The 72089-nt window shown below is 41.2% G+C and overlaps 4 protein-coding genes across 4 annotated transcripts; all 4 read right to left on the bottom strand.

The window, feature by feature from the left end:
* Window positions 1-6591: 6591 nt before the first annotated feature.
* thap1 (THAP domain containing, apoptosis associated protein 1) lies at window positions 6592-10452 on the bottom strand. The gene is made up of 3 exons (XM_039780454.1): window positions 10205-10452; window positions 8901-9063; window positions 6592-7205 (listed from the first exon to the last, which is right to left on the bottom strand). Exons 1-3 carry the CDS (start codon window positions 10273-10275, stop codon window positions 6798-6800), a joined length of 642 nt encoding a protein of 213 aa, XP_039636388.1. The 5' UTR covers window positions 10276-10452; the 3' UTR covers window positions 6592-6797.
* A 10699-nt stretch (window positions 10453-21151) lies between these two features.
* Window positions 21152-23573, bottom strand: ccdc82 (coiled-coil domain containing 82). The gene is made up of 2 exons (XM_039780343.1): window positions 22575-23573; window positions 21152-22130 (listed from the first exon to the last, which is right to left on the bottom strand). The coding sequence occupies exons 1-2, from the start codon at window positions 23139-23141 to the stop codon at window positions 21894-21896; spliced, it is 804 nt and encodes a 267-aa protein (XP_039636277.1). The 5' UTR covers window positions 23142-23573; the 3' UTR covers window positions 21152-21893.
* Window positions 23574-25270: 1697 nt separating this feature from the next.
* On the bottom strand, window positions 25271-59640 carry wdr91 (WD repeat domain 91). The gene is made up of 18 exons (XM_039780662.1): window positions 59393-59640; window positions 53809-53945; window positions 49691-49870; window positions 48587-48794; window positions 47836-47918; window positions 47306-47415; window positions 37332-37503; window positions 36479-36688; window positions 34515-34708; window positions 33383-33437; window positions 32876-32971; window positions 32161-32255; window positions 31466-31613; window positions 30272-30380; window positions 26745-26857; window positions 26385-26492; window positions 26050-26139; window positions 25271-25614 (listed from the first exon to the last, which is right to left on the bottom strand). The coding sequence occupies exons 2-18, from the start codon at window positions 53929-53931 to the stop codon at window positions 25450-25452; spliced, it is 2259 nt and encodes a 752-aa protein (XP_039636596.1). The 5' UTR covers window positions 53932-53945; window positions 59393-59640; the 3' UTR covers window positions 25271-25449.
* Window positions 59641-61909: 2269 nt separating this feature from the next.
* On the bottom strand, window positions 61910-63132 carry LOC120545959 (myosin light chain 1, cardiac muscle-like). Its single transcript, XM_039780660.1, has one exon. The coding sequence runs from the start codon at window positions 63111-63113 to the stop codon at window positions 62520-62522; it is 594 nt and encodes a 197-aa protein (XP_039636594.1). The 5' UTR covers window positions 63114-63132; the 3' UTR covers window positions 61910-62519.
* Window positions 63133-72089: the final 8957 nt, after the last annotated feature.

Genomic DNA, 72089 nt, shown 5'->3' with positions numbered 1-72089 from the left:
CCAACAGTTCCACTGTTACTTATTCCATATGTACGGTGGAGAGAGAGAGTCTCTTCACTCAGAGAACCAAGGTTACAACGTAACTAAATGTTTTTTGACAGCAGTTGAGACCAAATGTTTTGTACTTGAATTTGTCAATGTACAGTAGACCGAGAGAAATCAAGCTTATTTTACTATTGGTTCACATTGATTACCTTCTAAAGCACAAATAAATGAGCATCAGACACTCAACAGATGATTTTTGTGAAGACAGATGCTCTTTCCTCCTCCTCTGCATTTTATTAATTGCAGCAGTAAACAAAGAAGTAGGCTACTCTAGTATCTAATTATGACCATTATAGGACGAACAGAGAACATTTCTCTTTGTTTAGTATCATTAAAAGTAAAGATCGCTTTTGCTGTCTGCTTCCTGACTCATTTTAACACAGAGAGAGTGGTCAGCTCGAGACAGCGCCACAGTCAACTACACACTGCAGACGAGTGTGTGTCTCAGCCAAGAAAGACAGAGAGAGAGGAAGAGGAAGAGAGAGTAGCAGTACTCTCTAACGTTCCAACTCTGGGTTTTACAGGCGGTTTTTTTCTTCTGCTATTGCTCTGGAAAAGTAAACTCAGACTCAACTTTGGACAACGAGTGGGGGGGGGGTGGGGGTCTTCTATCGTAGTTTCAAGGCTGCTGCTCTGCACTGGTGTACTGATATCACCAGACACGTCTCACCTTGACGAGAACTCTAGTCACGTTCATACTCATCATACCTCTACTGGTAAACTTTGAAAAAATCACGGCTACATGCAAAATGGGAATATTAAAAGGTCCCATGGCATGACAATTTCACTTTATGAGGTTTCTTTAACATTAATATGAGTTCCCCCAGCCTGCCTATGGTCCCCCAGTGGCTAGAAATGGTGATAGGTGTAAACCGAGCCCTGGGTATCCTGCTCTGCCTTTGAGAAAATGAAAGCTCAGATGGGCCGATTTGGAATCTTCTCCTTATGAGGTCATAAAGGGAAAGGTTACCTCCCCTTTCTCTGCTTTGCCCACCCAAAGAATTTGGCTCACCCATGAAAGAGAGAGAGACATCATGGCTTTCAAACGAGCAAAGTGGCAGTTGTTCAAGGCCACACCCCCACCCTCCACCTTAGTGCCCTTTATATAGAGAGTGTGGCCAACTAGGGAATGGAATGTTCTGAGCTATCCCGTTATGCGATCGGTTCCGAGGTGGTCACGTGTTTCATGGACTCCATGTTGGATACCAACATTCATCTGATTACCATTGACACAGTGCAGGGAATAGTGGAAAAATGTAATGAATTATTAAAAAAATGCCCAACTGGTGCACGTTTGGCTGCAATGAAAGACAGGCGTCTTTATTATGTTCATAATAATATTGGTGGGAAAGTGAAAAACAGCTTGGACGGGGATGTTGTTCGGCTTTTCACAAGTTTAGACAGCTAGCTAACGCTACGCCGACGTTTGCTAACGTTAGCGCAATGCCATGGGGTTTCCTATATCTGCATCCACATTGTCAACATAAGACATGTGGTGTTAGTGCTCCTTTTGTGCCATCATTTTATTGAATGAAAAGCTTCGCTCCTCTGAGATGGGTGGGTTTTTGTTACGTTACACACAAAGCTAACTGCCTAAAGTTAGCCTGTATTCTAGCGGACATTAGAAAGGTAAACACTGCTCAGAGACTTATTAGGCGACTGGTCACTCACTACAATGGGCATTTTTTAGAGGCCCATTTACAATATAGAAGGTAAATATACACTGGAATATTTCCGTAAGGGCATTTTACATATTGACAAACGTTAATAATAACATGTATATGCCCATTTATGGTGAAAATAAGTGATTTATTTCAAGATAGCATATTCGCCTCATAGGGTTACATTGTAGTCATCTGACGTTGGTCTCCAATATGGCGCCCATGATTTGAGTTAGCCACACTCTCTATGTAAAGGGCGCTACTCCACCTTGCCCCCCCCCCTCCTCTCTCCTCCTCAATAGCATTTAAAGCTACAGACACAGAAATGGCCCATCCTAAGGAAAGCTCATTGTGGGACTGGCTCTAGTGGCTGTAATTCTGCACCAAGGCTGAATTTTGGGAAAGAGACTTCAGATACAGTATTAGGGGACCACTAAGGTCTATATAAAAGAGACTTCAGATACAGTATTAGGGGACCACTAAGGTCTATATAAAAGAGACTTCAGATACAGTATTAGGGGACCACTAAGGCCTATATAAAAGAGACTTCAGATACAGTATTAGGGGACCACTAAGGCCTATATAAAAGAGACTTCAGATACAGTATTAGGGGACCACAAAGGTCTATATGAAAGCATTCAAAAAGCAGCATGTCATAGGACCTTTAATGGAATATTCACTTTCATTAGCCATGTAAACAGCTTAGTCCGAATTGTCTCAGAACAACTAACTCAATATTTAGAAATACATCAGTATATACACCCTCATCAGTATGGTTTCAGACAAAACCATTCTACTGAAACAGCTATCTGCGCATTATTGGAAAATGTTGTGAAGCCGCTTGATAAAGGAAACATCGTGGGTGCAGTATTCCTGGACTTAAAGAGGGCATTCAACACTGTAAATCATAGCCGTCTTATCTCGAAACTATCATCTTATAATACATCACACCAGGCATTATCATGGTTCGAGTCATATTTACAGGGTCGAGAACAATGTGTAGTTATTGATTATGCAAAGTCTGCCCCATGAAAAATTAAGACCGGAATCCCACAGGGAACCATACTGGGGCCTGTTCTCTTCAGCCTGTATGTGAACGAGCTGCTTGAAGTATGTCCTGAATTGGCATTCAGATGTATGCCGATGACACTGTGGTTTATGTGTCCGGCAGGAGCCCTGTTGTTATCGGCAGTACATTGACTAAAAGTCTTGAGAAAGTATCTGATTGGCTAAACAAATCATGTTTACCACTTAATCTGAGGAAAACTAAATCTGTGTTTTTCTATAACAAGAAAGCGGATAATAAATAACCTTAACATTAAAATGAATGGTGAACTCATCGATCAAGCAGAAGAAGAAAAATATTTAGGAGTGATTTTAGATTCTCAGCTAAATTACAAAAGTCATATTAAAACCATCTCAAGAAAAATGAAGGCCAGTATGAATTGTTTCAGATTGATCAGGAGCAGTTTAACATTTGAATGTGCTCATGTCTTTCTGAACACTATGATCCTGTCCCATCTGTCGTACGGCACCACTGTTTGGTCCCAGGCTAACCAAACTACCCTAAAGCCTATTGAGGGGCTTTATAACCGTGCCCTAAAAATTTTAGATAACAAGCCCATTCGATTCCATCACTGTTACATTTTAAATAAATATAAAATTTTAAACTTTGTTAATCTTAAATACATAGTTGTTTTTTAAATGTTTAGTTGGACTTGCACCTGAGCCACTAAATTTGTGAACAGGTTGGAATCTTCCAGATCCACAAGAGCTGCTGCATGTGGAGACTGTAAAATTCCATTTTGTAAAACGTCTTTTGCCCAAAATGTTTTTTCTGTGAAAGGAGCCAAACTGTGGAACTGGCTTCGTACAAATATAAAGGCTATACCTAAATTGTCCACCTTTAAAAAACTAGTAAAAGCATGGTTAATACAGCAGCAGCAGTGTGATCATGCCACATGAAATGTATAGCTGTGTGTAAGTGAGGTGTGCATCGGTGTGAGTCCAAGTTAATGTGTTTATTTAGTACACTTATTTTTATTGCTGTTAACTGTTTTTTTGGACATTTTATTGTATTCACTGTAAAAATGTGACTTCTTTTATTATTTGAACTGTTAAAAGCCCTCCTAGGGACAGGTTTTGCGAATCAGCTGTGGCTATAAACACTGTGATACAGGTATCGGATTGTTATTTATGTAATAATCTATGTTTTTTTGTATCTGTCCCTATTTAAATAAACTAAAATAAAAAAATTAAAAAAAGAATAAATATCATCTTTTTTGGGAATAAGGGCAAAAACCGTAATATTATGTGCATGTAAACATAGTCAACTCTTTCTCTTCCATGGTAGGTTGCAACCATAGCTTTTGAGGTAGCATCATGCCCCATTCTTTTCCGGACGCATGGTTGTATATATGAGTCACGTTCTAACACACACACACACACACACACACACACACACACACACACACACACACACACACACACACACACACACACACACACACACACACACACACACACACACACACACACACACACACACACACACACACACACACACACACACACACACACACACACACAAATGGAACATGTTTGCATCATGTTTATGTTAAAAAAACTACTGAAGACAAATTTACTATTTGTAACACTTCGATTTTTAGGAAGAAATCATCAAAAGACAAACATAAATAGATAGAGGTTAAAGAGGCGCTATGCTACGCTATTTGCTGGCAGGTTTCTCTATAGAGCTCCTTCTACAGCTTCAGAATAGATATTTGGCAGCTCCTATGTTTACTGGTGTCTGACTCCTCTCTCGGTCAGTCTGCCGTTTCCTCTTTCTCTGTTCCTCTGACAATGCTTTCCTAGCTTTCTGCTTCTTTTTTTGCCGGCTCAGCCATGACGATAGTGTGAAAAACTCCATCGCTACCTTGTTCTTATAGCTAGCCGGTTCCTGGATGTGTTACATCGCGAAACCTGATTTCACGTGATACTTCGAAAGTTGCCGGGCAAAGGTTGCAAGGGGGGGCTTTTCCGCTCACAGGCGTTAGGGGGGAGCGAGACGACCACCATTCAACCCAAAAAAAGTCATATAACCATTCCAATGACTCCGAAGCTGTTCAGTTAAGGTAAATTAAGCTAAAAAAACAAACAAAGAAAACCTGCATAGTTACTCTTTAAAGTCACACTTGACACTTTTTTTTTTTTGAGATTTTATAGGTGGCCAATTGTCCCAAATCCCAAACCAGGATCTTTAAAAAGGACCAGTTCAACATTTTGGGGAAAATGTATTTGCTTTGTTTTCGAGACTGAAATGAGAGTATCGATACACAGTCCCTCCAGAAAAACGTGATTATGCGACCGCATAATTCAATGCATAATCAGCCAAAGTCTGCATATTTATGCATAAAATGCGTCACATTTTCAACGCATAAATTGCCGATTTCCGCGCAAAATATGCGGGGCTTGCATGATTTCATAATCCCCGCATTTTCGTTGCAAAAAAAGTCACATATATCTTAACAGAAAGTTGAAAAATGTTGAGTTTACTTCACACAAGAGCAGCCATTTTCCCCTGTTGCCATGGGAACGTTATGAAGTGACGCAATTACGCGACATGAACATCATCGAAAAGCAGAGTGTTGGGGGGAATCACTTTTTTTTCTCTTTCATCAAACCGCAGTTTTTGCAAGTTCCCGCAATTTTTCCAAGTTCCCGCAATTTCATCGTATAAAATTGCATAAATATCCCGCATATTCCATCGCATTTTTTAAGAAAACGTGCTGCATAATCAAGGATTTTTGCCTGCAACAATCACAAAAAAAACGCCGCATTTTTCTGGAAGGACCTATATAAATGTGGTGGTGATGGTGCAGTGGATATGACACGTCTTTGGCGTGGGAGACCCGGGTTCGATTCCCACTGCGATGCATCAACCAATGTGTCCCTGAGCAAGACACTTAAGCCCTAGTTGCTCCAGACCAGGCGTGCGACCTCTGACATACTGCATATAGCAATTGGAAGTCTCTTTGGATAAAAGCGTCAGCTAAATGTCATGTTTGTGTGTTAAGTACACAGTCAGGATGGTTAGCCTGGCTTACCTTAAAGCCTGGAAGCAAACAGTTAACTGGAGGTTGGGATTTTAGAGGGAGACACATTTTGGAACCATTTCTTGAAGAACAAAAGTGTATCCATCCACCAAGTACTTCTGAGCAGCGTCTCCACTGGTTGCCTAGCAACCGCAACGTGACGACAAGTCTCCAGAAAGTCACATCACTCGTCTGACGTTTGTCAAGAAATGGTTTCAGCGCAGAACTCCCGCCTAAACCCAACCCAAAATGTTGAACTATTCATTTAAAGTGGGACTACATGTCTTAAGTCATTTCAGTGCAGCCCAAACATGGATATGTAAAGAGTTTGTTGTATCCACCAAATCAGATTGAAGTTTTCCACAGGTTTTGTTTTTTTTTTCCAAAAAAAATCTTTTTTCTCATGCACGGGTTTGCTGCCTTGATCAGCAGCTCTTTTAAAGTGCTTTTATTATGCTGTTTGGCTTCTTCCTTTTCCTTTATTGTGTTATATATCTTTTTTGTGCACGTTATAGGTTCACAAAGTGAAAAAGTCCAAAGTCCACCCCAAAGGGACTTACCATCTCCAACAGAAAACACTGTTCACGAACTGCTCCAAACAGCTCTATTGTAGACCTTACCTAGGTACTGTCAGGGCACACCCTCATACGCTTCTGACTGGCTCCTTACTTAGGTACTGAGCATGTGCGACTCCCAACAAAGATGGAACAGAAGTGAGAGGTCTCACTCTGTAGCTAAAACAGAGAGCTCAACACACAGGGTGAAAAGAGGAGCTGCAGCAATGTGCAGTACAACAAAAATATGGTGTTTTTTGAAAGTTAAACCACATAAACCTATTCTGTTACAACCTCTAAATACAATTATGAACCTGAAAATGAGCATAATATGAGCACTTTAACAGCCTGGCTGCTGCTGACAGATGGGAGATTGAAACTGCAGCAGATTTTAATCTGCCACATAGTTTGACCACACTTGTGTCTCCTTTCTCGGTTCCTCGTCACTCAGTGCCTTTGAGTGTGTGGTAGAGGTGTCTCGGTAAAATCACGTATCCCTCTCCAGACGCTGCTGGCAGCTCTCGGCCGGTCCCGGGTGTCCCGCATGTTGCCTTCAGCCTCTTCAGCTGTCTCTCCTGCCGCCGACACTTCTGCTGCATCGTCTTCAGCCTCTTCTTCAGACTCCCCAACTGCTCCACCAGCTGCTCGATGCGCTTCTTCTGCCGGGCAGAGTCTTCCGCTGTGTAGTTGTGGTCGCAGGAGACCGCCACCATGTCGCCCCGGATCTCGGGCAGCCTCCTCTCGGGCTCCTCCTCCTCCTCCTCCTCCTCCTCCATCGCTGGGTCAGAGGTCAGAGGTAGAGAGAGAGGGAAGTGGATTTCTGAGGGGAAGGGATCCTCCAGGGACTCCGACTGTCAGACAGAAAAACACACAAGACTTACGATGCTGCTTTCGGAACTAATCCAGGACTAAATTGAGTTAAAGGTCAACCTGGACCCAATTTTCCTTTGTTTTTGTGTGTGAGTGACTGATAGGAACAACAGTCTTTGAAATTGATCCAGTATTAAGTGTGAACGCTGTAACCGGCAGCCACAGACCGGGCTGCAATGCAAGTTGTTAAATTTACTAATTTGGTGGCCGGCCCGGCTAGTACGCTAGTTTGCCTGCTAACGGGCTCTGTTGTCAGTCAAGCACTAGTCTATATCGACGACGTTTCATTTCCAGGACTGTTCAGGTACTGCCGGAAATTCCGCCGGATGTCCCTCCTTTTAGGCCGACTGTGCGTTACCTTCCTCTTCCTTTGTGTTGGCGTTCTAAACTCGGTGTATTTCTGAGGACGCTAGCTAGACTATCTGTCCAATCTGAGTTTTCTGTCGCACGACTAAAACAAGAACGTACACCTGTTCCACCAAAACAAGTTCCTTCCTGAGACTATTTAGCAGAGGAAGTCGTTGCTACGTCCGGATTTCAGCACCGCCCAGGACGACGGTGATTGGTTTAAAGAAATGCCAATAAACCAGAGCACGTTTTTCTCCCATCCCAGAATGCTGTGTGGCCTAGCCAGACCCTCCTCCGCAGCGCTGTGGAGGGACGTCTGGCTATGCGAGACTAGTCAAGCACCAACCGCGGAGCAGAGAGGTCTACAGTCTTTATATTTAGTTTTATAGGAGAGAAAACATTTGTATTAGTTTATTTTGTAATGTATAGTTATGTAGATCTTTTAAAGACATGTTTATGTTTAAATAAATATACCTATACAAGTAGTTATGTATCTCGTACGTTTGCCATCTTATGGACATAATGTGCAAAATAGAAGGGCAAACCCTGGATAGATATCACATCGTCAGAAATCCCTGATATATCAGACTTTGAAATACAACTAGACCTATAGGCAGACGTGAACAGTTTCCCCCCCTCGGCAGCTTGTGTGATATTGAACATATTTGCTAATTAAGCATGGACTGGTATGACATTCTGAAGCGTTATTATGGAACCCACGCAACTTCTAGGCAAGACCCGCCCTTCAATAGCATTCACATGCTACTATTGGCCAGGCGTCCATGCTTACGCAAGGTAATGTAACCCAATTTGTTCAGGTCCTATCCCCTGACCAATCGGCTATCCTAACCATAACCGCTCAAGGTCAATGCCTAACCCCAACAAATCGGCCTGCTTCTTAGGGCGGGACTTGCCAAAAAGTTACGTGGGATCCATAATAACTAGGGTTGTCAAACGAGTACGTTTTATTAATTGCTGAATTTCTATAGTTCATCGCGATTAATCGCATGTTTTATCACATGATTAAAATTCTAGTATTTTGCATTTCAGAACTGTTTTTAAGTACATATTAACAATGGAAAGCAATTCTTACCAGTGTATCTGGATTGGGAATCAAATGAATGCAAGGAAAGTTACTTTTCGTTTGAATGCAAAATCCAATTTCACCGCTAGATGGGAGAAATTCCTTTAAGAAAGACGCGGAATACCGTGAAACCGGGCAATGCCTAGAGCTAATGCAGACCCATCGTTAATGTTATTAGGAACACCTGTGCTTTTCCTACAACAACCGCACGACTCTGCGATGGAAGTGCACCGAGCTGCTTCACCTTGAGGTTGAAGGTGAAGAGCGACGGCACGGCGTTCTCCTTCAGCACTCGGTTGTTGCAGTCCCTCTTGAAGCAGTCTTTGGTGAAGTGGTGCGAGCAGATGTTGCTGTACTTTGTCGGCTTGAAGTTGTTTCTCCTCGCCGCCCGCCCCCCATTCACCACAAAACATTCCAGAAAAAAAAAAAAAAAAAAAAAAAAAAAAAAAAAAAAAAAAAAAAAATTTTTTTTTAATATCTACGAGAAACATGCGAAAAGGGAAAAAAAAAAAAAAAAAAAAAAAAAAAAAAAAAAAAAAAAAAAATTTTTTTTTTTTTTTTTTTTTTTTTTTTTTTTTTTTTTGTTCTTTATAATATTGTAAAATGTTAACATTATTTAGGTGGAGGCTTCAATTAAGCCCATTGGTTGTTGTTTTTTGCCTCTTCCTGAACTCTACATTATGTTTGTTTCATTGTGCAATATAAAAACTAATCTAGTTTGACTACCTCAGGATTTATTCCTTCTGTAAGGTTTATTTTATCATCATCAAAGAGATATTTATTAGTTCCTAGTCTGATTAATGATAATACATTTAGTTTGATTTAGGAAATAAACTGTACGTCCAAATTGTTAGCTACAGCCTGGTGCTGTAAGAAATCCTTTTTTTGGTAAACACTCATAAGGGGTATCTAACCATACACGCAGAACACAGTTCAATAAAGCAGCACCTTAAAAAACAAACTTTTTAGTCTATTAACGGTCACATGAATGCCAGTGCCTTGCTCAGCCGGACTCCAACCAGAATACATGGAGTTTACTATTCCCGTATTTCTGGTAAGAAAAACATGTTGGAGACTATGCTAGCAAGTGTTTTTACGAACATGTATTATGTCATGGCAAATTCGGCATAAAGGCATTTATTGAAAAGCTATTCAGTTAAGTTTTAATAGCATCGAAACTGGAATGGTTGGGTATCGCCATTGTAAACACGACGTAGGTTGACTGGTTACTTTGGAGACGGGGGACTGTACGATTGGCTGGCGAACGTGATAGAGGACTTTCAATTTATCGTAGTAAAATGGTGCTTGGTGAATTGTATTTGAGCCGATTTGATTAGATAAATCCACCGACCCAAGAAATGTCTTTTGTCGAATTATACCACCCTTGTGCTGTTGACAACGAGCAAGTTAAGCTTTAATAAAGCAGAATAGTACACGCAGGCTGGTGTACTCCTTTCTTGGTAGTCCTCACCAGTACAACACTGTTTTTCTACCACGTCTGGACAGCTAACGCTAACTAGCTCAAACAAATCATTTAAATAACCTTACTTGTGGAAGGAAATGTCTTTGTCTTTATTGTAGCGGTTCTTACAGCCGTACGCCGAGCACGTCTGAACCATGGCTGCTGCCCGGACTGAGCTGATACTTGCCAAACTCAGGTGGTGCTCCTCCTTGCCCTTCTTCAGGCTTCACTGCCACTAACAATCATGGCGGCGCCGGCGGAGATGGGGTTACGCGAACTCGGCTGCTTTCGGATCTGATCGGCAGAACTCGCTTCCTCCACCTTACCGTAACATCTGACATTGTGCACCAGGAGGACAGATTCATTATCCTACGGTTATCAGTTGATATCAGAATCAGAATCAGCTTTATATGCCAGGTATGAGGACACATACGAGGAATGTTGCTTTGGATTATACAATGCTCACAATGTGCCTACTCATACAAAACAAACAACAAAAACAAACAATATATACACACTATAAACAGAAACAATATAGACAGGTTGAGGCAGTAGTGCAATGAAGAGTGAAGAGCGTGCAGGCGTAAATTATTGTTATGATAAATTATTATTATTTTAATTATGGAGCATAGTGCAAAGGATGCTGGAATAAATAAATATTATGTTATTATATAGCTAAGTATTATATTACAATATGAACAGTATGAACAGCTCTGAAATAGAGAATGATGAATAAAATAAAATAAATAAATTGTCTTTACAGGCCAACAGCGCATGGGACGGGATTTTATCGCTTGCACAATTTCATGGTTATAATAATAATAATAGCCTACTTGTATTAATACTACTACTAATAATAATAATAAATATTAAGCATTTGGCCAGTCGGCAATGGCCGGCCTGGTCCAGTGATGGGCCGACCGACCCAATCAGAGGTTACTCAAATTGGGACGTTCAGTCAAAATCAAGCACTTCACCTTTAAACTGGATCTCCGTTTGAAGGGTGCAGGCTGTACCGACCCTCCCGGTGATCATGCTGCTCTGGGGGACCGGCTGCAGCAGCCAGAAGCCGCTGCTGACGGGCGCAGAGCTTCGCCGGAGCTCCGACTGCGGTCTGTCCGCGCGGCCGTCTGACGGCATCTGAATTAAATTGAGACAGTTTAATTACCAGTTAAAAACGTCTCAGTAGTCCAATTCAGTGTTTTTTGGTACAGTTGGTTTCAACGCCTGATGCGAAGTGTAGGCCTATAGTACACATGAAAACCCTGAACAAGCAGCATCGCTCTGGTTAATAAATTAATCCGGGGTTCACATATAGCCTATGCATAAACTGTGGTGGTCCTTTACACTGTAGGCCAGGGGTCTTCAACATGTTTTAAGCCAAGGACCCCTTAACTGAAAGAGAGACAGAGCAGGGACCCCCTACCACATATATTGTCTAAAATTAAGTTGCATATTAAACTGGGCCTACAATAATGTGCAGCATGGCCTAAAGCCTTTATACATAGGGGCCTACCTTTTTTGTGCATAGAATACTAAGCTATTACAGTAAAATAGCCTAATAATTGTTGGCATTATTTTATAAATCATGTTTTAATGTTACACATACACGTGGCATTGTGAATCCTTATTAACTGTATCTGTGGGTGACTTCCTTAGTGACTACCTTACCTATAGGCCAGTAAGCAGTGGGGATTTATATTTACTTAGAATATGTTGGATTCATGTTAAGACTTTGTAATTTAAAATAAATAAATAAATAAATAACAATTATTTTGAGGCCCCCCTGCATTGACTCTGACTCTGCTATATATATATATATATATATATATATATATATATATATATATATATATATATATATATATATATATATACTGATGATTTTTGATCAATAGAATGTAGAAAACATTACACTTCATAACGTTTTGTATCCATAACATGTTTGTGTTGTACAATTTAGCAGTAATGCAGTAGCCTCTGTAAGTCAAACCTACATTTTTCAACTTGAGAGAAAAACGTGCTCCTTGGGAAGTGACCATAAAGCCCTGTTCATGCTATTTTAAACAACTGGACCTTGGGGTCAAGTGTTGTCGTATCCGGCCCATGTCCCGGATGTAAAAGCCCCCGTACTGGACTACTGAATATAATACTATTCCATTATATTTTGTATTTTGAATTTTTACCTGCCACCAGAATTTTGTGATTTCCTTGCCATAAATATAGACGTTTTTACCACAAATTGGTGCCTAAAAATGTATCAGAATGCAGGAATTGATATCTTTTAACCTCAAAACTTGATGTGTTCCCCCAAAGGCCAATTCTGAGCAACAAAAAACCCTGAAGTATAATCGCAGCCATAAAAACATTTAAATTAAGAGAATTAGAGAGTTAAAATAGATGAAAAGATGGAGGACAGACAATATGTAGTGTCAACAGAGAGAAACACGGACAATCGAACAGACAGACAGTGACAACAAAGAACAACATACTGTAGAGAATGACAGTATACAAACGGCATAAACAGGCAGTATGTGTAAATTTGTGTGCTCTTTAAAAAGTAGTTGGCATTGTTTGCCAGTTACTTAGATTAAATGTTTTAAATTACACAAGGCAAATGTAGGACCTAGGTGATATAACTTTTGGGAAAAAGCTTGTTTAGCTGGTACACTAAACATGTATTGTGTGACTTTGTAGATAGTACAACACATTTGGCCATTATAGGAATGCTGTTGAACTTTAAAAAGCAGTGTAAAGGTTGGTGAAATATGTTTTGGCAGGGGAATATTTAGAGTTCTGGTGTTGGGCAGGTTTTACTGGACGTTGGGCTGGTTTTGTGATACAGACCTGGCAACCCTGGGGTTCGGATAGTTTGAAAGACCCCCCCCCCCCCCATTACATGGTAGGCTACCTGCTCGACTCGCCTCGACTCTACTCGCCTTTTTTGGTTTTCCATTATGAAAAAAAGTCCCTGGTACCTACTAAAAGGTACTAGTAAGCGGCATAAAATTAGAAAACTAGTATCAGCTCTACTCGGCTCGGGTCCTCCTTTTTCCATTGCAGATTTAGTACCGCCTCGTGCGTGAGGCAAGCGTGGCTGGTCGTTAATAGCGACGCTGCAGGAAACTGCCGTGACCTAACGCGACACACACACAGAACTTCGAAGCTGTGTTGTTTTTGATTCTCAGCATGTGGCTGTTTGCCAGAAGATACATTTTGTTTCAAAAGAAGAAAAAAAACAAAACACCGTTGGCTAAACTATTTAAAACCGGCGGGTTTGTTCAGGACACCCCTGTCCATCGCTATAGCAACGATGACGCAGTGATTAGTGACGATTCTCTCCAACCAATCAGGAGTCTGCAGGTTTCCACGTCACCTTTTGGTATCGCCTAAACTAGCATGAACCTCGATGACCTGAGATGTAGCAAGGGGGTAAGCGAGCGTCTGGCAAGCGTAGCTCCTATGGCGCCATTTTGATGCTAAAAAGCACTCACCCGCCGTTAGCATTCCATTGACTGCCATTCATTTTGATGTCACTTTGACAGCGAATAACTTTACATCTGAAGCGTTTAAAGATTCTATTTGTCCGTTGTTTATTTCTAAAGAAACACGATAATGTATAAAAGGCTCCATTACCTTGTACCTCACGTTATGGCTCCGTAGCAGACGTTTTTATAAAATTGGCTAACGATTGGGTCATAACCACGAGACTTACTGTCACACAGTAGAGGAATTACCGTATAGTACAGGAGAAGCTCACAGGCAGTTTGGACTTCGAGTTTAATTACTAATGTTAACTAGCATGTTAGTGATCAGTAATTAGCCTGTGCCCATGTTATCTCCTTACATATACCTACGCTCTCCGTCTCTGTAAGATTGGGAATGATTGAGATTTCTCTCGGCACAGCTACCAGAAGACTTCACACTTTCAGACAGGTTGCTCACGTCACATCTACGTCTTCAAGCTCAGTTGGAGGCTGTTCAGTAACGCTCAGCACTCACCAGGTCTGTTGGTCCAGTTTATTTATGTCAATGAGATGTAGCTGAAAGCGCTGACGACTAGGAAGTGGTTTTTAGAGCTGACATGTGCCAGATTTGATCTAGATTTAAATCTAGATTTAAACTTAGCATATGGCTTTAACAAGGTCTCATTCTCTAACTGATTTGTTGATGAGATGTACATGAATGCTAAAAAACTATCCTGAAACACACGTTTGTTTTTTTATGCAGAAAGTTTTGCACCATAAATTGTTGCAGAAATTCAACAGAAATTCTAATAATTATTTATTATCCATTCATTTTATGGCTAAAAAAAAAAAAAAAGACATGAGACTCAGCTGTGAAAGAAAAGGTTTTATTTCTTAACTTTTTCCTTCATTTAAAAAAAAAATAAAAATCATTTTTATAAGATATTTTTGTTAAGTGTGATGTAAGATTCTATTAAAATCACTTCAAATAATCCTTATTAGTTTCTGCTCAGTATTTTGTAAAAAAAAAATGGTTGGATGCTGAACATTGTAGCTGTTTGTTTATAAAGATCTGCTCTGGAAAAATATCTTTGTTGCATGTTTGCTAAATGGTACCGGAGACAAGTGTGAAAACAAAGGCCGATATCATGCGTTATATACAGTATACTGTAGTTATCAATATTTCTACATTGTTATGACATCATGAAGAAGCGTGTTGCTCTTTAAAGGTCCGATGACATGTGCTCTTTGGATGCTTTTATATAGACCTTAGTGGTCCCCTAATACTGTATCTGAAGTCTCTTTTATATAGACCTTAGTGGTCCCCTAATACTGTAACTGAAGTCTCTTTTATATAGACCTTAGTGGTCCCCTAATACTGTATCTGAAGTCTCTTTCCCAAAATTCAGCCTTGGAGCAGAATTACAGCCAGTAGAGCCAGTCCCACAATGAGCTTTCCTTAGGATGTGCCATTTCTGTGTCTGTAGCTATTGAGGAGGAGAGAGGGGGGGCAAGGTGGAGGGTGGGGGTGTGGCCTTGACCAACTGCCACTTTTCTCGTTTGAAAGCCATGATGTCTCTCTCTCATGGGTTGGCCAAATTCTCTGGGCGGGAAAAGCAGAGAAAGGGGAGGTAACCTTGCTCCTTATGACCTCATAAGGAGAAGATTCCAGATCGGCCCATCTGAGCTTTCATTTTCTCAAAGGCAGAGCAGGATACCCAGGGCTCGGTTTACACCTATCACCATTTCAAGCCAATTGGGGACCATAGGTAGGCTGGGGGAACTCATATTAATGTTAAAAAACCTCATAAAGTGAAATTTTCATGCCATGGGACCTTTAAGCTAACTAGCACTAACGTAGAGGAAGTGTGAATGTGCAAAGTGGAAGAAATGCACATGAAACATGAATTTCAACAATTTTTCCCGAAAGCAAAAAGAAATGTTGCACCAATATTTCTTTTTCTAAAAGTGCAAAAGGTTATATTTTTGGTTGCTTCTGTATGAAATCCCTGTATGAAAGCTCTGTCAAAGCATCATGGGAGATGTAGTTGCGAAAGCCAATCCAAACGTTGCCATGTATTTGTTAAAATGAGGTGTTCAGATACAGTTACTGTCCTGGCGCGTCAGCGCTCGGGTTTATCCTTCCGTTTGACATAGAAAAATAAACGAACAATATTTCACAGCTAGGGCAGGCTGAATCATGGGAAATATATAAACACCTTGATGATTTCCAACACCAAAATCGGTCGGTCAGAAAAAGAAACTTTATTAATAAAAGAGGTGGTTTCAACAGGCGAGGATGGTCTGAGGAGCTATATACAGCAACAAAAGACCGCGACAACTATGACGTGTGAGCGTTTTTTATCACTATTCTGTATAATATACTGAGTCCAGTAGTTAAGTGAAAAGCATAAAAAGGCCACAAGGCTCTTAACCCCTCTGTAAGTTCAGTTTAAACTGAAAACTGGTTAAAAAATAAAAAAATCTTTACAGCTCAGTTTCTCACCAGCTGGTAGCTTATTTACAGCTGTCAAAACTCAGAAATATGCAAAACAGGCTGGGCTTATGATTAGGAAAGTCACCCCCCATCTAAATGACTGCACTTAAACACACCATTATAGAAGAAGGAAGGAAGGGAAGAAGGAGGTGAAGGAAACAACGAATGAAGGGAATATTTAAAAATATGAATACTGTACACAGTACTGTAATACAGTACCGTAAACCGACTTCAGAGAGAATTAAATACATAGAAAAGTGCAAAGAAAGTTTTAAGGAGGACTGCCCCAACGAACTCTATATACAGGAAACACTGGAATCCTTCTCCTCTTATATGAACATAAATGCTTTCAGCAAGTGCACCAGAAAACGCCAAAAAACGTGTTTCCTGCATTTACGAGAAATGTCTAGAACCTCTGATGACATGTACCAAAAATCAATCTTTTTTTTTTTTTTTTAAAGTCTGAATCTTATTTTGATAGTTCAGTCCATCTTTCCTGTCAGCTATGATAACATTTTAGTGGGAAATATTCAATTCAGTGATACAAGTTTTGGGGTCTATGAGGTTGGTTAAACAAATGTGCCTCCAAAAAAAAATAAAAAAATCTTTCAGTTACTTTTATATATATATTTTTGCAATAAACACACCGCCTTTTTTTCCAGAGCTGTCAGTTGCATCTCACAGTCCTCATTCACAGAATCGAACCGGATCAGATTTCATAAGACCGACCGATTAAAAACCAAAACGTAGCGATGTAAATGTAGTTTTGAGCCAAAAGCGATCTCCGTGCGTGTTTTTAGCTGCAGTAGAAAATCTAATCTCGGTTTAAACTAACACGCCCAAACGGCATCTCATCAACATTCTGGTATACTGGACATCAACAGGAGAATGAGACGTCGTGACCATAGACCGTTAATATTAATGGGACATCACCCATTGGTTTGTGGAGATTGCTATGAGTCGTCGAGTTTGGCGTTGCGGTACCTGGTTGTGATGATTTTAGGCGAGAGGGAGGGGTGAGGGAGGAGCCACGTTACGTTACACACTTTCATTGGCAATCACATCATAGCCACGCCCTAAAACACCCCCTGCTTTATCCCCGATTTTGAAATCAACGAGACCATAATTCAAAACGTGAACATCGTTCTGTATTGCAGAAGACTTAATAGTGATTGAGACCATAAACTCATTATGAAAATGTTTACTGAGGTAATAAATCAAGTGAGAAGTGAGTCACTTTCTCATAGACTTCTACAGAAACTGACCTCCTTTTGCACCTACACGTGTCGCCCCCTGCTGGAATTCAGATAGAATGCAGGTTTAAGGCACTTCTGCATTTGCAGAACTTCGCCGAACCAGATGCTTTGTCCATTAATGTTAACAGTCTATGGTCGTGTGCCGGTGTTGCCAAAGGTCTCCACTGGCAGCCATCGAGACTGAAACACAACCTCGGAGATTCCAAACCAAAACGGGGTCAGAAGGGTTTTTAATTTTCTCCAATTTAGGGGCTTTAGAGCAGTGTGAATGCCAGGTGGAAACGTAGCCAAAGATATTCATTTTTAAACCTAAACACCGCAATGTAAATGCAGCCTAAGGGCCATATCTTGCACCCGGCGCAAAGCGGCGCAAAGCCCGACGCAAAGCCCGACGCAAAGCCCGACGCAAAGCCCGCAAAGCCCGCAAAGCCCGACGCAAATCCTTTGCTACTTTAAGACCGACGCAGCGGTCGATTTCCCGTCCAGCGCCCGCATCGTTTTAATAGCAAATGCACTTGCACCTATCTGTGCGCCCATGGGCGTGCTGGTCTTACAGGGAGGTGTGTTCAGGTGCATTCTGGGCGTATTGCTATCTTGAGGCAGCGGGAAGTGATCGCGCCATTGACCAAAAAAAACCTGGTCTAAAGTCAATAATGCAGCATTTCATTGTTATTTTAACAGCAAATTAGTAAAATGCACCTAGGCTTATGCACAGTGCGCGCACACTATGCTTGTTACACACACAGGGACGCACAGCAGCACACAAACAAAAAGATTACAAATAAAAATATTACGGTGCAAATCCGCCATCATAATAGCAATGCTCCAAGGTCCAAACGCGCCTGGCTTTTAAAGGGAATGGGAGATGATCTCTGATTGGTTTATTGCATGTTATGCCCAAAACACACCTCTGATTAATGAAGACACTAAGTACAACCCTTTAGAACCCGTCACATCATCAACTGGTAAGCAGTCAAAGGCCCGCGAGGCGGCGGACATTCACATCCAACGCTAGAGACTGCCTTTGAACCAACGAGCAAACTCCCATATTTACAGTATCGGCATCACGCAATAACAACTAAACCAGCTCCATTCATTCAAGAATGGGAGAAGCCCAAAATCATCTTTACAATACTTTGAAAAATGAACATCTGTGCTCACTGAATGGGTTTATCGGAGCTCCTGTCAAACAAACACTCTGGGCGTCTGGGTGATAACCTAGGCCTGCAACAAAGGATTAGCCTCATTATCAAGTCATCTATACATTTCAATGAATTGTTTTTGCTGTAAAATGTCAGAAAGATAAAAAAGAAAAGAAAAAAAACTGACATGACATGTTCCCAAGTCCAAGCTGACATCTTCAAAAGTCTTCTTTGGTCCAACCAACAGTCCAAACCCCCAACGATATTCAATTTACAATAATATCAAACGGAGGGAAATCCTCCCATTGGAGAAGCTGTGAAATCACAGAGTGGATGCAAAGTCAAATTATAACTCACGGAAAAGATGGACTAAAAACTAGGGCTGGGCGATATGGAGAAAATCAAATATCATGATATTCTTGACCAAATACCTCGATATTGAAGCGATATTCTAGGGTTGACAATTGGTGCTTTAACAAAATATGTTCAAACTTCGATTTTAGATAAATAATTATCAGTAATGTGGACATATGTCAAAGTGGGGAAAAGGCAAATAATAGAACAGCAGTCTGCAGACAACGGTCTGAGTTCAGAAAAATACATCACTTTACTGTAATGTAGCCTTTAAAACCAGGAAAAGACAACCCTTATATCACGATATTACGATATCCAAAATCTAAGACAATATCTAGTCTCATAGCACAATATTGATAAATCGATATATTGCCCAGCCCTAACTAAAACTACCAAAAGAAATATGCAGACATTCCTGCAAACATTGCCTTTAAACTGTAACAAATAAAAGGCTACTGTACAATAAAATGTAGAGTGTTCAGGTTTGTGGCAGAAATCATTGAGTCTAGATCCTCTGCTGACATCGGGAAGGAGCCGGTCAGACGGGGGTTTTCATCACAAACACAAAAAAAAAAAAAGTCTGGTTTGCAAGAAGAGTCACAATCTCACGTTTTTTTTAACAAAAAGTAAATTCAAAGAGAAGTGCAACAAAAGAAGAATGTGAGCCGCTGTCAGCAACGTCTTTGAATACTGCAGTCGCCAAAAGCCGCCTCGGCAGCCACTGTCCATCCAGAACCTGTGAAACCAGTTCCGTCACATTCAGTTGCTTTGTCACTGCGGTCGGAAGTTAACAACAACTTGGATTTTTTTTTTTTAAAACAATAAAGGAACATTTCTTCACCTCGGTGTCCTCTGCATTTTGTACTGATATTTCAGTCAGGTGAGACTCCCCCTCCTGCCTGCTGTTCCCTTCTCCGGCAGAAACACAAGACACACTAAATGGAAAGCCTCTGGAGCAGTGCCTAAAGCTTGATTTAGGCTTCTGCGTAAAATCTACGCCGTGGCTACGTACGTAGGTATGTGGAGACACGAACCTACGCCGGACCCTACGCCGTAGTCTGACACGCATCTCTCGAAAAATGTTAACCACACATCACGGCGACTCATTTCCTGGTTCTCCTTCTCCATGAACAACATGAAATCAAAGAGAGGGTTAACTTTTCCTGCTCCAGATTTCCCACCGTGGTCAGAAAGAACAGGCGAGACTCTTTGTTTCTCTCACTATGACTCTAGAGTCGCTACTCGCTCTGAAGCTAATCGCTGTCACTCTCTCACTTTCTCCCTCGCTCTATCGCCCACTCCCCAAACACACACGGCGGCTCGACGCACACACCAGCGCACAGGTATAAACTTCAGGCCACTTACGTAGGCTACGTAAGCTCTGCGTGGAGCCTCCGCAGGACCATAAATCAAGCTAAAATCTGCTCAAATCCACACTGAAGCTTCAACCGCCCTGACATTAAAGAAAGTGACTGTCATGCCACTCTTATTTTAGTATCATCTGCCAATTCTGAGTGGTACGCCACTGTTGATTATTGGTACGCTGCTGCTGCTGCTGATTGACTGCCATTTGCCTGTTTGAAAACAGCATGCCGCTCATTTGGGTGTGAAAGTTAATTCTTGTCCTTGGGATTAGTAGTGTGACAAAGTCATCTTAACTCAAGGTCCAATTATAGCGGTTTGTGGAGCTTTCAGCCACAACACTTTGTGGTCACAACACAAAACAACACTTAAAAAAAAAAAAATAACACAAGGTTTAAAGCTCCGGAAAAAGCCTGTGAGTGGACTTTGAGCTAAAATGATTTTTTCTCAGGGCATGTGAATGATAGCCACTGAGAAATGACTCATCTTAAAAGGTGCCCTGCCACACAAAACCGTTTTTACTTGCATTTTTTGAAATATGTTAGGTCCATATGTATTTGTGTTATGTGGTGAATGTGAAAATGAACTGCTACCTCCTCTGTCAGCTCTAGCCACTGACAAGAAATAAGCGGAGAAATCAGGCCAATTACAAAAGCTGGTCAGTCTGACATCATATTGCTTGAGCTCATTACTATTCATGAGCTCGCCCAGTTGGGCTGGGTAAAGGATGCTGATAGCCAGGCTCTCGTTGGCTAGCTGTTAGCCAATCAGAGTCAAGCAGCTTATCTCGTTGAATATTAATGAGAACTGGCAGAAATCGAGCTGAGTCTTCCTGCAGGCTTTCTATACCACGCTAGAATGGCTTAAACAAGGTAACCAAGGCATTTCTTCCACAAAAAGTCCATGGTAGAACTTCAGACATTACCACAAAGTAATGACATACGTGTGGCCGGGGCACCTTTAACAGAATTTCTTTTTAAAACAATATTAGAATAAAATAAAAACCATGCATATTTTACATAATGCATTGGCATCTAGCTGGCATAAATGATACAATCGCTTACATGCTGCACATTTAACACTGCTGCTAGTTATTGTCAAAAAACACAAATAAAAATTGTCATGGTTTTGCATTAAAACATTGTCCAACAGGCTACACTCTCTGTGCTAGCCGTACAGGGATAATATGTAGCTAGGGCAAAGCCCCAACAGCTAATACCACCTTCAAATTATCACCAGTTCTACACAACAGCTGCCGGTTTAAGTTGCAACTGTCGGTGAAACACCGGTGTCATGCTATCCATCTGGGATAAGCGACTTTGGGATATACGTATAAATAAAACTGGCATGGCATACATCAGGAGATATCAGCAGGTGTGACCACTTAAAATGATCATATGACACTGCACCACGAGGGACATATCCATCAGCCACTTTTCCTCAGCATTGCTCTAAAGCTGTGTGCCACTTTCAGGCTCCGCCTCCTTCACAATACATGTCATAACAAGTCCACAAGACTTTCCAAATCATCTGCACATCTTTTTTGTTGCATGTCGCCAGTGTCTGTCTCTAGCATACAGTGAAAACCTTGTAACTCCAGCTCTAGGGGGGTTTTGTTTTCCAATTTAAATGCTGCAGGAGAAGGGAAAACTGTACAAACGGAGTTATTATGAGTCAGTTTCAGACGGTTTAAGTGTTTAGTTTGTCACATTCAAAGTCCTCTGTTCTCCATCACGGAGTGGATTTACTTCTCTTCCTCCTCTCCTCCTCCTCTCCTCATCTTCTTTCTCCTCTTTAGTTTCTTTCTCCTTCTCTCTGCCTCCCTTTTCACTTTCTGCAGCCCGTTTATCGTTGCCGTTTTCTCCTCCTCCTCCATCTTCATCACCGCCAGCCTCGTCCTCGCCGTCTTTGGACTCTTCCTCATCGCCCGCACCCTGAAAATACGAACACACGTCAGACTAGGGCTGTGCAATTAATGTAAATTGTAGTCGCGATTTACGATTTCGGCTCCTAATGATCACAAAAACAGAACAAAGAAACGACTATTTTGCACATTACGTTCTGCAAGTAAACTCGGATTTTGTCTTGTGTTCTGAATGGAAGAAAAAAGTTAAAACGGGTATTGAGAAAGATTTCACAGCTCTTGGTGTTTTCACTGTTGATTAGTTTAACCTTTTTACAAGTTTAATAATTGTAACATCTTTCCAAAAGGCAATGAGTAATTGTGTTAAATAATCGTGATTCCAATATTGAGCAAAAAAATTTTTCAGAATCGAGCAGCCCTATGTTGAGGGCCTTTGATTTGACAGTCCTGCTTTTTGATTTTTTCGTTTTCAGGTAAAAGGGACTGTATGTGATGGGGGGTCCCCCAACCTTACCTCCTTCAGGCGGCTCCTCCTCCGGCTCGGGACCCGGGCCTTCATCCTCCGGGACAGCGCCAGCAGCTTGTTGTGTCTCTGCCTCTTCTTCTCCTTCTCCTCCTCCTCTCTCCGCTTCTCCTCCGCCTTCTCTCTCCGCTTCTCCTCCGCGTGGTCCGAGTCCGACTCGTCCTGTCGCTGCAGCCTGCTCCGCTTTTTAGGCTGCACCATCCTCTTTGGCTGGCTCCTGTTCCCCTTCTCATCATCTGTCGTGTCCTCCTCCCCGGGACTGGAAGACGAGGAGCTGTTGTCGCCTCCCAGGAACGAGCGCTTTTTGCGGGTCACGGAGCGGCTGTCGTCGCTAGATGTCGCCCCGGAATCGCTCCGGCCCCGGTCCTCCTGCCCGCTGTCCCCCTCCGCGGAGCTCTGGAAGTCGGACTGGGATCCGGAGGAGGACGAGGTGAAGGAGCCTTCGTCACTGTCGTCTAGGATGGAGGCCGGCAGGCCGATTACTTTTCTTTTCTTTGATGCGTCCACCTTGGTTTTCCGCATCGACGCGAACATTTTCCGCTTGTACAAGCTCTCCATGTTTGCGCGCGGTGCCAGAGACCAGTGACATTAAAGAGGAAACCGAGCTGGTTGGAAACAAGCTAACGATGCAGCTAGTTAGTTAGCTTCTATTGGTTGCGCGTCACAACAACGACAGCATGTTATTTCCTTTTAATAACACAACATGACGCCTGACTTGACCTCCCGTGCAGATTTGATTTTGGTTTATTCGCGGAAACGTTCTGCCGAAATGTGTTAAAATAGTATTTCCGAGCTAAAAATGGGACATTTCGTAGATGCTCTTCTCAGTGTAGCTAGCTGTGTGTTATTGTTGTGGCTGCCACGTCTTCTTCGTTTTAAGGAATTACAGCAGAGGCTGCTAGGGCTCCCCCCGCGGCGTAGAGCAGCCATTGCTGCTCAAAACCATTACTGATGGCTCCATTCCACGTAGGAGAGGTCCTGGTATTAAACCATTACTGATGGCTGCATTCCACTTAGGAGAGGTCCTGGTATTGTGCATGCTGACTCACTGAAATATCTTACTGGGACACTTGATGGAATTAAGCCATCGTTAAGGTTATACATTTCAGCTGTACTTTTCCTACTATGACAAGTCAACATGTCTGCTGTGAAAAATGTCTATACCGTACAGTACAGTACAGTACCTTGGATGGCAGTCGGCAAGGCCCAATGTTTGGAAAAGCAGACCAGAAGCTAAGCAATGTACTGCTGTGACCGCCACGTTAGAGCTGACCTGAAAGTCAAACAATAACACAAACTATCTAAGTATATGTAAACCACTGACAAAAAAACTTATTTCAACTCGCAGAAAACAGGAGTTGCTGATTTCCCTTGGAATCATCAAAAAAATTGGTATTTTACCCGGATGGGCATGGTTTTGCAGGACACGCGCTAGAGTTTAATCTCTGCTTCAGTCTATGCTCTGCTTCATTGAGCTTAGGTGTGGCAGTAGCTCAGTCTGTAGGGACTGGGAACCGGGGGATTGCTGGTTCAAATCCCCATGTGGACTGGTAGCTGCCAAGGTGCCCTTAAAGGAACACGCTGACTTATTGGGACTTCAGCTTGTTCACTGTATCCCCCCAGACTTGGATAAGTCCATACATACCCTTCTCATCTCTGTGCAAGTCGTAACTCTGTCTGACTCACCCACCGCTAGCCTAGCTTAGCACAGATCCTGGAGGTAACCGGCTCCAACTACCCTACTGCTCCCAATAAGTGACAAAATAATGCCAACATGTTCCTATTTACATGTTGTGATTTGTATAGTCATTAAAGCTGCGTGTAATAGCAAGGTCACATGAGACACAGCCATCTTCTAACCGTATACATACTGGGAACTATATTCTCAGAACTGCTACTTCTGCTACTTGGGCGGAGTGATTTGCTTGCAGCACACGAGAAGCCCCGCGGTGAGGAGCAGAGAGTAACAACGGTGCTTTTCAGGTGTTGTGCTCATCACGCCCCCCAAGTAGCAGTTCTTCGCCTTCTGAGAATATAGTTCCCAGTTAGTATACGGTTAGAAGATGGCTGTGTCTCATGTGACCTTGTTATTTGTACATGCTGTGACTATACAAATCACAACATGTAAATAAGAACATGTTGGCGTTATCTGTCACTTATTGGGAGCAGTAGGCTAGATGGAGCCGGTTACCTCCAGGATTTGTGCTAAGCTAGGCTAAATGGAGCCGGTTACCTCCAGGATCTGTGCTAAGCTAGGCTAGATGGAGCCGGTTACCTCCAGGATCTGTGCTAAGCTAGGCTAGATGGAGCCAGTTACCTCCAGGATCTGTGCTAAGCTAGGCTAGCGGTGGGTGCGTCAGACAGAGTTACGACACGCACGGAGATGAGAAGGATGGACTTATCTAACTCTGGGGGATATGGGGAATAAGACAAAGTCCCAATAAGTCGCCGTGTTCCTTTATGCAAGGCATTACTCGGTGCACCTGTCATAGGCAGCCCCTTCATTCTGACATCTCTCTGTTTAGTGCATGTATAGGTCCTGGGCATGTGTGTGTATTTCGCTTTGCTAACTAGTTAGCCACAACAACTTTACAAGGTGTCAGGGTTTTATTGTAGTACTATTGTCCCGTATAGCGGCCAAAGAAAAATTATTGGATGTAGCTTTCAGAAAGAAACCTGCCCTCAGATTGAACTTTCAGTGGGATTTTAATGTTAATATGAATTAATAGTTGAGTTTTCACATCATGAAACAGATGATATCCTGTATTTATCAGATTATGGAATAATCTCCATCAGTGACAGTGAGCAAAGTGAATCAGTTTATCATAAACCCTGTGACCCCCCCTCAGGTGTATCAGGTCATCACTCAGGACTTCTGCGCCAGGAGCGTGCTCAGTTTAATCTTCCCGTCCATGGATGCGGTCAGGCAGGTGCCACAGTCCACCGCCGAGCACCAATCAACTGTCACCACTGGCGCTTTGTGCCCACCCAGTGACAGTACGCTCTCCAGAGCCGGCTCCCCATTGGTCAACTGGGAAGAGAGGGAGGTGAAAAGGAGACATGTTATAAAATCTAAATATAAAACAGTTTAAAAGAAAATATTCATTTTGATTCAGCAAGGGAAATCAAAACACACACGAAAAAAGTAATTAAAATGAAATTGTTCGTGTTGGTTAAACCAGTAAAAACTTTACAGTAACTATTTGCAATTACTTATGTTCATGTAAGTTATTTTAACAAAGCTGAAATAAAATCAAAATGCATCAAAATCATACAAAATAAATACACATTTTAAAGAGTCATATACTCTAAGAAGTTGAAAAAAACATTTAGATAATTTAGAGTTTGTTCAGAACACGTGTGTGTGAACAAGATTTGCACAAACGATGAATGAATTGCAACAGCTGCACAGCAATTTCCCTCAGGGTAAATAAGGATGTATCTAGTCTAATGAAGGTGGATTTACTCTGTATATGAGTCCTCCGGTGCTGGAACAGGTCAGGATGTGTTGGCCTTCAGAGTCGAAGGCAAAGAGTCGACCTCGAGGAACCTGAACCTGAACAAGAGTTAATTCGCAAGTTGAGACATCAATGCGTCATTGCCTTCATTTTATTTGATCGGTTTCATTCTTTGACCTAATATTCCATCAGCAACATTTGTTTTCCTGTAACCTTATTTATTAAAACTGTGAGATCATTCTGTGAGATCATCCTGGCGAGAAGTAAATGATGAAAAATAAACAAACATAGAAAGCTATTGCTGTCTATAAAGTAAACCTGTTTCCATGGAAACACTAACTACCTGTTTGTATCCGCTGTATCCTGACAGGATGAAGGGCCCGGTGGCGTCCTGAGGTAAAACCTGATCCGACTGCTTCACCCCACACCGATGGATGTTCCACTGGATGAACTACACACACACACACACACACGCACGCACGCACGCACGCACGCACACACACACACACACACACACACACACACACACACACACACACACACACACACACACAGTATACTCATAACTGTTGTGGCAGTTCATTTCCAGACATGAAACTTGCTCTGTAAGATGTTTTTTTTAAAGTCCAAGATTTAAAAGACATTATTATGATCTGTAGAAATTCTGTTATCATAATGGGTTTTCTACAAAATAAACACACACCTTGCCATCTTCTCCGATGCTGAAGACAGTGTTTTCATCGTAGCTGAACTCTACACTATAAACTTCTCCGTCGTGAGCTCTCCAGCTCATAGCGCTCTCGTACCGCTGCATATCTACAGCAGAGAATTCAGAGGACTGTGTGATTCATACGTAAATGTTACAGAAAGTACTCCAAAATCAAAAAAGTAGAACTAGGTTTACACACTGCAACTGAATGTAGCTACACATTAATGTACTGTACTGCACAATGTGCTGTTAAATGCAGGTGTTAGCAATCTTTTTTCAGCCAAGGACTGCTTACAGCAATGGTTCCCAAACTTTAGGGTCTGAGGTACCCCCACAGCCCTGTTAAAGGGGTGATAGAATGATTATATAGGGTATTTCACACTGTTCCTTATGGTCTCCTAATGGGGTATGTAACATTGGTTGGGCTGAAAATGGCCTGGTTGATATTTTACTGGCCCTTATGCATCCCTGTGTTTTGGCCCTATTTGTAACAAGAGCTTTTCTTCCAAATATGGTATGGTCATGAATATTTAGATGAGCTGCGCGCTGATTGGTTGAGCGACTTGCCATACGCAGACATTAGAGACGCGCGCTGATTGGTTGAGCGAATCCCCAATACACATACATTAGAGAAGCGACAGAATCTCATATTCCAGACACTGCAATGTTTCATTACCAAATTCACTTCTGAGACTTTTTTAAGCGAGAAATCAACTATATAAAGCTGAAATATGGTCCGTTTTACAAAAATTGATGGCTAATGCAAATTTGGTAAGATGTGTCGGACTTTAGGAGCTCCACACAGTCTGACGAGAAAGCGGCAGCCTGCTGGGCTCCATACCCAGGGCAAAGTCACCCTTTGTGGATACTGCACTACGGGGCTCCGCGGCCAGCTGCCGGCATAACTATAATATATTTACGGTTTGAATTTCGTCATGCCACTTATATAACATCATTCCCCAATGTCTTATAAAGCTAACCGTTGTGTCCGATTTGATTTTAAGGCATTTTTACGGACGCAAGGCGTCTTTGTAGGACGAGCAGCTGCTTGCTATATGTCCCATTCATTACAATGGGGAAATACCGCAGCTAGCTAGCTACACTGTCGCCATAACTAAATTATATTTACAGTTTGAATTTCGTCACGCCACTTATATAACATCATTCCCCAATGTCTTATAAAGCTAACCGTTGTGTCCGATTTGATTTTAAGGCATTTTTATGAACGCAAGGCGTCTTTATAGGACGAGCAGCTGCTTGCTATATGTCGCATTCATTACAATGGGGAAATATCGCAGCTTGCTCACTTTCGCATAACTAAAGTATATTTACAGTTTGAATTTCGTCACGGCATGAATATTACAGGTTCCTCAAGGTCTTACAAAGCTTAGCTAACACTTGTCCAATTCGGTTCAATTGATGTATTTTGTGAATGTAGAGTAGGAGGCTAGCTAGCTCTCATTGATGGACTCCATCTCACCGCGGCTCTATCAATGAGACTCGCGGACAAGAGGCGTTTATTTCCCGATTGTATGTTTAAATAACTCAACACACATACCCATTATAAGATTAACTGGAACCTGCGGGCTGCGGTAAAAGATTGCGGGCGTAACAAGCTTCGCTGACACTGCGGTCCGGGGCGATATAGCAACCCAGGCAGCACCAACACGGCACTAAACTCCGACACACAGTCGGAGAAAATTTACAAATAGCCATCCATTTTACGTTACGCGCCCATATTTGAGCTTTATATGGTTGATTTCTCGCATAAAAAAGTTTCAGAAGTGAATTTTGTAATGGAATAGCAGAGATCGCGTGACCTAGCTAGATTCAGAAAACTACCTGATCTCAGGTCAGTTGTGTAGCCTATGTAAATGTTGAGCGTGACCGTTCTCTTATTACCACCCATGGGCTGACAAAGGTTCCGGTTTTTGGGAGGTTGACGTCAACTTCCAGCTTTGTTGGGATTCGCCCGTTTTCAGCGGCAGTTTCAAAATATGAGATTTTCATAGTAAAGGGGTGTCAATGGGATTTTGAGTTTCTATGTATGTCCTATTTACCCACCGAACTGTCCTCATTCAACTATGACAGGGTAAAATCGGTTTTGCATTCTATCACCCCTTTAAATATAATAATATAAAAGCGGATATTGTTAATTATTTTCATACTTGTTGAACTGTTTCTAATCCTAACCATTGTTCCATTACTATAACTATTTCAACTATTTAGTCAGTAATTTAAGCTAACTATTTCAACTGTTTAATCAGTACATTTAGCCAACTATTTCAACTGTTTAGTCAGTACTTTTAGCTAACTATTTCAACTGTTTAGTCAGTACTTTTAGCTAACTATTTCAACTGTCAGTACTTAGCTAACACAAGTAGGTATTTAGTATAAGTACTTTTAGCTAACTATTTCCGGTTTAGAATTTTAGTATATACGGTTTAGTCAGTACTTTTAGCTAACTATTTCAACTGTTTAGTCAGTACTTTTAGCTAACTATTTCAACTGTTTAGTCAGTACTTTTAGCTAACTATTTCAACGGTTTAGTCAGTACTTTTAGCTAACTATTTCAACTGTTTAGTCAGTACTTTTAGCTAACTATTTCAACTGTTTAGTCAGTACTTTTAGCTAACTATTTCAACTGTTTAGTCAGTACTTTTAGCTAATTATTTCAACTATTTAGTCAGTACTATTAGCTAACCATTTCAGCCAAATGCAATACTTTAAGCTAACAATTTCAGCCACTTATGCAATACTTTAAGCTAACTATTACAACCGTTTATCCACTACTTTGACCTATTTCAACTGTTTAGTCAGTAGTTTAGCTAACTACTTCAACTGTTTAGCCCGTACTTTTAACTAACCATTTTAGCCTCTCATGCAATACTTTCAGCTACTTATTTTATTTATTTATTCATATACTTGTATCTGTGACTCTTACCGGTTTAAACTTCTGTGCTCACTTGCTAACTAGTTTACACACACTGTTACATAACTGTAACATGTAGTGTTCAGGCACTACAACTGATATATATTTTTTTTAATCACATCATCATCATTTAAATCTTTTCAAATTAGTTGAGCTACTCCACAATCTTTCCACATACAACCTGACAACAGCAAAAGAACCCCTGGTTGGTAATCACTGCCCTACAGGATAGGAATTATACTGGGGACCCCCTTATCATTAATGTCCCTTGAAATAATTTAACGTAGCCTATTTTTTTTATACACTTTTATAGTCTTAGCTATGTGAAAGAACAACACAAGAGAAATATATTTGAAATATATTAGACATGTATTCAACACATTTGCAGATTCAAAGAGGTATAGATTTGTTAGATAAGAATGTAATCAATTAACTATTATAGAATCCGATTGTTGACTGCTAGTCACTTTGAGCTCATTTCTGAGATTTTACACTAAGTGATCGTAAATAGTCAGTAGAGGAAAATAATGATTCAATAATTAATCTACAATGAAAATAATCATCAGTTGTATTCCTGATAAACACTGACCAAACAGTCTGATGACTCCGTCAGCAGCTCCGGTCACCAGCAGGTTTCCATTGTGGTTGAAGGCTGTGCAGTTAATGGCTACTGGTTCAGGTTCTAAAGAGAACTGGAGCTGAGAGACAGAAAGCACACTGATTATACTACAGTCACAGGAATTAAATACACTTAAGCTTATGCAGGCTATTATAAGGTTTAGGCGCAGCACCTAAGCTAAATGAATGTACAAAAACTAACTAAAAGATTTTTTCTTTTTTTAGATGATTGTAGTGGTAGAGCGGTCGCCTGCCAATCAGAAGGTTGGTGGTTCGATCCCTGGCCCTGCAGTCCCATGTTGAAGTGTCCTTGGCCAAGACACCGAACCCAGAGTTGCCCCCCGATCGTGCGTATCGGATGTTTATCTGATGAGTAGGTGGCACCTTGTACGGCCACAGTGTATAAATGTGTGTGAATGGTTCCTGTACTATGTAAAAGCGCTTTGAGTAATCGTTAAGACTAGACGACTACAATGAGACGCAAAAAACCCACTTAGAGAAACAAAATGTTATTCAATTATTATTGAAAAACGTCACATTTTCTTGAGGAATGGCACCTGAATACGCCTACCTAAGTCTTCCACAAAGCCAGGTACTGTATGCTAAACATGCTAATGCTAACACTACAATTCCCATTGGTCCTAATAACATTAGTGTACACATGAAGTTATTAGTGTTACCGTGTAACGTTGATCATGTTAGCGTGCATAAACATTACATGCTAAACATTACCATAGAGCTGATTGTTACATACTCAATGTTAGCATATTAGCATGATAGTGGCAAGCAAACAAATGTGTTTACATGGCAGCTGTGAGCATGCTAACATAATAGCATTAATGATTGTGTGACTTGTATATAACTTTCATGTCAACATCCAAGTTGTAAATGATGACAAAAATGTTTTCTGAAAACTCTTGATATTTCTTGGCGCTTCACATCAGCCAAAGTCCGTCATTCACAGTAAATTAACCTAAATTTAATGGATGTTACATAGTCAATGCAATTAGTTCAAACCCTCACTTTACCAATTTTACTACCATCATGATTTGTCTGATGACTAGAACGTTCCTAAGTTTAAAAAACATGTTTCCCATCCGTTTTTGATCATTTTTGAAGCAGTCCATTAGCTACAAAACTATTCATGAACTAGCTTGTTTTTTACCTGTTGTTTGACAGTCTTGGTGTCCCAGAGAAGCAGCTGTCCAGACACCGGTATCGGGAGTCGAGGTGCAGAGTCGACACTTCCAGATCGAGCTGCAGCTGAGCAGACAAACGACGAACCACTGGGACTGCAGGCTAAAGACAAGATCCTGGGAGACAGTGGAGGGACATATTAATATCACAATGTGTACTTCAACAACAAGCATTATTCATTGCTACTTGACAAAATGCAATACTCAAGCATGTAGTTTTTACCCAAGTCTCAGATTTAGTCTATTTGGTCAATAAAAATAAAGTAAATGTTCCAGCCATTTACTTCGCCCTAGTTTTTATTTTTTTTAAAATTTTATTATTTTTTTTTTTTAAATTTTTTTTTTTTTTTTAAATAATGATTGGTTTAAAGAAATGCCAACAAACCAGAGCCCGTTTTTCTCCCATCCCAGAATGTTGTGTGGACTAGCCAGACCTTCCTCCGCAGCTCTGTGGGGGAAGGTCTGGCAATGCGAGACTAAACTCCCCCTAAAACAGCAAACCTTTGGTGTTTAGTCCAATGTCTTTGTACACATACATTTACATATAGCATCATCATCATCAGGTGGCAATGGAATTTAAACCAGTTTAACTTCAGAGAAATGTGTGTTAAAAACAAAACAAAAATAAAACTTAAATTCTGTATCGTGGACAGAGCAGGTTTACCGTGGATGAGTTTCATCGATGTTCATCTCATAAAGATTCTTCTTGGCGTCCGTATCATACAGCCGCACTGTGCCAACACCGCTGCCTAGTAACAACTGACCACACACACAGAGTTTTTGTTACTTAGAGGGCCCTTTCAATGACCCACATACATTAACCTGAGATGCTAACCTTTACTATAACCTACTATGTGCCTTACGGTACGCCTAACCTAAACCAAGGACCATAAAATGTTGTCCCAAAATGGGAGGTAATTCCCATAATGTGACAAGTACACTTGTTAGCAGTGGTGGAGGAAGTATTCAGATCTTTTACTTAAGTAAAAGTAGTAATACCACACCGTAAAAATACTCTGTTACAAGTACAAGTCCTGCTTTGACAATGTTAGTTAAGTAAAAGTATGTAAGTATCATCAGGAAAATGTACTTGAAGTATTAAAAGTAAAAGTACTCAATGCAGAAAAATCCTCACACATTTTAGAAACTGGAAACGATCCAAACTGTTCTGTCGATCAACAAAGTGTTTAATCAATTGACATGCAGCTGTACACTTCTGCCAAAGACGATTGTGATTGGTTTAAAGAAATGTTTCTCCCATACTGGAAAGCTGTGTGGACTAGCCAGACCCTCCTCCGCAGCACTGTGGAGGAAGGTCTGGCAATGCAAGAATAGTGTCACTGTACTCCGCTAATGTGCAGTCCGTTTGTTTTTCGTACCAGTCTGTCTGGTTTGGTGGCCCACTCCAGAGACAGCAGAGGAGACTTGGACATGATGGTTGCTTTGGTCTGCATGATAGGGTTGAATGACCAGACCTGAGGAAAATCAATCAATCAAATTGTATTTAAAGTGTAACATCACCATTAGACATGGTCTCAGTGCACTTTACAATTAAAAGGAACACAGAAATAACAGACAGCAAGAAAACAATTGAACAGCATTAAAGCAGTAATAATAAACAATACAAAACCAGCAACATAAGACATTAAGTGAAAAAGGTTGGTTTGTGAAGGACGCAGAAAGGATGGTGTGTAATGGTTGGCTGTAGTATAATGAGTAGAGGTGGGGTTTCAAACTAAATTTAAAAATGTCAACTGAGTGAGCTTCTTTATCAGAGGCCATTCCAAAGATGAGGGGCACGGTAGGAGAATGCTCTATAACCAACTGATGTTTTGTTTACTAGGGGATGTTTGTACAACCCCAAAAGATAAAGGATGCAGATTTACCTTGATGACTCCATCTACGTCCAAACTGGCAACCCGGCGACCAGAACAGTCGACCCTGGAAGATGGAGAAATGCAAGAAAGAGAGAAGAATGAGTGTTTTCGGTTTTGTTATTATCTTTTATGTTGTCTACATCGACGACGTTCCACTTCCGGGATTGTTCAGGTGCCGCCGGAAATTCCCCCAGATGTCCCTAATTTCGTCCAGATGTCCCTCACTTTCCTCTTTCTTTGTGTTGGCGTTCTAGACTCTGGTGGATTTATGTGGAATATGTTTATCTGCTCCTCAGATCGTACACGTTGCACTAAAACAAATTCCTTCCCGAGTCTATTTTGCAGAGGCACTGTTGCTCTGTCCAGCGCTTAGCACTGCCCACAGAGTTTCTGCAGGTTTCACCAAGTCAAATTTAAGACCTTTATCACAAAATCAACTGAGCCCTAAATTCAGTTTTATTAAGCCAAGTATCATTAAACTTGCACTTCCCCAAAGACGAAGAATAACATCTGTTTTATGTCTGTGATATCTGAAAGAGACTCGGTCCAATGACACGGAAGCTGATTGGCTGCAATGTAAGTTGGTCTCATTTGTAGTCATAATACAGCGAAATTATATTTATATTTATATTATATTATATTACACCACAGAATAAATAAAAAAAAGAGCATTAGAGGTAGCATTGCATGGACGTAGGAAAATTGAGACCTGTTTAAAATTATTTAAGACATAGAACACAATACTTCAGTGAATTTAAGAGTTTTTAAGGCCTAAAATTTAGCTTTTGAAATTTTTTACTTTTTCTGACTTTTTAAGACCCCACGGAAACCCTGGCCCAAGACCATTGTGATTGGTTAAAAGAAATGCCAATAAACCAGAGCACGTTTTTTTCCTGTCCTGGAATGCTGTGTGGACTAGCCAGACCCTCCTCCACAGCGCTGTAGAGGAAGGTCTGGCAATACGAGACTATCTTTTATGTGACTTTAAAAGCCAGTCGGGTCCGCCTGTGGTTCAAATCTTAATTTCTTCAGATGGTGTTACTTTGTTCAGAAACCAAGCAGGCTCACAGATGTGTGAGATCCCGTGAGGAGCAAGGGGTGGGGTCAGTTAAACCAAACTGAAAGGGTTTGGAAGGCAGACCTGCAGTGCATGATGGAGGAGTGGTGTTCTCCGTATTCCTCCTGGCTGAGTTTGATGAAAGGCTGTTCCACTGAAAGACCTCCTCCCTCCGCTGCTCCTCCACAGCTCCTGCTGTTTGAGCAGGAGTCGAGAGAATCGCTGGAGGCCTCGCCGAGAGGCTCTACCTCTCCTGCCTCCCCCTTCTTCTCTGGTGTCTAAAATAATACATGTGGAATCATGTTGTCAGTGTAAATGGAATCAACTTCCAGTCCCCGAAAGCTATACTTCACACATAATGCAGTTCATTTGAATGGAACAGCTGATCATGCCTAAGTAAAGTCACTAATCGCATTTGTCTGCTCACTTTTCAGAGCGGCGTCAGTCAAATCAGAGTCCATAAAAATTAAACTTGGCATATCTGCTGCTCAGTGGGTCTGGCTGTGTGCTCACATAAGCTGTGTTCGAAACCGTTCCCTCATTCACTCACTCACTATTCTCTATATAGTGTTTATTAAATAGTGAACTGTATAGGGAACGACCAAACCAGATTTCAGACTCTTACAGAAAGCATTGTTGCGTCAGTAGATGCGCCGGTTACGTGTGTGACGGAAGCAGGCATGCCCAGCATCAATTCTAATACGTCCCTGAAACTAACCGAGCACTCAGGATAATAGTAAAATGTTGAATATATGTTGCGTGTTACATTTCCACTGTTTAGAAAAACGAAAGCCCGCTCCATTTTTTCTTTTCAGTTTCCACGAGTGCTTCTGCTTCTTCTTCACCTGCGGGAAAACACAACTGCGTTGCATTGTGGTATACGGTAGTAAAATGTAGTGTACATCTTATGTACACTCAAATTATCTGTGCATTGTGGGTATTTTACAGTGGACTATATAGTGAACGAAATTAACCGCGGAGAATTCAAACACCACTCCAATACGGAACGGTTTCCAACACAGCTATACTGTCACTTAAACAAGCTAGTATTTAAGTCAATGTTCATCATTTATTAGCCTGTTGCTTTTAAAAGGCATCATGTAGTCTTTGTTGCAGCATTGAATTACAGTTACACAATGTTGTTATAAAGTTAGCAGTCATCTGACTTTTTTGCTAGGCTAGCTAGCTAGCTACAGTAATGTTAACATCAATCAACCAGCGTTAGCAGCTCTTTCATCCTGGTCAATGAGAGAAGTTATTTCTACCAGTGCTATGTGTTAATATTAAAGCCAATGTGCTACTGTATGGTTATCCTCACTGACTAGTAAGGGAGGACCTACCCACATTTCTTTGTACCCAAACATGTATTTGTTTGTCCTCAGATGATGGTGCTGGAAACTTGGCGTGCGAGTGACTGCCTAAGGGTTAGGTGAAGGTGCTACAGTCGTTAGCCAGTTATCCGGTAGCATGCCAGCTAGCTGGTAACATGCTAGCACTGGTCAGCCAAAACTGTTCGCCCAAATAGCTGGCTTTCTACCTCTAGCTAATAACCAATTTGCTAGCAGGCTAGTTCTGTCACAATCAGACAATAAGTTAAAACAGTTTAAAGGGGAATGTATTCGTAGCAAGGATTGCTTGTTCGCCCACAATTAGTTCCACTACCTGTCGAAACCCCGATTTGTCATTTTTACGTTTCTGTTGGTGTACAAGTTAAACAAAAAATATAGAACTAGTTAATTCAGTTCAGAGGTGTTGGCAGGTGCATTTTAAAACTTTGGAGAGAGCAAGGGTAGCGGTTTCCTTCTGCTTCCAGTCTTAATGCTAAGCTAAGCTAATCACTTCCTGGTTCTAGTCACATACTTGGCGTACAGAGATGAGAGCAATATCATCTTCTGCCTGGCAAGAAAGCACATTTATTTTCCAAAGAGTTAAACTATTCCTTTAATAAAAACTGACTGAACAAAGAAAGCTGATTTTGTAAAAGTGCACCAAACTGCTGTCATTACAGTTTGAATACCAAACTTCCCCCAGTCCCGCCCTTAGGGTACCTGTGATGGTGGTTTAGAGAAAAGCTCCTTCCTCTCTTTCTCATGTTCCTGAATTCTCTTGTGTCTGGGATGCGACGGCTGGTTTGTAGGCTGGTTTGTTGACTGGTTTGTTAACTGTTGGGACTGGGAGCTTGCAGGTTCACTGGTTGATGCCTGACTGGAAACTGGCTTCACCTCCTTAGCTTGGACCGCCTCTTTGCACTTTGCAGGCTAGAAAAGACATATTACTTTTAGATACAGAAGAGGATCTCAGGTCAGCCACTCATAATGTTGGGAACCAACAAAATGGCCGCCAGAGATTACAGCTATAACTTGGAGAATAACTGGAACATCTGTGTTGCTCCCTACAGGTCTCCGAAGAGACGTTTTAAAGCCTGGCCTTGGTGATAGCGTGATAGACTTGAGATGCCGGTCTAACAATTTTAAGATCAGGATAGCCAATGAGAGATGGTCAGTTTGGGTTTAGAGTTCCATGCCTCTGAATGATCGATGATAAAGGGATGGTCATTTAATAATAAGAATAAGAAGGCCAATGATCTCTCGGGAGCTAAACTTCTTTTGGTTTGGAAGTTGTTAAGGGGTTTCCCATACACTTCAATACAGTCAGTGTTTTCTTGGATCAGCAACTAGTGGACATTAAAGGGACTGCAGCTGATCATGCTTTAGCTCTGTGGCCTTTGATTGGTCACAACACCTTCACACTAATTTTAAAAACATCCATGCAACTGCACAAAGTTGTTTGGACATTTTGGAATTCAGCTGCTGCAGTGACCTGCTTTAAAAAGATATATATAATTCCTTGTTTTCCATCCCGCTGAGCTTTTAATCTTTTGAAAACAAGCCCCACTCTTACCGGGTTGGTTGGTGGGTCCTTCCTGCCCACCGCTAACTGGCTTGGCGAGGACCCGGTGGTGACCTGAGGCCCTTTACCCGGAGTGCGTTTGCCCTGCGGCAGGAATGTAGAGAAGAAGTTTCTGGAAGAAGTGGTGGTGGTGCTGACAGGGCGCTGGCTCGACACCAAGTCCCTAAGAGGGCGGGGGGAGAGAGAGCAAAAACGGACAAAGTTTAACAACAAAGTTGAATGCACTGAATGAGTAAAAAATGAATCAACGCTGTAATTTTGTTAGGACTTAAGAGCATGCAGAGATTTACTGGTAAGAGCAGAAAAAAACATGGCCCACTTCTATCCATTAACATTTTTCTCTCATTTTCCTATAGTATCCTAAGCTGACTTGAACATCATTAAATATAAGACTCCATGTGTGTCATTGATGCAGACTTTATATGGTACATTTGCTTTTGTTTTACTATTACCTACATTTTAGGATAAAGACCACATGTTGTGCATTTGCCTCGCCATTAGCTAGGTTTCCATCCAAATGTAGCAACAATTTTGACCAAATTTCCAGAAAATTGGCAAAAGAAATTCCGAATGAATACACTATCCATCCACTACTGTTATGTGAACATAAGGAGTTGGCATACACAGCTGGTGGAGCTGATTCTCCAGTCAGGTGACATTAAACCTTTGCAGAAGTAGAGGCTGCAACAAGATGACACAACTTTGCCGGTCAAACCTCAAACGATGGCAAACGATGTATAAAACATGATGGAAATATGGCATTTCTGTTTGTTTCATATATTAATGTGAGAAAGGTTACAGTCTCCTCATTGCTCCACACAAAACTGCTGTTTTGGTCTGCTGCTATTTTTAGTACCTAGAGGTTGAGGCTTCAGTGGTAATCTGGAACGACGACGGTACGTTTCCAGGATAATTGCCTCACATCTGGTGATGTTCGCTTCGGGAAACAACAACAAACTTCGAGCTAGCAAGCTACACGCTTAAAAAAGGCACAAAATCTGGATCATTTCTGGAAGAAATCATTTCTGGAAGAAAATCTGTATCATGCAACAAGGCAGGCCTGCTTGGTTCTTTCAGGGAATGATTGTAAACATTTACAAAGAATATGTTTACGGCATTAAAAGGTGCTCTAAGTGATGTTGGGTGACATTACTTCTTGTTGATGTTCGATGTATTTTCAAAGAAAACGAGACTAGCTCGCCCCTACCTCCTCCTCCTCATCCCATGCCCCTCCCTTCCGTGCTTCCGTGCACTAATCCCCCAACCCCCACCCCCAAATCCTTCTTGTCAGTTATTGGCTGGAATGCTGGAACACTGTTTGTGTATGCTTTTTGGTGCAGGTTGGCACATATTGTTTTTGTTGGCGTGTGTGGACCCTGGGCTGTTTACCACTTTGTGTCTTCAAGCCGCGGTTGCTAGGTAACCATACTGTATACAAAAAGTAGGTACTAACCATAGTCAACAAACTAACCGTGTTTTTTTACAGTGTGTTCAGGGGACAGGCAGCTAGCAGATAGTGAAGAGATGTTTGCTGTATGTGACAAAAAATGTTGTAGCCTAAAAAAACATGCAACATCGCTTAGAGCACCTTTATCTCTCTAACTGGGACGTTTTGTGACCGATTGTGGCAGGATTGCTATGGACGAAGTATGGACTGGTAAAACGTTTAACCATGTATCCAGCTAATTTAAATAGCTCAAGTTACTGTATTGTGTGAACAGTTAACTGCATTTAATATTCAGGTAAAAAGGAGAGTCCTCTGCGCTTCTGCAGACCACAACAATCTGGTGCAACAAGGCAGGACACAACAGTATAAAAGAGCAAAAAATTGCCGGTGCAACACAGATGTCTTCTTACTTGATGGTTTTATTTCTTAAGGTGCATAACAGTGACTAACATTTCGATGTAACCTTACATCTTCATCAGAGTCCTTGGATTTTATACTGCATTTAATATTGTTTGTGACGTTTTCTTTTATCAGGGTGCAAATGTTGCTACAAAACAAGTTCCTGAGACTATTTTGCAGAGCCACCGTCGCTGCGTCCAGAGCTTAGCACCACCCAAGACGATTGTGATTGGTTTAATGAAATAAAAACAACCCAGAGCATTTTTATTTTACGGAGTGTCTATTTGCACTGATAGCTGAGCTATTCACACCCTGTGACGTAACAACAAAAAAAACGTTGCTTGTTTTTTTTGCAGGGTGGTAGGGGAAGACTCATGACTATGCCTGCTCTGGTTGGGTTGGTTAGGTTTAGGCAACAGGAGTGGGATTGGTTATGGTTAGGGTAAGAATGTCAGGGTGATAATATTCCAAAAAGGTGTAATACATGAGTAGTATGGATAACTGAGTGTAAATATATGCCAAGGTACTGTAAATGCACAGGGGTGCAAATAGCATACATTGATATTTGTACCAGATGGGGTACATTGCTGTGTGCACTGGCGGGGTACGAATAGCACTTCTAACTGCACCAGGGTACGAATAGCATACACTGCTAATTGTACCAGGGGTGCAAATAGCCTCACCCTTTATTTGATTTCTAGCATTTAAGTCCACCTGTTACCATGCGCATAAAAGCAGGTGGATGGAAACTTACCTAATGATGTTATCGCTCTCCTTATCTCTGTTAAGCAAAGAGTTTACCTGCGTGTCCTTGCAAAATAGGTGGTGGTAGAAGCTTGACTGTTGGACTACTTGCTAGTTCGTCATTACTAGTTCGTAACCTGCTGTAGCTGGAAAGCTAACATCCAACACTAGCCAGCCAGAAACATGCTAGTGCTAGTCAGTCACAGTAGCTCTTCAAGTTAGCAAAGGTCAGTACGGTCAACAGTTTGCTATTGGTCAACGGTGCAAATTTGTGCATGAAGCTATGAACCTGTGACGCAGCCTAGCGGTGGTTTTACATACAACAGGACTAACAGGTAACAGGTGACATATTTTAACGCACAGAGGAATTAGCAGTGGCTGAAGTTGCTGACTATGGCCACAGGAAGCAGCAACAGAAAAAGTAATGTTTGCACTGACAAAAACCTTTACCCTACTGTTGCCAGGGATGCTATCTGTTAGAGGATACGGTAAACGAGTTTGGTTGAGATTAGAGAAAAAAGCTCAACCCAGTGCTATGCATTATATTACAGCAGTAATAATGTTGTAGCTTTACAACATAGATTACAGCGTGAATCTGTTCAAAGACAACAGCCAACCCAAAAGCACAAAAGATGAGAACGAAGATGAGGACATTTGATATCTGGTCAGCAAAGCAGATGAGATTTTTCGTAGTGGGTTGAAAGGCCATGATGACAAAGCAAACACATCAACAGTTGTTTTAGCTAAGCTAGCTGCGCGGCCCTAGGAAAGACAATGTCGGTTGATACATGAAGCCAACTGTCTATGTTGATCGTTTTAACTAGTGCCACCAGCAGGTCAACATTTAGGGTTGTTCAATACTTTGGTTTATCTAACAGTTTGTAACCTTCTTAACAATTAACATTACAGCCTCATGGAATTGCTTGGCTAGCTGTAGGGACGCCTAGTCTTATTGCAGCCTAAACAGTGGACGACAACAGTGCAAACTTTGAAATGCATTCAGCCAAGTACTGTGACACATGGAACCTCACGTTGTTGGGCCATCTTGTTTCTTTTAGTCTTGTTTAACAGAAGCTGGTGTCCAGATCACAGTTTTAATACTGCCAAATATCATTTATCTGAACTAAGAGCTGCATGTTTGATGCAGTTGCATGCTAAGCTGTGAGTTGCTTTTATGCATTTCAAGTGGAAAATACACGTTGTGATTATCTGCTTATTACAATATTACATATGTTGTGTATGTTACACATGTATGTTTAAGGTCACTGCTGTGGAAATAAAAAGCACTTTGTGACATTTCTTCTTTTGTCTTCTGATAAACATTTGCAGTCCTGATTTCTTAGGCTGCTATGAAGGCTTCTTTGAAAAATAGCCTGTAAATGTTACCACTAGTGGTCATGATTTACAAGCATATTATTTGTTTAATTGCTATGCCGATGACACCAAACTCTATATAGGGGTTGATCCTGAGGATTCTATTCTTTCTAACATACACAGGGTAGGATCAGATACTGCAAGTCTCAGGTCTTCCAAAAAGAGTCTATAACCGATACAGAATGCTATACTGGCTTCCAGTTAGGATGTTTCATATCAAATGCGCAAGAGCGAATAGCTGGATAGAATGAAGCGCAGAAAACAATGCTACACTGAAATGTAGACAATCTTAATATTTTTATTCTTGTATCCTTGTCCGCTCTAGTAAAGTCCTGGTATAATCAGCGGGTTTACAATTCAAATTTAACCTCTTAATCATTTTTGCCTACACTAACATTTTAACCCCCATAACGCCTACCTCCTACCAAAGCGTGAATCTCATTGGACACGTGTTGTTGGCTCAGCGTATTTGGAGTCAAAGTTCAGTGGAGCTGACATTTTGTTGTAAAAAGTGGCCACTATGGCTTGCACAGCGGCTCTGTATCAGTCTGTTCTGTTTGAGAAATATCTTTAAGATTGGACCAGTTTTGATTTTCCAAAGGTGCAATTTTAAGTTTAATTTTACTGCACTCTCTGACCTTTCTTCAGAATATATCTCAGAGTTGATCTACCCTCAACAGCCTGAGGTCCGCAGACTCAGACACAAACCTGCAGGCTGTTCCTGTGACTAGATTCGAGACTAAAACCTGATTTGTGACAATAGGAGCACTGTGCCTTTGGTGTCAGGACTCCTCGGCTCTGAAATGACCTGTCTGAGGTACTAAGGCTCTCCAAATCACTACCGTACTGTGCCTTTAAATCACTTCTTTACTATTTATCTACTGGCATACCAACATTTTTAAAATTGTACTACGGTTGCCGGGTAAGCTCAGTTTGCAGAGCAGGCGCACATATATAGAGGTTTACTCCTCGACGCAGTGGCCACGGGTTCGACTCCGAGCTGCGGCCCTTTGCTGCATGTCATTCCCCCTCTCTCTCCCCTTTCATGTATTTATCTGTCCTGTGTAATTAAAGGCCTAAAAAAATTTCATTTTTTGAAATGTACTTTATTTGTCTTTTCGGTCAGCATGTGAGAGAAAATAAAAAAAATGGATCGTACGGACAAAACAAAAACAACAATTCATCACTTGAATTGTTTATTTGTCAACATCAACTGCATCACAGCACACAGTGTAAAACAGTTTAAATACTGTATCATTAACAATAAGTTAGTTAAAAAGTTTTTTAAATATATATTTTATATGAATAAACAGAAAATAATTCCGCAGTTTTGTCTTTTTAAAGTGCCTCAAAGTTCTTTTAAAGTGATGAAGATATACAAGGTTTCTGAAGGACAACTTGTTACAACTTCACTCTGAAAAAAACTAAAACTTTCTCACATTCCTCCCTCCTCATCACATTGCTCTTATAATACCGCCATTTCTAGGGAAGATGATTAACAACAAAACCATTAGAAATGACGTAACTTTAAGAAATTCTGAAAACTAAATCAGAATTCTTATTTTAGTCTCACACATCTGACGTCTCTATCATTACTCAGAATTTCTTCTAAAAATATTTACTTCATCCTGAGAAATCAGAGATAAATCTCGTAACGCAAATCATACTCCGTACTTCATTAGCAAAGAACTTTAGCACACTTCATTTAGCAGGAGGTCGGCCATGTTATGTTCTAAAATTCAGCAAAGGGTTCTACTCTATACAATTGACATATTAAGCCCAGTTCAGACCAAAAAGTTGCAACAAGAAAAAAACGTTTTAAAACATTGCAGCAGTGTAAACTGTCCCGTCTCAGCTCGACTCAAGCCCGCTGATGGTGTCACTGCGACTCAGCTTATCAAGTCCCCAGTAGCTGGTTTTCAGTGGTGAAATGTAACTAAGTACATTTACTCAAGTACTGAACATAAGTACAAATTTCAGGTACTTGTACTTTACCCGAGTCTTTTCTTTTCATGCCACTTTCTACTTCTACTCCGCTACATTTCAGAGAGAAATATTGTACTGTTTACTCCACTACATTCATCTGACAGCTTTAGTTACTAGTTACTTTACAATTTAAGAATTTGGCACACAAAGCACATGTAATTTAGGAAATTACAATGTTTTATTATAAATCAGACTACCCAACAATATATAGGCCTACAAGTACAGCTGAAATGATTAGCCGATTAACACTTATGCCTAACATACACTAGAAGACTCTGAACAGACTTTGGAAAGACTACAGTCTGACACCATCTCACAGCTAAAGACAATCATCTCACATCTAACGTTAAAGACGGTCATAATATGTAAAGACTGGGGATCTAGCAGGGGTCACACATTGCAAGACTACAACTAGATTTGTTTTGAAAAATGTAACCAAGCTAGCTAGCTACCACTAGCATTAGCTGGTAGCTTTAGGGAAAGTTTGCAGATTTTCTGTTCTGCCGTACATGCAGATGAATGTCTCCAGTACCCAGAGGTCCGCGTTTATCCACCGGTAAAACAATTGTTAGATGACAAGCTTCAAAGGGTTAAAAATCGGCAACTTTCCCTCCTTAGTGTTTAGCTTAGCGCGGCACCATAGCAAGCTAGCTGTTGATGCTTCCTGTTTGGTGCTGGAGAGAGCGCACCCATTGGTTGTTGACAATGTTCACGTGATTTAACTTCACTACCAAGACTTCAAAGTTAAGATTTTTTTTGATGTTGTCGAAACGTCAAGACAGGAAAAAGACTGACTGGGACTGACTTTTATGACCACATTACACCAAACGATGGAGACGACGGGAGTTTGGCCCGACTCCAGCAAGACTCTCAGTGTTTCATTCCGAAATTGGAAAATAGTCTGCAACAGTGAAATCGCTTGAAAAGTCGTTTGGTGTAAGGTCGGCATTAGATGATTGACAGAACTGTTTGGATCATTTACAGTTTCTAAAATGTGAGGATTTTGAGTATTGAGTACTTTTACTTTTAATACTTTAAAACCCTTGTGTTGTCCTTCGGGTCCCTGGGACCTGTTCAGCTTATTTGACGTTTTTGCATTGGCCTGGCGTTGAGCTTTGGGTCCCCCGGTGACCCTTGCGAACTATGCGACGTCATTTCACGTGAACTGGCATGGGGGGGGGGTCCCAGAGACCTGTGCTGCGATCAAACGCGTTTGGACAGGCTAATCCAAAATGTAAATAAACTAACCAACTCCCCATGACACGAAGGACAATACAAGGGTTAAAGCGTAACTCTCGCCAAAATGCATCCTAGGGTATTTTTGTGAATGCAAGTGAGTCAAACTTTAGTTTAAAAGCATATTTAGGACCGAATCGCCACTTTTAAGATTGAGCGTATTCTCGTTTTTGGGTCAAATGGCCTTTTGAATGGGAGAGCTAGGGGCACTCTCATGCTAGTCTCAAAATAGCTATTTTCGAAATACTAAGAAGGCTCGACACAACATGAAACTATGCTCGAAGTATCACCAGGGGGTCTACACATGAACGAAAGCAATGACAACATTGTTTGTGTACACAGATTTACTAAAAAGAAAGTTTGAGCAACTCACTGCAGTTGTTGTTGTTTCCGGCCACTACCACCTCGGCAGTAAAGACGGAAAGCTCCTAAAGCTTAGTTCCATATACATGCACGGATAAGTCGTTGTTTTGTCGTTATTGAAAAACAATATTGACCTTGTAGTTGAAAAAGGAGCCTCATATGGAGTCCGTTCATTCGCATTCGGATATCGACTCGTTTTGACTGCCGAGGTGGTAGTGGCCACAACAACAGCTGCAGTGAGTTGCTCAAAAACTTTCTTTTTAGTAAATCTGTGTACACAAAGAATGTTGTCGATGCTTTCGTTGATGTGTAGACCCCCTGGTGATACTTCAAGCATAGTTTCATGTTGTGTCGAGCCTTCTTAGTATTTCGAAAATAGCTATTTTGAGACTAGCATAAAAGTGCCCCTAGCACTCCCATTCAAAAGGCCATTTGACCGAAAAACGAGAATATGGTCAATCTTTAAAGTATTAGTATTTTACTTAAGTAAAGGATCTGACTACTTCTCCCACCACTGCTGGTTTTAGAACATGAAAGACGTCACCTGTTTTAACAGCCAATCAGCGTGTAGCGAACACAGCTGGTCAAGTCGGTTACAAACTACCAGCTGGTCGAAATGGCAAAGTTTTGGACAGAGGCTGTGAAGGGTGAGCTTGAGAGTAAATGAAGAGAGGGGGTTGCGAACAAAGCAGTGAACCAGAGGAATAAAATATTTCTACCGTTTCATCACTAGAAATGCAACTGTAGCAAGTATCTCACTATCTCTATCCTCATTCATGTTTTAAGACACTACTATTTATATCCAGCTGCAAAGAAGCCGTAAAAGCTGGAAGTTAGAACGGAAGTACAGAGAGTTGTTTCTATGGAGACAATACACCGTGCCGTCTAGTGAAATTGTTGTAAACACACAGGTTTCAGAACGTTGCAGATGCAATTGGTTGCAAGTTTTAACTTGTCTCGTCACAAATCTTTGGTCTGAACTGGGCTTTGGACTTCATAGTAAAACTTCTAGTAACACTTTACTTGAAGGTATCTACATAAGAGTGACATGACACTGTCATGACACAGTCATGAAACATGAAACCTAACCGGTAACTTCCACCAACTGTGTAACGTCTGCGGATCCGCTGCCGGTCCTCGTGACTACAGCTGTCAGTCGTGGCTGCAGCCGTTACACAACAAATCCGGACCTGGTGGGTATCGACGGACGGCGGAGCACGGAGCCAACACGCAGCAGAGCCGGTCCGCAGCCGTTCCGCAGTTGGTGGAAATGAGGAGTAACCCTAACCATAACTTGTCATGACAAAAACCCAATGACACTTACTAAAAGAAGCATTATGTCATAAACGTTTATGACTGTTTATAATGTTGATGACACGTTCACGACAGTGTCATGTCACTCTTATGTAGATACACCAGAAACATTTCATGTGTCGGTCCTGTGTTTGGCGGTACGAAATGAAACAATAAATAAAAAACATCAGCGTGAAAAACACAACACCGCAATGGATGGAAAGACCATTTAGAGAGAAGATGTAAGATGGCTGCCATCTGTAATGGCGCATAATACAGTTTTTGTTTTTCATTTAAGCATTAAACTGATAGACAAGCAGAACTTTGTTTTGATCTGATATCTTTTAAATAGAGATTCCAAGGCTACATTTACACTGCTACGTTTTGGTTTAAAAACTAAAATCTTTTGCTACATTTATACCTTGCATTCACACTGCTCTGGCGTTTCAGAGCCACTAGACCGGAGACATTTGAAAACTCTTCTGACCCGTTTTGGTTTGGAATCTGCGGGGTTGTGTTGCCGTCTCAACAGCCGCGAACAGAGACCTTTGGCAACACCAACACTGACGCCAACGTCTCTCTGTCTGATTGGGTCATGACGTCTCGTTCTCTGAGACTAAGCTACTAATGTTACCATGGCAACTACCGGCAATGGGCGAAGTATACAGCCTCCTGTTTACCCCGGTTTATGCCCAGTTTACGAGAATGTTGATGAGATGTGCGGTTTGGCCGTGTTACTTTAAACGGAAATTAGTTCTTCTACTGGAGCTAAAAACACTTGTTTGTGCACGGAGATCGCTTTTGGCTCAAAACTCCGCTTAAAAACCAAAACATAGCGATGTAAATGTAGCGTAACGCATCCAAAAAATAATACTTCCATTTCATGTAAAGCATGGCAGCCATCTTGGGTGCCCCAAAGGATTGCAAAGCCCCTCTGGGTCAGTGGAACCAGCCATGTTAGAAACGCATTGACTCCTTGTCCAATAAATAACTTTGGTTAAGCGCATACTGTTGTCCACTGTCTTTCAAATCAACACAATGAACATAAAAAAAAACCTGACAGGATGGCAGCCATCTTAGTTGCAGTCAGTCATCAGTAAAGACAGAGGTGTTAGTGTCTCACAGCTCAGTGTCTCCCAGACGGTCCATGTTTTGGACGTAGACCGGCAGCTTGTGGTGGACCATCACGTCTCCCTCTCTCTGGTCCCGACTCTCTGTCTGCAGGGCGAAAAGCTGGACGAGATAAGAAGAGACACACAGGTTAGATACAGCAACAAGAAAAAAAATATACCCCAATAACATCGAGCCACAGAAAACTATTTAACAGACTGTTGAGATCAAATGTCCCATCCATGAAAAAAGGAATGCCTGCACACTGAGGCTACATTTACATTGCTACGTTTTGGTTTTTAAGCAGAGTTTTGAGCCAAAAGCAAACTCCGTGCACACACAAGTGTTTTTAACTACAGAAGAACTAATCTCCGTTTAAACTAACGTGCCCAAACCGCATATCTCCTGAACATTCTCCGAACATATGCTGGGCATGTGTGTGCCTGGGTTAACAGGAGGCAGCATGTATAATATGCATTTATCTTTGGGACTTGGAAAACAAGTCTTAAAAAAAAAAAAAAAAAAAAGTCATTTTATTCTCACCAGCTGGCGGAGCTGTTCGTTCTCTTCTGTCAGGCTCGTCATCTTCTGGACTTCAGCATCAAAACTCAGCAGGACCGGCTGGGGTGACAACCAGTTAAGGACTGGAAACCAGCTAATCCAGAGTTTAAATGACACCCAGACAGTGCACCAGCATTGGCGATTTTAGACCCTTTTTAGGGGGGGGGGGGGTCAAGCCAAGTCAATTTTAGTGCTTCAAGTTAGAGTTTGCTAACTTGTCTGTTAGTAACAGAGAACAAATAATTACAGGTTCAAAGGGCTTGAAACAGGTTTAATATCCTGTGTGTCTGTCGCCAATGCTATGCACCTGTAACCCAGTCAAGGAAAGGGTTAACAGAAACATAGTTTTGGCCAATCAGAGGTGGTTGTGCCAGGCTCCCGCCACTAACATTACTGAATGTTAGAACATTGTGTCAAATTGGTCGTTATTACTGTGACTTATAAAGTGTCAGGTTTAGTTCCATCGTAGTGTTAATAGTGTGAAAAAACATTAGTTGACGTTCAGTAGCTAGTCAGAGATTATCGGCTAATGAAATTACTGATTTAGCACGGGGCTGTCACATTCTTATTAGGGGGCTGAGCCCCCCCTAAAGGTCTGATCCTAGAATTGCCCCTGTGCACCAGTGTGGTGCCCTTTAAACTTTCAGCCATGTGTTAGAACTTTTTCCACTATCACTTATCCCTAAAACTGCAAACCTGTAACTTTGCGGCTGAGGATTCAGCCAAAGGATATGCATGCACTGGAAGAGCACTGACAGGAAGTTGTGAAGTGAAACCAGGAAGGTGTCGGACCACTGGCGGGAGAAGTACGGCGAAAAGGCCGGGTTCTGTTCGGGGGTGGGGATAAACGGCAGGATGAACCAATCCCGCCACTCGACCTGACTCTGCAGCTCCGACGCCTGCTTCTGGAAAAACTCCTGAGTCTTCTCCAGGTTTCCTTTCTAGAAGGAATAAAGGACGGATAAATGGAAGCAGAAGAGACATTTTGAACTGTTCGTACAGTGTCTTTTTTTTTCTCTCTCTACAGCAGATATCTTCAACAAGGGGTCCTCAGAGGGTCCTCAATTATTTTAAAGGTTTTTTTTTAGTACAGAAAAATACTTGGCACATCTATAACGTGAGACAGGTGCGTTGGAGGGGGATAAGTAAGTCAAAAGCTGCAGGGAAACTCCCGCACACTGTCTAACTTGCAAAAAATAAATGTAACAGTAAGCGACATTTCGGTATTAGACCATTATCAGGCAAAATGGATGAAGGGAGTTTCTTTGCGACTTTTGAAAGTTTTTTTACATTACATTACATGTCATTTAGCGGACGCTTTTATCCAAAGCGACTTACAATTGCTATATATGTCAGAGGTAACACTCCTCTGGAGCAACTAGGGGTTAAGTGTCTTGCTCAGGGACACATTGGTTGATGTATCACAGTGGGAATCAAACCCTTGCCTTTTTCAATTACACGTATTGCCTGATTAGAAAAAAGCCCAAAAAATAATCTTTTAAAAACAACAACAAAAAAAACACTGATGATAGGCTTACTGGCCTATAGGTAAAGGTAAGTTAGCCATCCACAGATCCAGTGTATCCAAAGGATTCACTGTGCCATTGTGTATTTTTAACATTAAAACATGATTTATAAAATCATACCAACAATTATTTTAATCTCTTAGTATTCTATGCACTGAAGTATGGTATGTATAAAGGCTTTAGGCCGCCCCACACGTTACTGTAGACCTAGTTTAATATGCAACTTGATTATATACAACATGTAGTAAGGGGTCCCTGCTCCGTCTCTTGGCTTAAAAAACGTTGAAGACCCCTGCCCTACAGGGTGTTACCTGGATGGTGTTGATGACGTAGTATCTGTACAGGCTGGTTCTCAGTTTGTTGACCGTGGACCGGTAAACGTCCTCCAGTCTGCAGAACAGACGTCTGTCCAGGTAGAGCCAGTACTCCTTCAGACCAAACAGGTCAAAGTTCAGGACAAAGTGCTGCAGCTGATCGATGATCTTATCCACCTGCAAATGGAAGAAGTTCGAGATGAAAGACATCTTTATCTCATCAATGCCCCGCTCTCGTGTGCAATTCTTATTTATCTAGCGGTTTATTCTTAAATATTATGCCCTGAATGTGTGTGATGTCTTGTTTTTTTTTCAAATGCCTTTCACTGAACAGAAGAGCTCTACAAAATGTTATTGTATGTTACCATGTACAATAGGAGTACCGTATTTTCCGCACTATAAGGCGCACCGGATTATAAGGCGCACCTTCAATGAATGGCCTATTTTAGAACTTTTTTCATATATAGGGCGCACCGGATTATAAGGCGCATAGAATAGAAGATACTGCAGTCAAACGTTTGACTGGGGTTGCGTTATGCATCCACTAGATGGAGCTGTGCTAAAGGGAATGTCAACAAAACCGTCAGATAAAGTCAAACTTTATGAAGCGTTCTGACAACTCCGTTCACTCCCTCCTTATAACATTTAAATCTACGTGGTCCGATTAAATAGCGATCGTCTCAATGTGGTCCCTGACATGTTGTCATCGGCTTGTCCGCTACCAATCGAAAGCTTAGAAGCTAGGGAATACGATGACGCCCACATCTATCATGTAGCAAGCTGGGCAGAGAAGCTAGCGACGATGACAAGTGCGGAAATGGAAAACGCGTTTTTCCGTTGTGATTCGGCCAGAAACTTCAACATTGTGAGGCGAACAGATCATTTTGGAATATAAAGCTTGGATATTACATTTCCTTGGACTTTTGTGGATTTATCAAAATCAAGTTTTGGCCAAAATACCACTTTGTTGTGTTGGGGACCAAGAGCTTGGTTAAATCTGATTTTAACCAAAAGGCCTCATATTAAACTGACCTCTGGATACAGGACACACATATGCTCAGAGACAAAGGAACATGTCACCAAGACAAAGGAATCTTGGCCTGCATGTAAACTCCAAAGCGGGTAATTCACACCTCTATGCGAAGTGCCAGCCAGAAGGGAAACTCCTCACAACTGGCAGGAAGTCAAAGGACTACAACGGTGTAGTTTTTCACCCTTTCAAGAGTTTCGAATCTTCCGATTGGTTCAGCGGGACCATAAACACAGCAGGGGGTCCTGATCTATAAATAAGCCTGATCATCCAAAATCCCTTGTCTTCACTTGCAACTCCGTTGCTGACAGGGGACGCGCAAGTGCTTGTGCTCAACTTCTATTTTCTGGAGAAAGTGGATTTAATTTCGGAGGATCCTATGAAAAACGCACCAGTGTTTTTCATAACTGCAGTGAGAAGGAAACAACGTTTTTCTTCTCAAAGTCGACCAAACTTTCCCCCCCCTCGCTGCCTTTTTTTGGAGGGAAGTTTCTCAGTGGTTGCTGACGGGCACCCGAGACCCGTTTTGTTTCATCTCTGTGGGAACCCATGGACAGGAATAAACGGACTGAACACACCGTAAGAAGGCTTTCGTCTGGGCAGAGATAAGTAGTGTGTTTATTAATGAGCAAAGGGTTCGCTACCACTTGTTGCCATTAATGTGATCTGATTTAATCATGTACTGATCCATATGTGATTATTAATCTGTTCTGTGAATGTATAAATTGATCATTATACTCGTTGATTTATGTCGTGTTAAGTAGCTGGGTTAAAACCGTAATTGCTATCTGCTCACTCCTTTCAGGAGTTTTAATTACTGTCTGCGATAGAATCGCGAAAATCAGCTGTGAGCTACTGGAGTGGGTATAATGACGTTTTCCTCAGCAAAACCAGAAGTCTCAGTCTGTCCTAACTAAACGTTAGCCCAGACCTGAGTAGCTGAGGGGAACTGGGTCATTATCGATAACTGAGATCATAGTGCCTCTTTTCTTTACTCTTCTCCTCTTTCTTCTTACTAACACACACACACACACACACACACACACACACACACACACACACGACACCACGACACGACACCGACACCGACGACTACGGCAGCCGCGCAATTACCAAGCTAACGCTGTAGCTTCACACGTGGGATCTCCCTACGTTCGTACAGAGCTAAAACAGGAACTAGCTACCAGATCGGCTAAGCGTTCTCGTTGCCTAGCAACCCCCCGGCTTCTTCAGCCCTCTCCGCGCACGCAGCACCACTACTGCCCTCTTGAGGCTAAATAGTTTTGTGCAGCTCACAGGAGTAGCCATCTTTGGAGTTGTTTTGGTGTTTAGAACTACACTCCGACACCGCCCCCTCCTTTGTCACTCACTCTCTCTCACACACACTCACACACACACGACACATGCTGCTTTGTTTTTGCTTTGTTTTTGGTTGTGATATTATAAAAAGGTATATGAGTTTATTATTGAAGGATTATTGTTTAGCTACTGATAATTGTGAAGTTAATAAATCTTATTATACTTAATTAGCAGTTGCTTGTGATTATTTGTGTACTTGTTGTAATAATTGCTGGTCGATCAGGTCCGTTGCTTGGATTCACCCCTTCCTTTAGTTCCTTTTGAAAGGATTTACACAGAAATGAGACTGATCCACAGTTTGATTATTGGTCCCTGACTAGCAGGGTGGTGCCCCGTTTTGATTGTTTGTCGATTTGATAAAGTTATTAATAACCATATTCATAACTTTATTAATATTGATAAAACATCTTTGATAATTTGCCAATGATCAAATCTGTACCCTAAGGGAATCCTACAGTTGCTGAAAGGACAACGAAATCAGGTATGGATGCACTCTTGACAGCTGCGCAGATTATGGCTAAATTGTTTTATTGTAAATTGTTTACTTTGTAACAGTTGTGTAACTGCTATAAATCATCGTATGCTTTGTATGTGGGCTTAAGTAAATCATTAGAGGCTAAGCTTTCAATTGGTGTGTCGCATGGCTGTATATTTTGAATATTTAATGCTTTAAAGTTATAAAAACGCGAATGAGTGGAAGTTTTATCGAGGTTACAGCGACGCAGTGTCCCGTCAACGGGGCAGTGATCCGAGAGGTTGATCCATATATAAGGCGCTCCGGATTATAAGGCGCACTGTCGTTTTTTGAGAAAATTAAAGGCTTTTAAGTGCGCCTTATAGTGCGGAAAATACGGTACATGGTAACATAGGCATTTTAGGCCTTTATTTGTATAGGACAGCTGGAGACATGAAAGGAGAGCGAGAGGGGGGAACGACATGCAGCAAAGGGCCGCAGGTCGGAGTGGAACCCGCGGCCGCTGCATCGAGGAGTAAACCTCTATATATATGGGCACGCGCTCTACCAGGTGAGCTACCCAGGCGCCCAGGGCTATCTTATCTTATCTTAAAAACCTAGAAGTTATAGCTTTTTAAAAGAGTCTGTCTCTGGGTGCCCGGGTAGCTCAGTTGGTAGAGCGCACACCCATGTGTAGAGGTCAGTTCCTCCAGAAAAATGCGATTATGCAATTGCATAATTCAAATGGGGGCCGCATTTTTTCAAATACGCCGCACTTTCGCCGCATAAATTGCTGATTTCCGCGCAAAATATGCAGGGCCTGCATGATTTCATAATCTCCGCATTTTCGTTGCAAAAAAGTCATACATATATCTTAGTAGAAAGTTGAAAAATGTTGCGTTTACTTCACAGAAGAGCAGCCATTTTCCCATTGTCATGGGAACGTTATGAAGTGACGTAATTACGCGACGTGAATATCATCGAAAAGCAGGGTGTTGGGGGAAGCACTTTTTTTTCTCTTTTTCATCAAACCACAGTTTTTGCAAGTTCCCGAAATTTCATCCCATAAATTTGCATAAATATCCCGCATATTCCATTGCATTTTTTAAGAAAACGTGCCGCATAATCAAGGATTTCTGCCCGTAATGCAGAAATGCCCAAAAAATTATCTTTACAAAAAAAAGAAGAAAAAAAGAAAAGAGTAGGTCTCTAAAACAACGGTTAAACAAATTCTTCAGACAAATGATCCGTCCGTGTTTCCATCAGTCGTACCCTGAAGCCTTTCTCCTTGTCGGCTTTGATCTCGGTGTCCAGGTGCTTCATGGTGCTGGTGAAGCCGCGGTACATCAGGTACTCTCTCACGTGTTCGTCTGTCCTCTCGACTGCCGAGCCCATGGTGACCTCTGACCCTGCCAAGGTACAACATAATACAGTCTTTTGTAAAGTGTACAAGCGTTGGTCTGAGTCATGTGTAATCCTTCAGTTAAAACTGTTCTGACCATATAAATGTCTGTGACGTTGACAACATTTACATAGACTTAGACTTCTCTTTATTGATCCTTTTGGGATGACTCCCGCAAGGAAATTAGATTTCCAGCAGCAGATTTTAGCAGCTTACAAAACACTCTTTAAATAAAGAGGTATAAAAAAAATAAAGTATAGAAAAAAATACAGTATAAGAATAACAATACACTTTTAGATAACAATAAACAATATTCCGTTTTTTTGCACTTATCCTGAAAAAGACGATATTCCGACTAAGCTGTTAAATTGGCTAATGGAAGTGAATATTCCACTAATATTCCCATTCACATGCAGCTGGGCAAAATACGATTTTAAGTTTACTAGCGGTGGTGGACTTGTTGGACCGCTTTAGTGTGTAACTTTTTGATATTAATGAACATCCGTTACATTCAAGCCATTACAAAATGAGTTGCTACAAAGCTAATTCAGACTATCAGCTCCGCACAACTCTCTCTGGATTTCTCAGTATGGCTATGATCAGAAGATTGTGGCGTCCGGCGACTTCCAGCGCAGAAACTTGAGTAGATAATGTTAAAGGGGTGATAGAATGATTATATAGGGTATTTCACACTGTTCCTTATGGTCTCCTAATGGGGTTTGTAATATTGGTTGGGCTGAAAATGGCCTGGTTGATATTTTATTGGCCCTTATGCATCCCTGTGTTTTGGCCCCATTTGTAACAAGAGCTTTTCTTCCAAATATGGTATGGTCATGAATATTTAGATGAGCTGCGGGCTGCTTGGTTGAGCCTTATCCCCATACACACACGTAGAGACGCGCGCTGATTGGTTGAGTGAATCGCCATACACACACATTAGAGACGCGCGCTGATTGGTTGAGCGAATCCCCATACACACACACATTAGAGACGCGACAGAATCTCATATTTCAGACACTGCAATGTTTCATTACCAAATTCACTTCTGAGACTTTTTTATGCGAGAAATCAACTATATAAAGCTCAAATATGGGCCGTTTTACGAAAACCGATGGCTAATTGCAAATTTGGTAAGACGTGTCGGACTTTAGGAGCTCCACACAGTCTGACGAGAAAGCGGCAGCCTGCTGGGCTCCATACCCAGCGCAAAGTCACCCTTTGTGGATACTGCACTACCGGGGCTCCGCGGCCAGCTGCCGGCATAACTCTAATATATTTACGGTTTGAATTTCGTCACGCCACTTATATAACATCTACCCCAATGTCTTATAAAGCTAACCGTTGTGTCCGATTAGATTTTAAGGCATTTTTATGAACGCAAGGCGTCTTGTTGTTGAGCAGTTAGCTAGCATATATGTCCCATTCAAAACAATGGGAAACGGTTGCAGCTAGCTAGCTACACTTTCGGCATAACTATAGTATATTTACAGTTTGAATTTCGTCACGGCATGTATATTACAGGTTCCCCAAGGTCTTACAAAGCTTAGCCAACACTTGTCCGATTTCGGATTTCAATTGAATGCATTTTTGTGAATGTCAAAGGTCTCGTTAGGAGGAGGCTAGCTAGCTCTCATTGATGGACTCCAGCTCAACGCGGCTCTATCAATGAGACTCGCGGACAAGAGGCGTTTATTTCCCAGATTGTTTGTTTAAATACCTCAACACACATACCCATTATAAGATTAACTGGAACCTGCGGGCTGCGGTAAGAGATTGCGGGGCGTAACAAGCTCGCTGACCGCGCTCTCAGTCACACACCGGCCGGCCGGCAGCAGGAAGAGGGGAGGGAGAACAGCGAGCTGCAGGCCCTGGAGCTCTGCCAGGGCAGCGGCGTGTAGTAGTCCAGTCACCCAGAAAAGGGTGAGTTTGCGCGGGTATTGAGCACCGGGCCGCCGGCCGAGCTCAATCGAGCTCACAGCAGGCCGGGGTCTGTGACGGAGGACAGGCAGGGCGGCGATGTAGCAACCCAGGCAGCACCGGCCGCTGAACTCCGACACACAGTCAGACAAAATTTGCAATTAGCCATCCATTTTCGTAAAGCGGCCCATATTTGAGCTTTACATAGTTGATTTCTCGCATAAAAAAGTTTCAGAAGTGAATTTTGTAATGGAATAGCAGAGATCTGCGCAACCTAGATTCAGAAGACTACCTGATCTCAGGTCAGTTGTGTAGCCTATGTAAATGTTGGGGCGTGACCGTTCTCTTAATACACCCATGGGCGTGACAAAGGTACTGGTCCTGAAATGCTTACGTAAGCATCTAGCTTTGTTGAGATTCGCCCGTTTAAAGCGGCAGTTTCAAAATATGAGATTGTCATAGTAAAGGGGTGTCAATGGGATTTTGAGCTTCTATGTATGTCCTATTTACCCACCGAACTGTCGTTATTCAACTATGACAAGGTAAAATCGGTTTTGCATTGTATCACCCCTTTAATTCTCCGTGTCCTCCTTTGCTACTAGCAACTGCATGGAGGAGGGGGGGGGCTTGTATCATGTGGACGCGCCGACAGTTTTGTTGTCATTACTTTGAATTCCTCATGGGGGCGACAGAAACTATGCACTATAGCTTTAATCTGGAAAATGTTATATTGGGAAAGAGGCTTTTATTCAGAATATCCAACCAGAATATGCGGTTTACATGACCTGAATCAAATTTGGATTACGGTCATATTCGGAATAATAGTGTAATATTGGTGTGCATGTAAACTTAGTCACTGTTGTATTGTTTCTTTATCTTTGGTAACATAACATATTGGTTAGAAGGTTTTGTTTTAATTTTTAAAACACGTCACAGGGCTCTAGAGTGCGACCAATTTGGTCGCAAATGCGACCAAAATTTGTAAGGGTGTGACTAAGATTTTTCCTAGGACGCACCGGTGCACCTAACGTCCTCGCATCCGCTGCCTCTCCACTAACGAAGCGATGTCGTTTATATGGATATGGTTTAATGTTGCGTTACATGACCCATTCCTTCTGTAAAGCCGTGCCTGTGTTTGGATCTCTCCTCCGCGCAGCCCCGCCCCATTCACTCACACACCGGCCGGCTCACCTGCAACATGAGAGACGTAGCGCCGCCGGTCCACATGCTGACATTCGTCTACAGTTTTAATTGTTATTAACACAGCTGTATATTAAGTATGAGAGGGAAACCTGTATTGGTACCAGTGTTTCCACTGGAAACTCTCTGTTATTGCGGCCGCCACGGCGAAAAACACATTAGAAGTTATTAAATGCAACTAACTTCAGTTCGTTGAGAGACGGAGCCTGCTGGATCATAGTTCATAAAAATGCAGCGCAGTGACGATACAGACATTTCATAGCCGACACAAGACTGGTGTAACGCCGCTAATGAGTCAGCCGTCACTCTCTGAGTAGCCTAGCATACGCTTCAGTCCATCGCACTCCCCCTGTCTTTCGGTCGTTTTTTTATGATTTCGGCCTTTATTTTGATAGGAAAGCTGAAGACATGAAAGGGGAGAGGGGGGGGAAGGGGGATGACATGTAGGAAAGGGCCGCAGGTCGGAGTCAAACCTCTATATTTACCAACTGAGCTATCTGGGCGTCCTCTTTCTTTTTTAATCAGTCTGTTATTGTTGTTGAAAACAAGTGAAGGAGCTTTCTCAGATATATATATATATATATTTTTTTTTTTTTATTTTTTTTTTTTTTTATATATATCCTAGGCTATTTATTTTAGATAACTTTCATTAACATGTGTTGCAGCTGTATATTTTTAAACTGGTAAAGGAAACCCTGTCTTTGCATTTTATTTTAATCACAATATGTTTTAATAAAATTCAATTTCAATTCAATTCAATTTTTTTATTTAATTTATAGTATCAAATCATAACAAGAGTTATCTCGAGACACTTTACAGATAGAGTAGGTCTAGACCACACTCTATAATTTACAAAGCTCCAAGAATTCCAGCAATTACAGTAATTCCCTCAAGAGCAAGCAGTGCGACAGTGGCGAGGAAAAACTCCCTCTTGGGAAGAAACCTGGGACAGACCCAGGCTCTTGGTAGGCCTTGAGCCTGAGCTTGTGAAAAGTGGCTTTGACTTAAAACTGAACATTTAGCCCACTTTGTAAAAAAAATACAGAGCTATATATCGTGTATCGCCATTCAGTGTTAACGTTAGTGTTGAAAAATGTGGGTGCACCTAAATTTTGCACTGGTGCACCTAAATAAAAAAGGTTAGGCGCACCAGTGCAACCAAGGCAAAAAGTTAGTCTGGAGCCCTGCGTCAAGTAATCTTTTCTGCAATCGATTCCTTAAAGTCCATGTTTTCTTTAAAAGAGTCAAAATCAGATAGACAGTGCAGTACGAATATTTCAACATGTTTCCAAGTCAAAGCTCATTTATATCGCTTATTTGGAGTATATCCTGAATTCAAGCTTCATTTTTTTCCATATTGTAATGCAATGAGAATGTCTTACTCATTCTTGTTTCAAAACATGAATGGAAAGTAAGCATTTCTGTATTGGCAGATTTCACTTGTTTTAGGAAATGTAGGCTTTTGGGATGTTATCAATAGAAATGACTTAATATGATGGGAGATTCCATCATTTATTGGTCATGTGGAAAAAAAATCAAAATGTTTTGGGAGAATATATGTAGAAAAAGTAGTAATTAAGGTATGCTCTAATTCAACTTTTTCTATCCTGATATTAATTAATATCTATCAACATAGGGAATCTGCAGATATCTCAGGTTTAAGGCTTCATTTTCTTTTGACAAGGCAGGGTGCAGCAGTAGCCTACTATAAAAAACACTGTTTTTAAACAGTGAATCCTAAAATACATCATCTATCAACATCTATCTATGTATCAACATCTATCCATCTATATGCTTCTGAAGGGGTATAACACTGGTATGGCAATACCAGGTACAGTATGATATACATCGACTTTTAACTAGGCTATATGTGTTAAACGCGTAACGTAAGCATCAAATAAAATGCTGTCTGTCTGAATGTAACGCTTTCTGTAGTGAGAAACGTTAGTTTTGATTCCTTCCGCTCTGCATTTGCTTAAAAACCTCAAAGCCAAACTCTATTCAAAAATATCATAAAACTGGACAGTATAAATAAGGAAACGCTCGCATTTACTCCCCCCCCCACCCCCCTTATAGAAAACACCAAACATTGGTAACGTCGCGAAATGTGATAAATTCAAGACATCGGTGTCCCAGAAGCTCCAGTTAACGTTGGCTCCTATTTTCCACAACGACGTGCAACGTTAACGTCCCCATCATAACCAACGATTTCGTCATACTTTTTTTGTATTCTGACGAATTTGTAAAATACTTGAAAGGTTACAAGTAGGCCGAAGCAACATGTGGATCTCGTTTATACAAGAAAGGCCGAAGAGTAGTGTCTGAATGTTTACATACCTCGGTGAATAATCGAGATTATCTTCAACTGGGCCAATTTGTACTGGAGCTCGGGCTCGTGGTGCAAGACAACAGCGCGTGCCGCCGTGAAACAAAACCTTCAACCCGCGAGAACGGAGTCAACTTAATTTCGGTCCAGTGTGCTGTCTGTCATATTCTGAATGTAATAAGATGTACACACAACAACGAAGAGAAACCTCTTCCTGTTGTGTTTGGCCCCCCTGGGACAGTCATGTGACGAATTCATGACATGTGACGCAGGCAACTTCTTTTGGGGTTTGTTGGCGGTTCGCAAACAACGACTTGGTGCATTACCGCCCCAACTGGTATGGAGTGTGGACAAATATCTATTAGCCTATGTACAACATTCACACAAAAAATTAAGAAATAATGATAAATAAAAATAAAGATACTGAAATTGTACTTGATCATTTCTTGAGTTCTTTTAGAACTAGATTTAGACCACACTGGCTGCTTTTATCTTTGTGAAGTTTTGAATTGACTTAGTCTCGCATTGCCAGACCTTCCTTCACAGCGCTGCGGAGGAGGGTCTGGCTAGTCCACACAGCATTCCGGGATGCAAAATTACGAATCCCACTATGGCCACGCCAAGACCCGCCCTACGAAGCAGCTCGATTGGTTGGGGTTAGGCATTTGACCTTGAGTGGTTAAGGTTAGGGTTAGGGGATTGGTCAGGGGATAGGACCTGTACATGTAAGCATGGACGCCTGGCCAATAGTAGTGTGTGAATGCTATTGAAGGGCGGGTCTTGGCGTGGCCATAGTGGGAAAAGAAATATCACTTCCAGGATGGGAGAAAAACGTGCTCTGGTTCATTGGCATTTCTTTAAACCAATCGAACCACGATTGTCACGGGCGGCGCTAGATTTACGTTCCACTTCCAGGATTGTTTTATATATATATATATATACTGTATATTTATTTATTTATTTTCTTTTTCCGAATCCCAATGCATTCGGTTAAAAATAGATATAAATGTGTAAAGATTACAACTGTATGAGATAACAAATTATTGCTGATGCAATTTTTAAATGGCCAAATGTACTTTCACTTCAGACATCACTACTGCATTTTTTTTTTATCTATTTACTTAGTTTAGTGATGTGGGATTTCTTTATACAAATCAAATATTTTTTTATTTAATTTGTGTTAAAGGCAAAACACAATTTCAGTTGCACTTTTGATAAGAGGGTGTGTTTTTGTTTGTGTAAATAAATAAATAAATATATTTCAGTCATTTGTCTGTAGCTCATTGTGTTGATAAAAATCTTGAGAACATCGTATCGTGAACTTAAAATCATGAATTGTATAGAATCGTTAGTTGAGTGTTACTTCCCTAATCAAAGCACCTTTGCTTTGATGGAGCCAACGGTATCTACTCAGACAGACTCAAACCTTGTGTTGTCTTCCCATCGACTTTTTGTTTTTTCAGGGTCAAAATTTTAAATGAAACCTTTTTTTTCAACCTGTTGTTGTTCTTTATCGACACTTGTCACTTTTCCCGATGTTTTTGTCGATTTTTTTTCCAGGTTTTATTGTCACTATGTCATTTTTTTCAACGATTTTTTGAAGCTATTTTCAACATTTTTGTCACTTTTTTAACGTTCTTTTGTCATCTTTTTTTTTCAAATGGGATAAAATAAAATAGCACACTAATTCAATAAAAGTAGAGAACTGATTTATTTTAACTGTGACAAGTAATAGTATGGAACCATCAACTTTAGTTTCTTTGACAATTGGTTGAAAGAAACCCAAATTTCTGATATGGAAACTTTTTTAAAATGGGTAAAATTTGAGCCGATGACAACAGGAGGGTTAAGTAAGTTGTCTTCTCAGCTTTTGTTTATTCTGTTGTTTCCTGTACACTTGTTTAAAACCCTGGCCAGAAACTCATTCTGCTCAGACAGAATCTTACACCTTCTTGTAAACTTGTGTCTCCACATGAATAAAAGTCATCTGAACCAGCCAAAGAGTTGGACCTGAGAGAACTTTTTCTTCCACACAAGCCAGTGTTTTTTTTCCCCCTATCCCAGAATAGATAAGCGGTGTAGCCGGACCTTTCTCCAGCACTGACACGGCGCTGTGATGAAAGGTCTGGCAATGTGAGACTATCCACACACAGACTGTTTTGGCACAAACTATATATTTTTTTTTACATAGTTTATGTTACTGTAATCAAATCATGAGTTAATAAAAAGCCTATTGCTTAAATTTTGTCTCTAATGATCCATTTTTGAGTTATTAAAAATCTTGTATTAAATGCACATTTCTTTAATCACAACCCCTTTCCTTTTATCTGAGCCTCAGCAACATCTCTGTTAGCAGGTCTCCTGTTATTGCACCCAAATACATGTACACTCACACAAATACACAGAAACAACACCACTGTCTGTAAACAATACAAATAAGGATAAATACATCTGCAGTAAATCTCCATCTAAAAGTCGATCTGTTCATCCTGGGCTCTTTTGACTTTCCAACAAGCACAGTTCATAACTGAGACGGACTGAAGATGTTTTATTAGAGAGACAGAGAGCGTGGAAACATACAGGTGCAACATTGAATACAGCAGAGACATCAGAGACAGACGGAACCTCAGTCCTTCAGAGACAGACGGAATCTCAGTTCGTCAGAGACTGTTGGGGAAAATCCTCTGCGTGCCCCTAAAAAGGGTACCAAAACCTGTTTCCAATTATTTTCACGCGTATATTCTTTTTTTTGGTTTTACACCGATCCTACACAAGAATCAATGAGACGATACTACTATTTCGGACGAGTAAGTTTAAATTAGTCAAGCATGAGAGTTACAGACACAGATCTGTGGGATCACAAAGCAGAGACTAAGTTTCCCTAGCAACAGACAAATAGTCAGAGCTGGTCCGCAAATCTCTTCCGTTGAGTGAGCCCCGTTCTATCCTTTCCCTAAACTCTTATACCCCCTAGCTCTGGGGTGTTGTCTTCTTGTCCAGCACCGGGACTGTTAATCTGTTAATCTCTTATGGAGATTTTGGTCTATTTATTTCTGTATCACACCTATAACTTCTAACATATAATAATCTACAAGACCGACCGAACCTCAGTCCATCGAAAGAACCCAGCGGTGGTTTCTACCCGGCCAGGATGTGTTTGACGAACTCGGTGTAGTTGATGAGACCGTTGACGTCCTCCTGTCCCACCATCAGCCGGTCGACCTCATTCTCCGTCATCTTCTCTCCCAGCGTGGCCAGGACGTGGCGGAGCTCAGCCCCCATCACCGTGCCGTTGCCCTCCTTGTCGAACACCCTCAGACCCTCCACGAAGTCCTCAAAGGTGCCCTGCTCTTTGGAGCGCGCCACGTGCTGGAGCATTGGCAGGAAGGTGTCAAAGTCCAGCAGCTTGACATTCATCTCCTCCGCCTTTGGCCTCCCCAGCAGCTTCAGCACCTCGTCATTGGTGGGGTTGTGGCCGAGCGCTCGCATGACGTCGCCGCACTGGGCGAAAGTGATCTTCATCTCACCGGCGGGCGTCTCGTCGAACAGCGTGAAGGCGTCCCGGAACTCTTCGATCTGGTCGGGGGTGAACTCCACCACGATGCTTTTCAGGTCCACCTCGGGAGGCTTGGATTCAGGCTCCGCAGGTTTGGGGGGCGGAGGAGGCTCTTCCTTCTTCGCCTCCACCTTCTTCACCTCCGTCTTCTTGGGTTCCACTTTCTTCGGTGCCATGCTGCGTGCAGAGAGGACGGACGGAGATGGAGGCGTTTTATAACATCCAGAGGCGGGGGGAGCGAGGCAGGACAGAATGACTGAAAGAGAGAGAGAGAGAGAGAGAGAGAGAGAGAGAGAGCGAGAGAAGAGCCGACCAAAGATGGAACAAAACTGGAATAGAAGCACTTAAAGAGAAGATAAGAGACAATAAATAAAAAGCTTCCAGACGGAAATGAACCAGTCTGAACCTGTTAAGGCTCCGGCTCAAAGGTCCGAGTCAGACCTGCAGGAACCAGCAGAAACAACTTTCTTCAGTCTAGGTTACACATTTTAACTGAATTTCCAGGAAATGGTCAAAAGAAAACATGAATGAATTTGTGGCTATTAGGAGTTTTACATCCGGCCTGTTACAATGACAACAATCTATCAATCACAACGTGCTGTCTCTGTCTTTATGTCTGCCTCAATTCATTTCAAAGGTAAGGAGTTTTATGAACATTGAAACAGACATTTACATTGCCAAAGGTGTAAAATTAAAAAAGTAAATATCTACTAGAATCAAGTGTAAACAGAGCTGCGTAACATTGTTACATTGTAATTAAATATATAAATGAAAATGAATAAAGTTTTACTTAAAAATAAAAACAGAAGAATTGTGAATTATCTCTTGAAAAATAATGAATACACCTCTTTGAAATTAAAATATTAAATTTCTTGATTTGCAATTTCAAAAGCTGAATTTGAATATGTTTTTTCTCAGTGGTCACAAATTCAGGATTCTGCTTCAGAATAAAAAACAAAAATACAATTGGCCAAATTCCAGACATCCTTGAAAATTTTATTTTTGAATCTGAATATGTGACCATTGAAAAAATACATTAATTATTCATTTAAATTAGGCTTTTAAAATTGCAAATAAAAAAAGAGGTGACCTCTAAATTACTGAATTTAGAATGATGGTTTTCAAAATAAAATATTGACTATTCAGTGGCTGTTAAAATTCAAATACTGATGTCTCTCATTTGCTTCCATAGCCATTGCAGTTAAAAATAGTCTGATAGGTCTGTCTCTCCCTACAGTCTATTTGAGTCTCTGTATCTCCTGAGGTGTTGTCAGATATGGAAACTATCTGCGGTTCGTTAACATTCCCTGCTGTGATAAGGGCGGTTCTTACCCATAATGCTCTGTGTGCCCTTCAGTCTTAAATACCAGTGATGACAGAGTCCAGACCTGAACAGGGTTTCACTTTAAGTTAGAATAAAAAACAGTCTGACCAGCAGATCAAACTCAAACTCAAAAAAATATTTGGCTGAACTGATTTTTTTATTAGAGCATCTTTTTAAAACGTAACAGGCTCAAAGCCTGGATTTAAGAAATACACCTAGAATAGTATCATAGCATAATACCCAAAGATGATTTTCCTAGCTTTAATTTTGATTGTAGCTTATATTTAGTTGTGCACACCGTCATTGTTATATATGGTAGTGCACACTGCATATTATTCAGAGCTGAAGATCACCCCCACATACAGCTGCACAGAGACTGAACACAACTGGCATAGGCCAAGAACCATGGTAACAAATTTTTCTAATACAGTACTTTGATCATAGAAATAGAATGGCAATAAAACCTTTTGTTACACGATCACGGAAGGCTTGTATCATGTGGACGCGCCGTCAGTTTTGTTGTAAATTACTTCAAATTCCTCATGGGGGCGACAGAAACTACGCACTAAAGCTTTAACCTTTAAAGTGCTCATATTATGCTTTTTGTCTTTTTCCCTTTCCTTTATTGTGTTATATATCATTTTTGTGCATGTAATAGGTTTACAATGTGAAAAAGCCCAAAGTCCACCCCAAAGGGACTTACCAAACTGCTCCAAACCGCTCAATTGTAGTCCAGCCTTTACTTCAGAGACAGATGTGGTCACTTTGTAACACACGTTATAATGCTCGCCTAGCGGCTAGCATGGCACGCCCTCATATTCTGCTTCTGACTGGCTAGTAGTCCTTACCTAGGTACTGTCAGGGCACGCCCTCATACTCTGCTTCTGACTGGCTAGTAGTCCTTACCTAGCTACTGAGCATGTGCGACTGCCAACAAAGATGGAACAGAAGTGCGATGTCTCACTCTGTAGCTAAAACAGAGAGCTCAACACACAGGGTGAAAAGAGGAGCTGCAGCAATGTGCAGTACAACAAAAATATGGTGTTTTTTGAAAATTAAATCACATAAACTTATTCTACAACCTCTAAATACAATTATGAACCTGAAAATGAGCATAATATGGGCACTTTAAGATCAGTACAGTACACGTTCACTTAGGAAATCTCAGCCGTACTTTTGGCAGATCCAGTGCCAGATGTTGGTTCCTGGTGTGTGGACTGGTGTGACTTGTTTGTCCACACACAGGAAGACATGTCCGTTGAGAGGATTCCTAGAGACAATGTAATCAACAAAACAATGAAAGAAAAAAATGATTATTTCTTATTGTATTGTTACCTGTGTGCTTCCCTAGATAATTAGCTTCTGATAGGCTTCTCTGATCTGTTTGCAGGGCTTTCTGTACATTACATTAGTCTGTTTATATAAGGCTGTTTAAGTGTAAACACATTTGTATTATTACTATTATTATTATTTTATTTTTTTATTTCTTATAACACTATATTATTTTCCTATGTCTATGTAATGTCTATGTAATGTGTATTTATGTTATTCTGATGTGGAATTTCCCCAGTGTGGGATTAATAAAGTCTATTTTATCTTATTTTATACCTCATTAACCAAAAATCGTATATTTTAATGTCATATTTTCTCCTGTCTCCCTGCACGTTCTCTCAGTTTAGTCCTCGGCAGGCTCATTGTATGTACCATCTCAAAATGTTGAATGTTTTTGAGGAACAATTGTATGTCCTATTTCTCATGTTCATATTACATACTGTCACTTAATGAATCCTGAAGGAATGCACTTATGTTGAATGTTACAAATGTAGTTTGTTTGAGGTCAGTGGAAATTGGTCTAGCGTTATAATAAAACCTTTATGAACTTGTCTGATTATAAAGTGCAGTTGTATCATGCTATTTGTACGGCAAACAATTAAAATAAAGATAAATGAGTAAGTGTGAGTGTTTTGAGGGTTTTGTGTAAAGTTACGTAATGATTATAGAAATGTAGGTGAGCAACACAAATCAAAGTGCAAGTTCAACTGAACAAACTGGATGTATTTCAATAAACCAATATCCATTCAATGTTCACAATATAAAAGACATTTCCTGTTGTACACACAATTACTATTTACAGGAATTACATTACATTACAGTGTTTCTCAAACTTTCTCAGACTAAGGACCACTTAAAGCTAGTGCGCGTAGCGGGGGGAATCGATACAGCATAGTATTGCATATTTTCCGTGGTAATACTGTATCGATACACAGATGCCCAAGTATCGATGCATTATTATATACTGTATGTGTTGGTCACTTTGTCTGCTTGACAATCCCATTTTGCAGCAATAAAATTGAAGTGAGATGAACAAACAGACATTTATCTTTTCAGACAAAACAGATGTTGACAAAGTTTCCTTTTGGGGGCATCATTTGAAATTGGGAAGATTGTGAAGTTATAAAAAAGGTAATACATTGAAATATATCGCAGAATATCGCAATATGTTTAAAATCGCAATAATATCGTATCGTGCAACACATTCTCACTCCCAAAATAAGGACCAAGTGTCCGTAAAATACGGACGCTTGGTCAGGTGCCTTTGTCGTTGTTATTGGAGTGATACGGGTTGTATCGTGACATAAGTATCGTGACGATATTGTGTCATGAGGCCTCCACCCATAATTAGTGCGTTGTTTCTGTCGCCCCCATGAGGAATTCTAAGTAATGACAACAAAACTGTCAGCGTCCACATGATACAAGCCTTAAGGCTGTTTTATGCTTCTGCGTCAACTCCACGCCGTAGCTACGGTGCATTCACCGCCAAAATGCTAGGGGGCGATAAGTCTGAGGTTATTTGCTAGGTGTCTGCCAGCCAGTTTATGTTATGTTAGCAAGCAAACTTTAGCATAACTGATCACAAAGTACTGCTTGCTGGCAAAGTGCTAATTTCAAAACGTTACTGACATATAGACACTTTACAAACGGATAACCCCCGTCAGTGGAACCAACGTTCGCAGCAACTCAGAGGGGTCAGCGAGGGTACTCCATCGATTCGACACAGAAGCATAAATCAGCCTTTACCCTGTCTGAACCCCATCCATCTGTTCAGTTGACAGTGACAGTGAACTTTGTTCCTATTTTCTTCAAATGTCACGCTAATCATTTGTGACGTTAATTGGAGGTATCGTTGCAAAACGGTCCGACAACACGGCAAAACAGCCGATTGTAATAAAAATGTTTGAATTTACATATGGTTATTCAACACTGAACGCACCATCAATGCTTCTAACTATTGGGCTTTGGAGTCACTTGCAGACAGACAGACAGTTTGAGAAACATGGTTTAGAATTTTAAATATAAAACTAATACTTTTACCAAACATACTTGCAGACCGCCAGGGTCCCAACTCTTGGGGGAATACTCCCCTAGACAACCAACCTTTTTTGAGGGCAAAGATGGTAGGTGAGCAAGTGTGAGCGGCCGGGTGCTTGGGGTTTGTGTTGTTACGTGATGTGCTGTTTTGTGTAATCGGTCACGACTCTGTGAAATGTTGATGTAGTATACTAGTATACAATGTATCTGCTGCATGATTGTTTAACTCACAGTATAGTTCTTTTAAAAATTATATTTGGATTATCTTTTTAGAAAGGCTTGACCAGGGAGTGGGGTTGCAAATTAGCCTATTGGCTAGAAACCTTTTATGCAACACATCTACACATATTGTTATGGCTTTGACTGTGATAATTATGTATGTAATAATGTGCGCTGCACTGTCCCTGACAAATAAACTAATAAAAAAAAAATCTCTTCCATATTTAAAAAGGCACTAGTAGATTTCACTCAAGACTGTATATTATCCCAATGGATACGTCTTCTCCCCTACTTCTCAGAAACAAATATTTTTCTTCTTCAGTTTAGTGTTCCATAGACTTCATGTCCAGTGAAAATCATGCATCTCTATGTACAACACGTTAATCAAATAAACCATATAAAAACTCTCTTGAATTAGCTGGAAAATTGTCACAAAGCTGAACTTTTTACAGAGACAATGTGTTTCTCACAGAGCAATATCATGCGTTGCTGTAACTTAAAGGGTCATTTCTGTGTTTCTTTTCCCACCTGGACCCCATTTTCCCATGCATTAATGTCTAAGTGACTAATGTGAACGTAACATCTTTTAAATTGGTCCAGTATTGCGTGAGAACGCTTTACCGTCAGCAACGAAACGGGCTGCAATGTAACCCTATAGGACAGATGTTCAGTGTCAGTTAGCGTCCACTAAAAGTGCCGTTTTTGCCGCTGACAGACTCGGATTATTATTCTATAATAAAGTGTCTGACAACATGATGGAAAGGATCCCTACAGAGATAGACCTTTTTGTTAGAGTAAAGTTATTTTTGTTTAGCCAGAAATGGCTCATAAATCACTATCGCCACACCCACCAGACTCCATGTAAATAATCAGGACTTTTAGCGTGTATAGAGCCAGCATATCTCAACCAGACTCCATGTAAATAATCAGGACTTTTAGCGTGTATAGAGCCAGCATATTTCCACCAGACTCCATGTAAATAATCAGGACTTTTAGCGTGTATAGAGCCAGCATATTTCCACCAGACTCCATGTAAATAATCAGGACTTTTAGCGTGTATAGAGCCAGCATATTTCCACCAGACTCCATGTAAATAATCAGGACTTTTAGCGTGTATAGAGCCAGCATATCTCCACAAGACTCCATGTAAATAATCAGGACTTTTAGCGTGTATAGAGCCAGCATATCTCCACATGTAAATGGGTGAATTAAGGGTTTATTTCAACCAAACCAGAGTGGTGATTGTTGGAACGGTGGAAAGATGAACCAAGACGGTATTTGATAGTTTTGTTTCTGACAGCTTTGAATGAAGATTTTTTATTTTTTTACGATAACAAAATTACTGTTAATTTAAATGGAGTCGGGTGTTATTGGTGATTTTCAGTTGACCTCTGTATGGATCCTTAATATAATTTTGTGAGACACTTAGAATAATAATCTGAGCATGCCAGTGGGAAAATAAGCATAAATTCAAGGTGCACAATTGCCCGTTACGTTACATTGCTTTCTACAGCTTGTTTTGCTGCAACTGACTGCAGCGATCTTGCTTAATACTAGACCAATTTACAAAGATTGTTGTTCCCATCAGTCAATTAGGCACTAGTCTCGCATTGCCAGACCTTCCTCCACAGCGCTGCGGAGGAAGGTCTGGCTAGTCCACACAGCATTCCTGGATGGGAGAAAAACATGCTCTGGTTTATTGGCATTCCTTTAAACCAATCACAATTGTCATGGGTGGCGCGAAGCGCCGGACGGAGCCACGGTGCCGCTGCAGAAAAATCTCGGGAAGGAACTTGTTTTGGTGGAATGTGTACGTTCAAAAGTTGTTTTAGTCGTGCAACAGAAAACTCAGATTGGACAGATAGTCTAGCTAGCTGTCTGGATTTACCCTGCAGAGATCTGAGGAGCAGTTAACCATAGTCCTCAGAATCCACCGGAGGTTAGAACACCAACACAAAGAAAGAGGAAGGTTACAGACATCCGGCAGAAAAGAGTGACATCCGGCAGAATTTCGGGCGGCATTGGAGCATACCCGGAAGTGGTACGTCGTGGATATAGACTTACTGGGCACATTAACATGAGAAGATAGGGTCTAGGTTAAAAAAAAAAAAGTTACCCTTCAAGCAACGTTTGACTGCAGAACGTTTTCTCGTACTGGAGTAGTTTCATAGTGTTGTATTGACATTACATTACTTTGGCGAAGAGGAGATGAAGGATACTGGCACCTCAGCTCCATGCAGTCCAGGATGACTACAGCGTGTGCGTAGTCCTTGAACTCAGCCGGCAGATGTGCCCTATTTTCTCCTCTGGTATCCAGATCCTCACAGAGCCGAGCACGGTGTACAGAAAGTTGCTCCATGCTGTGATGATCCGACGGACTGTGGACTGGTGGACTCCGTACCGGTCAGCCAGGTCAAGCGGTTTTAAACCCAGCGCCAGGTAGTTGAGAAACATGAACATCTCATCAATGGGCTGCAGGGAACGAGTCTGTTCAAAAAGAAATACAATTTACATTATGTTTCTCTCAACTTCCATTAGCACTGACCTTTGTTAAAGGGAAACTTCTTGGTTTTTTTCAAGCTGGACCCTATTTTCAAATGTTTTTGTGTCTAAGTGACTGATAGGAACAACAATCTTTGAAATTGGTCCAGTATTAAGTGAGATCGCCGCAGTTGGCACTGCAATACGCTGCAAAGTAAGTTATTGGGCAATTGCGCACCTTCAACTTTTACATCCAAAAAAAGTGCTCTTCTGCCTCTGACAGGCTCAGATTATTATTCTAAGTGTCTGACAACATTATGAAAAGGATCCATACAGAGGTTGACCATTTGTAAAAGAGCAACATCCTTTTTTTAGATTTTTTTAAACATGTAACTGCAAAACCGTTATCGCCCATCCAATCAGTAACCAATGATTTTATTGGTGTAATTAATACACTTAATTCAAAGTCGGCAGAAACTAAATAAAACCGTTTATCTTTCCATAGTTCCAACAATCACCACTCTGGTTTGGTTGAAATAAACCCTTAACTCACCCATTTACATGTGGAGATATGCTGGCTCTATACATGCTAAACGTTTATTTAAATGGAGTCTCGTGGGTTTGGCAATAGTGATTTATGAGCCATTTCTGGCTAAACAAAAAGGATCTGACTCTTTAACACAAAGCTCTATCTTTGTAGGAATCATAGACACTTAGAATAACAATCTGAGCCTCTCAGTGGCAAAAGCAGCACTTTTTGTGGACAAAATTGAGGATGAACATTTGCCCCCCTGGTTGAAGGTAAGTGGTCTTGCTCAATACAGGACCAAGATCAAGTTTTTTGTTCATATTAGTCACTTAAGCACCAATGCATGAGTAAATAGGATCCAGGTTGCAAAACCCAAAAATGAACCTTTAAAGGTGCTGTAGGTAGGATTGTGAAGATCCAGGACTTTGAAAAATATGAACATCAACAACTTCTCAGTCCCTCCCCCCCCCTTTTCACTAAAGCCCAAAACGGTCTCCTAAGCCCCTCCCTCCCATAAGGGAGAATGAATGCGTGTGCATGAGCAGTGATTGACACCAGTGGCGATTTCTTTAAGACTGCAAGGGAAGCTCAGCTTCCCCTAAAATGTCTAAAATGTAATGGTCAAATATGTACTATTGTGTTAACATTTTATTGACTAAAATGTGTTAGAATACGTTCATCTCGAAGACGAGTTGGTTCAGAATTAGCTGACTCGATTTCCTTCTCATAGATTCCCGTAGTGTCTCAGTGCATTTCCCTGTTGAAGCCCAGCGTCCGTTGACTTCAATGCGACTGATTTGAGCAGTTTTTTTCAGTGCTTCGAAACTAGACGGTCATTGGATAAATGCTGCGATTATGTCCCGCCCACGGACACTCAGAGTCTCTGGGGGTCAATGGAGCAGTGGCTGCATCTCCTTTTGATTGACAGCGATTTTGTACTATAAAAAGTCGCCGAAGCTGTTCAACTTCAAGCAGAGCTCAGCTCAGTCCCATCGCGGATTTTGCAAGACGAGCTGCTGCAACCTATTTCTTGGTATTTGCTTGGCGAAATTGCTAACCAATTTTCATCATACATTTCATACAATTATAGTCCACATTCCTTGTTTCAGTTTAACCTAATTCCTACATTTCCTCCTTCGAGTTTAATATCGTTTTGTTAGATCGTTTGTTCAGTCATTCATTCATACAGTAGGCTAGGCTAGTGTTGTAGGGGTGAACTAGCCAGCTAGC

Source organism: Perca fluviatilis, chromosome 17, assembly GCF_010015445.1.
Source record: "Perca fluviatilis chromosome 17, GENO_Pfluv_1.0, whole genome shotgun sequence".
In the NCBI taxonomy this organism is placed as follows: domain Eukaryota; kingdom Metazoa; phylum Chordata; class Actinopteri; order Perciformes; family Percidae; genus Perca; species Perca fluviatilis.
The sequence above is the reverse complement of the archived record's forward strand: the minus strand, read 5'-3'. Positions and strand labels throughout refer to the sequence as shown.

Coding starts and splice junctions, on each gene's coding strand:
- thap1 (XM_039780454.1), bottom strand. CDS start 10,275: ATGGTTCAGACGTGCTCGGCGTACGGCTGTAAGAACCGCTACAATAAA. Junction 9,064..10,204: donor AAAGACATTTCCTTCCACAA/GTAAGGTTATTT, acceptor TCTGGAATGTTT/TGTGGTGAATGGGGGGCGGG. Junction 7,206..8,900: donor TCTTCACCTTCAACCTCAAG/GTGAAGCAGCTC, acceptor TCTGTCTGACAG/TCGGAGTCCCTGGAGGATCC.
- ccdc82 (XM_039780343.1), bottom strand. CDS start 23,141: ATGGAGAGCTTGTACAAGCGGAAAATGTTCGCGTCGATGCGGAAAACC. Junction 22,131..22,574: donor GGAGGAGCCGCCTGAAGGAG/GTAAGGTTGGGG, acceptor TCGTATTTTCAG/GGTGCGGGCGATGAGGAAGA.
- wdr91 (XM_039780662.1), bottom strand. CDS start 53,931: ATGGGCTCGGCAGTCGAGAGGACAGACGAACACGTGAGAGAGTACCTG. Junction 33,438..34,514: donor TCCTCCATCATGCACTGCAG/GTCTGCCTTCCA, acceptor TCCATCTTCCAG/GGTCGACTGTTCTGGTCGCC. Junction 26,493..26,744: donor GCATCGGAGAAGATGGCAAG/GTGTGTGTTTAT, acceptor GTGTGTGTGTAG/TTCATCCAGTGGAACATCCA.
- LOC120545959 (XM_039780660.1), bottom strand. CDS start 63,113: ATGGCACCGAAGAAAGTGGAACCCAAGAAGACGGAGGTGAAGAAGGTG.